This window comes from Cornus florida, unplaced genomic scaffold, assembly GCF_030987335.1.
Source record: "Cornus florida cultivar Cherokee Brave unplaced genomic scaffold, ASM3098733v1 CherokeeBrave_3.0.0_Hap2_Chr11, whole genome shotgun sequence".
Taxonomy (NCBI): domain Eukaryota; kingdom Viridiplantae; phylum Streptophyta; class Magnoliopsida; order Cornales; family Cornaceae; genus Cornus; species Cornus florida.
The window spans coordinates 116,481,555-116,547,436 of record NW_026775581.1 but is presented as its reverse complement, the minus strand read 5'-3'; the positions used below and the strand labels follow the sequence as shown (position 1 = coordinate 116,547,436).

Sequence of the window (65,882 nt, the reverse complement as noted above, 5' to 3'; positions counted from 1 at the left end):
TGATCCAACCCTCAAGGGCTAACTCCATGGCTGCTTCTTATTGGTGAAGATCTCCTCCAATGGTGCTTTAGCTTTCCTCCTTCCTCCTCTCCAAGAATAGCCTCTAAGATCAATTTTCAATGTGTGACAAGAGACTCCCTCAAAAAGTGTATCATATTCCTTATATAGGTAGGTCAAATACACCCCATGATGAGCTGTGGTCGTGCAAGGCATATTCTCCAATCATTGGATGAAGGACGGAATAAATGAGCTGGACTTTAACTTTTTCTTGCTGAAGGAAGTTCGATCGATTGAACCTTAACTTGGATCGATCGAAAATGGGTTCGATCGATCGAACTGTATCTTGGATCGATCGAAGTGGTCTGACTCCTCCGGATAATGACAAGGTTGGGATATTTTCAAGATATTTATGGGGAAAAAGACAAAAGTGGTTGGTAGGCGTACAGCTGTGGATAAGATCAATCATTTGAATAGGACAAAATAGGGTTCGATCGATCGAAGGTGATGTTTGATCGATAGAACTTGGAATTTCAGCAAAGGCCAAGGTTGGATCTATCGAGAAGTACTATGATCGATCACAGATGTTCGATCGATCGAACTCTAAGTTGGATCGATCGAACTTTTCAGCTGCACAACTTGATTCCTTTTTGCTCCTTTCTTTCTCCACTTTGCTCCCTCCTTTGGTTTATCTCAGGATTGTTTCAATTAAGCTCTTAATTGGCTGAGTTAGCTAAATTTTGGGATTAGTGCCTGAAAATATAAATAACACGTAATAAGTCTAAAACGGCAAAGTAAGATAGATAAAGGTACTAGAATGCTTAAGCTTAACGGGTTTAAATGCGCACTTTTCAGTGCTCATCACACCCCCAAACTTAAATATTGCTAGTCCCTAGCAATGAACTAAGAAGTAAATGAATGAAATAAACAACTATACAAGTATAAATTGGAAAGCAAGTAAAATGATAACACCATTTTCGTAGGGAACACGATTGCATTTAGCATATGCAACAAGCCTTTTAAACCCCTAGGTTACCCCTAGTGGACCAATAAAGTCTCGTGAGGGTTTCCAGATGTGTCTGTCCCTGAATCCGTGGAACCTGTGGAGCTGGTAGAGGTACTGGCGCCCTCTGTCCCTGCTGAACATACTGTCCCTGTCCCAGTCCTGCTTTAGGACACTGCCTGGTGGTATGACCATACTCTCCACAAGTGTAACAACTACCCTGGAAAGTACCAAATGGCCTCCTCTGTCGGTTAGCCTGTGGCTGATCCTGTCCTGCCTGTGGTCCTCCATTCTGTTGCCTCTGAATAGGTGCCCCATTCCGATGAGCATCTGAACTACCCTTGTGCTTCTTCCAAGGCTGTTGCCCTTGGAACTTGCCTTTGTCATTCTGCTGGTGACCATTGCCATTCCCCTTTTCAGCTGACTGATTAGTAGAGTCTTTATCACCCCGCTTCTCACCACGAGCCTGTCGGATGTCCACAGTCAACTGATACTGTTGTAGAGCAGCGTCTACCACCTGAGCATAGGTAGTATAGGCTGGACTACCTGTAATAGCTCTCTTGATAGACCACATCAGTCCCTTGACGAAACTGTTACGCTTCTTCTCCTCTGTATCCACCTCCTCCGGTGCAAAGAGAGACAAGCGTGTGAACTGCTGCTCATACTCCGCCACTGTCATGTTTCCCTGCTGCAGACTTAGAAACTCGGTCTTCATAGCTGCCTTGACTGCATAGGGAAAATATTTCTCATCAAAGCGAACACTGAACTCATCATAAGACAATGTCATCTTCTCCTCTGGGGTGGTAACTGACTCCCACCACTGTAGTGCATCCCCAACTAGCTTGAAAGTAGCAAGCATCTACTTTTGAACCTCCGTGCACTAAACCAAACGAAGATGACGCTCAATGTCTTGTTTCCATTGGTGAGCTGCTCTCGCATCGGTGGAGCCTGAGAACACAGGTGGACTCCCCTTTGTGAAAGAGCTCCTTGCCTTTCCCCAAGAATCCGTCTGAACCACTGGTGCTGGTACAGGTGCCTGCTGAACCTGTGGCTAGTTCCGGAGTGCAGCTGTTACCCCAGCCTCTATAGCCCGAGCAATAAGGTCATTGAGGTGTGGAGGAATCTCTGAATCTCTGTCCCTACCCTGAGTCTGTTGAACTTCCTCCTGTTCCTCCTGAAACCCTGGCATTTGCTGCTCTTCTTCCATTTGTCGACGTTGTAGACGTTCCTGCTGTCTACGTGCCGCTCTCCTCTGTCGACTGTTCATGTTCTGTCCTCTTCCAGTGTTAACCATGCTGTTAACATAGAATGACAGACATCAGTACGAGTTTAAACGAACCGTAAAAGAATTCAACTAATCCTAAACATAAGCTCTATATAAACAAAACGCTACGCGGAAGTCTTAATACGAAACGTCCTAGAGACACTTGAACCTGGAGTGCTCTGATACCAACTGTGATACCCCTCGGGTCCGAGACACGGGTTGATCAGGCCCAGGCCCAAACCCGAGGGAATATCAAACAATTAAAGTATTTTAAAGTGAACACAGATGACAAAAAGAACAATAAAGATAGAATAAAACTGAAAGTAACATTAATTATAAAATCCTCCATGTATAACTGAAAATTTAAAATCCAATCCTCCAAAACTTCAAGGTTACAACTTGGGAATCCACTGATGGACCCCTAACCAAAAGTTCAACTGAAACTGAAAACTAAAAATAGATAATGCTAGAAATATCGAGAGAAGTCCTACGTAATCAGATGATGGTGAGACTGTCCTCGACAAGCACGATCAAGCTCTAAGGCTGGAACCGTCCTGTACCTGAAAAGAATAATAAAGGAGTGGGTCAGACCCACGAGCAAGTTCTAATCTAACTGCAATCCATACAGTGACCCGATACGCAGATACACCGTAGACACCTCACAATATCTATCTAGTCCATACATATAAATATATCCACACTAAGGGACATTCACTAGTCTATAATAGGGGTCTCAACCTGAATAGAAGGCAACATGCGAATACGCACCCAAAGGTGGGCATGAGTACCTAGACCTAACAAGGTACACCTCAACCTATTATAACCAGCTACGCATCCACTGCATATACGCACCCTAACCAACGAGTTTGAGACTCAAGCTCAACTCGTGGTACCATAACCATATATATAAAGTCCGTCCAAATCCAGGGTAAGCAGTTCAACTATTTATTAAACTGACCTACAATAAACCAACTAGTTAGTCACTCCACTTATTCAGTTGATATGACTTAACTACCATCCGTTAATCCAGGAAGTCATCCAACTTGGTTACAGTTGATCTGACTTAGCCACAATTAGGATTCCATATTGTTGCCCAAGAATTGACTCTAGAGGGGGGGTGAATAGAGTCAATGCCAAACAATGGATAATTTTCGCAATATATAGAAATACAATTTCTATTCAACAATTTAAGTAATTATGCAATAATCAAGATATGAGATCAAGATATGGAATAAGCAATTAAAGCATAATTATAAGAGAGATAAGGGAAGAGAAATTGCAAACTACAACACGGCGATTTTTGCGAGGTTCGGAAACTCCTACTCCTCGGCTCAAGATCCCTCTTGAGACTTCCCAATCCAATATAGCTTCTCCTTGCGGGTGGAGAGCAAACCTTTACATGAAGCAAGACCTTGCTTCTTTTCCTTGCTAGGAGAACACCCTTCTCCTAGGCTTCTTTTGGGTCACACCAACCCTTACAAGTTTGTAGAAAAGATTGTAATTGAAATACAAGATTGAATCTCTCTCAAGATAGATATACAAGTGCAAGCTCACAAGAAATATCTCTCAAAGATTGATGTACAAACTTTAGCTCTCAACTAGAATATATATGAATATAAGTGAAGCTCAAACTCTATAAATGATATGAATGAGAGAAGATGATATAAGTGAACAATGTAAGCTTTTATAATCTCTCAAGTGAATAATAGAGCAAAAACTCTATGAAGATTAAAGTAAGAGCAAAAGCCCTTTTAATCTTTGCTAGAATCTCTCAAGATAGAATAAGAGTGAATGAGAGAGATGAGAAGATGAGAGAACAAAAGCTCTCTTGAAATGTAATATTATGTCTCTTAAAATGGTGGTCTATATGCTTCAGCAAAATGAGCCTTCCTTATATAGACAGCCGTAGCTTAATATGTCTGTTAGAAGTAGTTGGAAGACTTAAATGCAGAAAAGTGCCGTTGTAGATTCAAATATCTTAGAAGAGCCGGCTCTACAAAAAATTGGAGGAGGTTCCAATAAATGGGAGGCGGCTCCAATAACTGGGAGGCGGCTCCAATCCATGAAATGCATTCTACGACATAAGTTTTGGCTACTGGAGTGCAAAGAGGCGGCTCCTATAAAAATGAGAGGCGGCTCCAATAAATAGGAGGCGGCTCCAATAATTGGGAGGCGGCTCCAATAAAAATGGGAGGCGGCTCCAATTGATAAAATGTGCTTGCTTTAGTTTTCATGGAGGCAACACCTTGTTTTGGATTTTGACAGAAAATGACATGACTTCAAATGGACATAACTCAGTCCATGAAACTCCAAATGAGGTGAAATTTAAGTCTAAATTTATTGCCTTGAAGTCAGCTTTCTAAATCCACTGGCCTTGCTCAAAAATTCCAAACACAGAAGAAGTTATGGCTATTTAAGTGCAACCTGGTCAGAATTTTCGCAGAGCAGAATCATGTATTTTGTGAAGCTCATATCTCAGTCATTTTTAATCCAATTTAGGTGAAATTTGAGTCTAAACTCAAGGGCTCGAAGTCAGCTTTCCAATGCCACTGGCCTTGTGTAAAAATTCCAACTACACAAATAGTTATAGCAGTTTTAATGCAAGCTGGTCTGAAATTTTCTAGGCTGAAAATAGCTTCTTTTGAGATATCCATCTTTCTAGCACCTAGGACTTTGATGAATGATTCAATTTTGTTCAAGACCTATTTCTAAGAGTCTAGGGACATATGGAGATGATAAATTTCAAGTGCATTGTGTCCTAGAGTCATTTACCAAATTATGACAACAAAGGCTTTAAAGATGAAATATTAAGTTCAATGCCTTTTCCTTTTCTTTCTAGACACCAAAGTAAATCTTATGATTAATGTGCATGGTCCTAGCATTTCTAGCTTAAGTTGTGAGTTCTTTCAAAGCTTATACAAGCTTGAACTAACCCTTTCTTAGCAAAGACTTCATATGACAATATCTATCAATGAAGTGCAAAGTCTAGTACTAAGGATATAGGAATATGTGAATGATGATAATATGCATGATCCTATAGAGATGAGCTTCAAATGGATTCATAAATACTTTGACATTGAATCCAAAACACTCACCATCCTATCTACCCCTTTTCTTCATGCATTGTCCATGATCGTTTAGGCTTGAGGTAGTATTGCTTTCTTTCTTCCTTTGAGTTGCTTTCTTGCTCATTGAAGTCCAAGCTACCTTTGGACATTGCATTTTGTTCCTTGTAACTTCATGTCTTCATTGTATCCATTTCTTTCCTTTATGTGATCTTGAGTAATGGAATACTTTGAATGATCTTTGGTGCTTCATTGAGGTCATTCTTTGAATGTGAATAATCTATATAACACTCAATGTAAACATTAGTCCTTAAACACCATTAATGGTTTGTTATCATCAAAACACCTAGATTGTCATTGGATGAAATCCTTAAGGTCAACAGATATCTTTCAATCCATTCCATTAATCCATTAGGTTAGGTTTATGCGTTTTGAGCTAAACCGTCCCTAGTATGTCACCGTCCCATACCGGTACATACCATCCTCCATATCTATGTAAATTACAACATATATAACAGTTCAATAATTTACAGACCAAAAACTACCATCCAAACAATTGCAGAAAACTATTTAAAGCTTCAGTAATTTAAATCCAAGCATTTAACCATATAGTTGCAGGAGACGATTTTAACAAATCAACAACTAACATCCAGAGCATGCATAGACCAAATTTGATATGTCAGGGACTCCATCATGCATGTGAATAGGTTAAATAATCCTATTATTAACCAATAAATTGCTAAAACAATTCAGAAGATTGTTTAAATATTTCAGCAGTTTAAATCCAAGCATTAACCATACAGTTGCAGTAAACAATTTAATACTTCAGCAACTAGCCTCCTAAGCATGCATAGATCAAAATTAATAATTAAATGACCTTATCATGCACTTGACTGCATTCTAAAACAAGTTTTATAAACACATTATGTTCCATCAAATTGCTGAATTTTAATTCAACCATTAATTCAACTTCCATTTGATAAGTGTCTTAATTTTTTCACTGTTTGTCCCGACAACTTAGAATTAAACTTTACTCAATTTAGGGTCTTAATAACACTCAAAATTCATTCCTTGATCCCTCTGTAAAGTTTCAAATTCATTCAAACAGTCTCCATGCTCCAACAGGGAACACAGTATGTAGAAAATTAAAAAAAAATCGTAAAATAAATCAAAAATACCAAGGGAGCCTGCTCCAGAATTTGGAGCAGGCTCTTTTCCAGCCTAGAGCCGGCTCTAGGACTCCCTAGAGCCGGCTCCACTTTGTTGTGGGAGCTGGCTCCCACTTCCATGGAGCCGGCTCTCACCTCCTGTGTGAGCCTTCGTCCCCGGTGCGTGTTTCAGCTCTTGTGCTCCTTCTCCGGCTTATTCCTAACCCTCTGTTAGTTTTTAAAACCAAACTTAGGACTCATAATTTAGTCTAGAAGCATTCCCCAAGATTGTTTACAATAGTTTTGGAAGCAATTACAGAGTTTAATCAGGCCATTTAAACTAGCGTTGTTGAAGAACGGCACTGAAACTAAATTACAAGATCAGTTTTATCCCAACCCCTCTGTTCTTTCTCCAATTTAAATTTGAATTCTTAACTTACGTCTAGTATCCAGTCAGACCTTGGTTGATTTTAGTAAGATTCAAAATAAAAGTTAGAACAGTGGGACGTTATGCCAAAACAGAGTCAAGCAAATTATATATCAAACATGCATGGTTCAGTTTAAGGCCAATTAATCTCCTAGAGACTGTCTAGGTGCACAGAACACAAGCCAAAGGGAAGGAGAAAGAGAAGAACTTGCCTGTACAGTTTTATAAACAGAACCTTGACGCCGTTGTTCTAAGCTTTCCGGCAACCACTGACTACCTTCTAGCCTCCTCTGGTTCTGATCTAATCCACCAAACACCTCCTTTGGTCCTCTCTGTTAGTCTCCTTGACAGACCGTTCCGATGCTCTGTTCTCTCAACTTATCTCTTTACTGTATACGGGAATATGGTGAATAGGGTTTTAGAAACCCTCGGCAGACGTATACCCATATATTTATAGAGTTATACCAAAACCCTACATTAATTAGAGCCCTAACTAAATCCTAACCGGCCCATAGAACTTAATTAAATCCTGTGTCGGCTAAAGAAACTAAACCCTCAATTTTGAAAAAACGTTAATTAAAATACTTCCTAAATTAAAACCTTTAATAATCAATTAAATAAATAGAATGCAATTTAAACAAATAAATAGATACCAATTAAATACACGTCACATCAATTAAATAAATAGAATGCAATTGAAACAAAGAAATAGATACCAATTAAATACACGTCACACAGGTAAACAATTAAATAAAAGAATTAAACCAGATAATCATGCAAAAATACAATAAAAATAATAAATAAATGCCGAGACTATCCTTTTAAAATTAGGGGTATTACAGTATGTACCCTACAATTGAATGCTAGCGTGCGCCGGTGCTAGTGTAGAATCCTAGAATGAATCTCAAAACAATCACAAAATCAGGATTATGTGGACCACAAGTGCAAGCATGATATTAATAATTTTTTTTTTTTTTTGAAAAATTTACTCCTAAATGGCATTCAAAAGGCATACAAGGAGTATTGAACTCTCAAGTCAAGCAATTTTTAAATTTTAAGCAATATAGTCCTTAAAAGATCAAAATCATAGCTAGAAATGGACCAAGTATAGAAATATCCCTCAAATACACAAAACATGCTCAAAATTTGAATTTTAAAGCAACACTGAAACATACACCCCAAACTTAAACTGCACATTGTCCTCAATGTGTGAAGAGAACAAAGGAAAGAGTATACCAGTGCTTTAGACATAAATGACCGGGATAGAGGTATCCAAAGTGGGTGGCATGACCCCCTTAAACTTGGGATAAACTATGGTCCTGAAAAGTTTGCATTCGGATAAACTCATTAGATAACAAGATAGGATAATCAGTGCACAGTGGACATGCAAGTGTAAAATGGGATAAATAGAGAATAGAGAGAGAGGTGTAAGAGTGGTTCTGAAAAATTGGGCAGCACTCTCTCACTGAAGTCACTGTGGTGTACCTGATGGAGTCAAGCATACAAATATGAGATACTAAGAGACATCCATAATCAAAAAGCAATATATAGAGAATATAAAGTGCAGGTACATCAATAAAATAATAAAGCCGACAGACCGGCCGCAAAGTATAATACAGTAACAGTGACAGTATAATACAGATCTAGAATAAAAGAAATGAAAGCTAAGAACAACTGGAAGTGGAGTCTCAGGAGGCCTGATCGTGAAGATCTGCAGTGGCTGGTGGTGCAGGTGCGGGTGCAGGTGCCGGGAGTCGGCTGGAGAGATCGGCAAAGCAAGCCATGACATCCGCCCTGAAAGAGGTGAACTCATCTCGGTGGGTAGTGATGTCGGTTTGCATGGCTGCTACGTCCTCCTCCTGTATCTGCAAGCGTGCTCCGAATCCGGGAGTGGGAACTGGAGACTCAGGCAGAGATGTCTCTGAAGAAGACTCCCGAACTCGCTCCTGAGCAGCGGCTCGATCACTGGTATCATCGGCATCAGCATCATCTGCAGCATCGGCATACTCCTCCGCAGGTCGCTCCAGGTCAATGTCCATGCGATCGGCAGCCGGACCGACTGGTGCGTCGTCCGCTGCGATATCTGCTGCTGCTGGAGGTGCCGGTTGTGCCTGGGCTGCCTCCTCCTCCTCTAGTTCAGCTGCTGCCTCTACAGCTGGCTCCTGAAGACTCCGAATAAGAGCATTGTAGCTCTTCTTCCAGTCGCTCCTCCTATAGAAGCTGGACTGTGCAAGGGGCTCCTCATCTGGGGGCACTCTGTAGCGCTGCTCAAGAAGGATCTGCGTGATGAGGTGTTCGAAAGGCAGGACCTTGGACCGCTTAGGGTCCTCCCTCGAAATGAAAGAATCATACAGCAACCTCATCACGCTCTAGATGAGGACTGGGATAGATACCCAGTAGCTCGTGTAAAAAGCGTAAAGAGCTGTCAAGTAGTCATGACTCCTTTGGATCTGGTGGCCCGCCATGTAAATGTTCTGGAAGAGAACTGTGTCGTGAACGAGAGGTCGTCAGGCAAGAAGGTCCTGGTGGCGAATGTCTGACCACCGGCATGATGGCCTGTCAAAGAGATAGCCATGTCAGAAAATGATGGCCTATGCAGCCTCGGGTATGTCTCTGCAAGCTCAGGTGGACACCGGTGTGGGCATCGGCAAGCACGGGCCAGAGTCTCAACTGTGATGACAATCTCGTGGCCGTCCACTGTAGTGATCATCTCCGCGGTAGATCGTGGCGAGGGTCGGAGATGCTGAAAAAATAGCCGCACCAGTCGCGGGTATACAAGGCCGGTGACTGGGTCAAGGATGGCTGAGAGGCCCCGCTGCATGATATCCTTATAGCCAGACCGGGTCAGGATAGACTCGGAGAAGTACTCAGTATCGAAGTACGACTCCTGAGCCACGGTCATGGCTGCATATCTCGGCAGCAACTGGTCACGGCGCTGAGCCGGTAGAGGTGGCTGCGGTGATGGCATGGCGGCTGCATCTGCCTGATGGCGCGCAGGAGAAGGTGATGGTGTGAAGGTTGGAGGAGCTTGGGATGTAGATGGCACGTGGTCAGCTCCCTCCTCAGCCTCGTGGGATGGGGACTGAGGGGGAGTAGCCTGTGCGGGCTCCTCCTGAGCATGAGATGGCTCTGCAACCATCTCTATCCTGGGCCGTATATGTCTGCGGGGTCGCTGTGGCCCTGAAGATCGCTTGGCTACTGTTTTGAACCGTAGAGGCATGATCTGTAAAAAGACAAAAAAAATTTAATATATAAGTCAGTGCCAGATATATAAGAATTTAAATGCATAATAGAAACATGTATGTTAAATAAGATAGACAAAATATGGATGACATGAATCTATGATAATGATGGAATGTGAGTCATGCTAAGCAATGTAGGTATGAAATGCATCCAATGTGGAATATCACAGGCATTGTGCATATAAAGATAACATGAAGACGACACAAGATGAATGGAGTGTGTATGTGTGATCTTTGAAAGTTCGATCGATCACCAAAAATTTTCGATCGATCGAAGTGAAAAATGTTCAAAAGTTGGATCGATCGAAGTGAATTGGATCAATCCAACACTTGGATCGATCGAAGCATGAAAGTGCACAAGATTGGATCGATCGAAGGTAGTGAAATGAAGTTCACTACTTCGATCGATCGAAGCACAAGTTCGATCGATCGAACTGTGCGAATGCCGAATTTGAAAAGTCGCAGCTCTGTGAGATCTAGATACGGGGCCTACACAAACGTGTTTGTGGGCCCATCTACACACCATTCATACAATCAACAACACCCAAACACTCCCCAACTTCAAATCAAATCAAAAACCCCCAATTTGGTTCGGCCGAATGCATGTGTGTATATATAGCATGTAATCATGAAATTGAAGCTTCAACAATGAATGATTCATACATATTGAACATGATTTAACATAAACAATCAATAACATGCATCAATTTAAGCTTGGAATCAAGAAAATTGCATTCGGTTTACCTCTAAACCGAGAGAGATGAGATAAGAGAGAAGGGGCAAAGCCGTGATGAAAATGAAGCTTATCCTTGGCGGAATTGGCTCACCGGAGATGGGGAAGATGATTGGGATGGAGGTTGGCCGGATTGAGCTTGAGATTGAGAGAAAGGGAGACTTAGGGTTAGGTTTTATTTCGAGGTTGGATCGATCCAACTCGATTTTATTTTAAAAACACGATATGCAGAGTTCGATCGATCGAACCTAGGTCTCCACTCTAATTTTTTTTTTTTTTTTTTTTGAATTTGAATTTTGAATTTTGAAAAATCAAAGGAAATTAAATTAATGAGATGCAAATTTCGATCGATCGAAGAAAGATTTCGATCGATCGAAGAGGATAAAGAATGTACAAGTTTAAGGGCTCAAGAGTTGACACGTGTTGGAACCTTGGATCGATCGAACTTGGAATTCGATCGATCGAACATGAAAAATTTTGAAAAGTCCCGAGAGCATACATTTTTGAAAAATGGATGAGGCCTGAAAATTTTTCTAAGTGTTGGGACTCATGATCGATCAAACCACATGTTGGATCGATCGAAATGGTTTACGATCGATCGAACTTTTGAAAATTTGGAGATCCCGAGAGCATGCATTTTGGAATTTGGATGCAGGTCTAAAATTTTTCTAAGTGCTGGGTGCAAAATGAGAGCTGGATCGATCGAGTCCATAGTTGGAACGATCAAACCAATGTTCGATCGATCGAACCAAAACTTGGATCGATCGAAATTATGCCTAAATGCTCAAAATGACTTGAATGCTCATGCAATCCCTTACTCAGTTCCTTCCAATGTATAGAACCACAAAAACAGTATCTAGACTTCGCAAGAATTAAAATGCAAGATAGAAATGAGGGAGGAATAGGGTTGTGACATCCTACGAGTTTCGGTGCTAGTCTTTAACGTCTCTAGCAAGACCTTGGGCTCTTTCAGCCCAGATCAAAGATCTTGCAATGCATCCCCTCCTTTTTGGGATGAGAGATGTTTCGAGTCACTTCCAACAAATGGTTCTTGGAAGAACTTGTTGGGGTAAACTCAAAAGACGTCTTGAGTTCCTTGTCAAAACTTTCCTTGGGCTTCCACGCCCTTTCACAACAAGAGTTCGAAATCACTTTTCTTGCATGCAATGCTGAAGATAAAGATGAAGGCTTTGAAACATTGTTCATACACAAAAGCTCATTCATTTCACAAACAAGATCATGATATTCCTCTACCATATTAACCTCTTCCTCATATTTGTCAAATGGATTGGGTGTGGGGTTAAAGATGTTCAACTTCACTCTCATGTGCCCAAAAGAAATCTTCATTATCCCCGTCCTACAATTTATGTTGATATTTGAGGTTGTCAAGAAAGGACGGCCAAGGATAACCGGAATTTGGTTCTTTGGATTGGGCACCGGTTCCGTGTCAATGACAACAAAGTCAACCGGGAAGAAGAACTTATCAATCTTAATTAACACATCCTCAATTATCCCCCTGGGCTTCTTAATGGATCGGTCGGCAAGTTGTAAAACCATCGACGTCGGTTTCAATTCACTTGGGCCCAATTTGACATAAACCGAATAGGGAAGAAGGTTAACACTAGCCCCTAAGTCAAGAAGTGCCCGGTTGATGACATGTTCACCAATGATACAAGATGTTGTAGGTGCACCGGGGTCCTTAAACTTTGGCAAAGTGTTGTGTTGTAGAATGGAACTCACTTGTTCGGTTAAGACCACTTTCTTTGATGTTTGGCTCTTGTTCTTCCGCTTTTGGGTGCATAAGTCCTTCAAGAATTTGGCATAAGCCGGAATTTGCTTAATTGCATTCAAAAGTGGAAGATTGAATTTGACTTGCCTAAACATATCCATTATCTCATTGTTCTTAGTCTTTTGCCTTTCTTTTGAAATGGACCCTTTCAAGGCGTCCGGAAATGGAGCTTTTTCAAAAACTCTTTCAGCATTTTCTTTCAAAGAATTCTCAGCATTGGACTTGTTCAATTCATTGGATTTCAAATCACTTTTCAAAGAAGAATCATGAATAACATTTTTCAAAGAACTTTTCTCAAACACATTTTTCAACACCGTTTTCAATAAATCTCTTTGGAAATCATCTTTCAACTCACAATTTGAGGGCTTCTCATTCTCAAGATCATGCACATGCAATGAAGGAGGAATAGTGTGTGGAACGGGACGGGTGACAACTTGAGGTTGTACCGGTTCACTCTCTTCATTAGGCATTCTAACTTGATTGTCTACTACCCTACCACTTCTCAAGGTTGTTACCGCATTGACATGCTCAAAATTATGCCCTTCCAATGAGGATTTGGTTTCTACAACACATTGTTGTTTGATTGGGGCGTGCATCTTTCCCTTCTCTCTAGCATTAAGTGTTTCAGCTATTTGCCCTACTTGGGTTTCTAGCTTGGCAATTGATTGAGAATGAGAATGCAACAATTGAGTATTTGCTTCTAAGGTGCCTAAAGCATTTAAAACATTTTCCTCAAAAACGGAACCTCTAGAATTTCCTTGAGAATATGATTGGTTAGGAAAATGAGAACTAGCAAATTGATTTCCTTGTGAGTTATATGGTCTTGAACCTTGGGATCCTTGGTTTTGAAGTGGATGTGGAATGTATTTCCTTTGAAAACCGCCTTGGGAAGAGTTTGAGCCCTCCCCTTGGTTTTTCTAAGAAAAATTAGGATGATTCCTCCAACCGGGATTGTAATGGTTACCATAAGGATTGTTCCCTTGGTTCACAAATGTTGCATTAACTTGCTCAATGGGTTCATTTTGAATTTGTTCATGAGGACAATTAGAAGTAGAATGAAGAATACTAGAACAAGTCATACATGATTCATTTTGAGCTCTAGGATAATGGTTAAGAAAGGAAGACACTTGATTCGCCAAGTTTTGATTGATCAATTGATCAAACTTTTGAGATAAAGACTTCATATCGGCGGTTATATCATTTGAGTGGTCAACTTGATGCAAGCCAACACTCTTCCTACCTTGAGAATTTCTACCATTCCTAGATGACAATGTTTTATGCAAAGAGTTTTCACTCATGCTCTCATAAAGACGCCACACGTCTTCCTCTTGCCGGTCTATATAAGAACGTCCCATTGAAGCATCAACCATGCCTTTATAATTGTCCGATAAGCTTTCAAAGAAAAATTGGACCAATTGCCATTTAGGCATGTCATGGTGAGGACACTTCCTAAGCAATTCATTGAAGCGTTCCCATGCCTCGTGGAAAGTTTCTCCTTCCCCATGTGTGACATGTGTGAATTCTCTAATGGCGGTTCTCATAACATTGGTCTTCGAAACCGGATAGTACTTTTTCAAAAATTCTTGTTGCATTTCTGCCCAAGAAGTTATAGACAAAGGCCTAAGGTTGTTAAACCAATACTTCACCTTATCTTTAAGGGTGAATGGAAAAAGTTTCAGCCTTAAAACTTCTTCCGGCATGTCCGTGTATCGAACGGCAGAACAAACTTTAAGAAACTCATCCAAATGCTTGTAAGGTTCTTCACTAGGAAGTCCATGAAAGTTATGTAGCATTTGGATAATTTGTGCTTTAATCTCATAATGGTGTGCTCTAAATGGTGGCAATTGAATGCATGTGGGTGCATTATACTCATTAGGCACATAGTGATCTCTCAATGCGAGTGGTGGATTAGCAACTTGAGGTGCAATATGGACACCTTGGTTATATTGAGCTTGATTAATGATGGGGGGTTGTGGTGCATACATTGGCCTTGGAATTCCCATTGGAATTTGGCCTTGTTGTTGAGGAGGTTGATGAATGTATGGCCTAGGCATGCCTAATGGAACTTGTATATTATCATTTTGCACATTAGGATGAAGGATGCCTTGTTGGTCTATGTGACCAAGGTCTTCAACGTGATCATCATTGAGAGCGTTCATTGGTAGATTGGTTCTATGTGAACTTCCTCTTCCCCTTGGATTCCTAATAGTGGATTCTAAATGCAAATCAAGAGGGACAAGAGTAGGTCTCAATGAATGACGACCATGCATGCACAATGCAACACGAATAAGCAACTTTCTCAACAATGCAATTAAACTTCACAACCACAATTTTCAAATGCAATGCATGTCAAATAAATGCCTCCACGTGGGCCCCCGATTTATCTAATGATGCTATGCAATGCCTCCACGTGGGCCCCCGATTTAACTAAGGAGATTGAGTAAGAAGGTCTCACAATAGTCCTTTAGCACTTCAACTCCAAAATTAAAAGCTTAGCTTAGCAATTTTACTTAACAATTTTTCATTTTAAGCATTTTTCCTTTGCTTTGCTTTGCTCCTTAGCTTGGAATTACTTTGCTAGCTCCTTGCTCAATGCACCTAGTCAATGGAGAACAAATTCAATAAGCAATCAAAAACAGAAAATAAAAAAGAAAGTAAAGACACGATCAAAAGAGTACTAATCCTAATTGAATTTCACAATTCGACGTTGCCAATTTAAAATCCCCGGCAACGGCGCCAAAAACTGACCGGTCCTTTACAAGGGTCGCGATACCAAGTCAAGCTTGAAGAGTTGTGAATTTAGGAGGTGGCCAAGTTTTACATTTATAGAAAGCCACTACTACCTTTCTCTATATAAAACATAGATAGGGCGAGTAGGGATCGTACCAAGGGATTTGATGGTGTATCGAATTGTGAAACTATGGTAATTAGGGTTAGTAGGTCGAGTGATCACACAATTGATTGGTTGGTTGATTAAGCTAAATTGAATTCAACTAAATAAAATAATATGAAGTAAACAAGAGAGAGAGAGAGGTCTTGGGGTGTAGAGATCACCACCAAGCAATACTTTTCTATACTACTAACAAGTGATCAATTGAGGGTAATGGATGTGTTGCAATATGATAAGGGTGTGTGTGTATTAGGTTGATTCCATTGGCAAGGATGACAAATCAAGCAAGTATTGTCTAAACATCATGTGAAGAGCACAATATATCTAAACAATAGAGCATATATTGTCTAGACAACATGGGGATAGCACAATAGATAAAAACAAGTCATTAATCCTTCATTAAGCTCACAATCCACATACAACACAATATTAGAGGAATATGTCATTTGAACTCACAAGCATGGAACATCAAACATCAAGAGTAGATTGTCCTCCCATCTAACATTACACTACCACTACACTAAATCTACACTACTAGCATGAAAATAAAGCTATCTAGACTAGGGGAGAGGCACAAACCATCAAGAATAGGCATAAACCATCAAATGAACCAAAATAGCATTCATTAAGCATATCATCTTGATAATCTCTAGATCTTTAGCATCAATACACATAGACATGCATCAAAAACACTAAATCTCGGGATAAGCACATGAATATCCTACTCTAGCATACATAGACATATGGATAGAATAGAATAGTCAATTGGAAGCATTAAACCATACAAACCATGAAATAATCAAGATTTATATATACATGAATATCAAGATGTATCATACAACACCTATCCCTCAATAATACATAAGATTAGAGTATAGAAAGCATGCTTGAGGCTAACTCTATCCCCAAGAGGATGTCTAGCCACTCATGGTAGTGATGATCCAACCCTCAAGGGCTAACTCCATGGCTGCTTCTTGTTGGTGAAGATCTCCTCCAATGGTGCTCTAGCTTTCCTCCTTCCTCCTCTCCAAGAATAGCCTCTAAGATCAATTTTCAATGTGTGACAAGAGACTCCCTCAAAAAGTGTATCATATTCCTTATATAGGTAGGTCAAATACACCTCATGATGAGCTGTAGTCGTGCAAGGCATATTCTCCAATCATTGGATGAAGGACGGAATAAATGAGCTGGACTTTAACTTTTTCTCACTGGAGGAAGTTCGATCGATCGAACCTTAACTTGGATCGATCGAAAATGGGTTCGATCGATCGAACTGCATCTTGGATCGATCGAAGTGGTCTGACTCCTCTGGATAATGACAAGGTTGGGATATTTTCAAGATATTTATGAGGAAAAAGACAAAAGTGGTTGGTAGGCGTACAGCTGTGGATAAGATCAATCATTTGAATAGGACAAAATAGGGTTCGATCGATCGAAGGTGATGTTCGATCGATCGAACTTGGAATTTCAGCAAAGGCCAAGGTTGGATCTATCGAGAAGTACTGTGATCGATCATAGATGTTCGATCGATCGAACTCTAAGTTGGATCAATCGAACTTTTCAGCTGCACAACTTGATTCCTTTTTGCTCCTTTCTTTCTCCACTTTGCTCCCTCCTTTGGTTTATCTCAGGATTGCTTCAATTAAGCTCTTATTTGGCTGAGTTAGCTAAATTTTGGGATTAGTGCCTGAAAATATAAATAACACGTAATAAGTCTAAAATGACAAAGTAAGATAGATAAATGTACTAGAATGCTTAAGCTTAACGGGTTTAAATGCGTACTTTTCAGTGCTCATCAGGATACATGGATTACAGAGACTCAAAATGATGCTTGATTTTGGTTGATTCTCTCTTTTGTATATGGATATATGTTTATTGATTTTGGTCGAATTTCCATGTTTGTGTGTTTCCCTTGACCTAACAGTGTACTTAATTGGGGTAGCTATAATTTTTATTGCTGTCTTGTTTATTGGAATTCTCACTGAAGGACTTAAAATATATATTAGACTAATTGTTGTACCAAATAAATTAACCCATCTCACTTGTTGTGTACATCATAAAATCCTCACGGAATATATATATGACAGTTCATGCCTTTTTGTTTTCTTTCCTCCACCATTTCCCCCTAGTTGTACACAGAAACTTTGTCTGCAAGATGCCATTGTTGATTTGCTGGTTTTCGTGTTGAAATTAAGCCGCATGAGCATAAGGGTTTTCAAGTGACTCTTGATTTGGAACACTAGTGAAATTGGTTTTAGTGAACATAGTGGAGATTACAGCTGTAAGAAACTCAACATGGAAGCAGTTATTGAACATAGTGGAATTTTTTATATGGTATATTGGAGTTTGTTTCTTGCATACACACATAAGGACAATTTTTGTTTCCCTCTTTTTGTATTGGCACAAAGCAGCTTAGAGGTGTGTTAACTTCTTGGTCACACAATTCACATTTCTATTACATATTTGTATAAATGATCCAGAAGCATTTACTTACTATACGCAAACAGTTGGACAAAATAAAACTGAAAATAAAAGATAAAATTTATGATGATGATCCTATTATTCTCATTTTTTTTTCTCTCTCTCTATATATATATATATATATATATATATATATATATATATATATATACTACAAAATTAAAATAGACGGGGTATTCATTGCCCTCAATTGAAAATTTATAAGTGTTAATGCTAAAAACATCCTCATGGTATTATAATATAGAGTACATCAACAAGATCATTGAATAATGCCATCATCAATACTTATTCAATTATGATTAAATTAAACTTCTACTGATACTGAAGTTGTAGAACTCATGATGAGTCATATTATTATGACAACTTAGTAAATGTATTCATACTTTCTTAATAGGAGATTACAGTTGTTAATGACCTTTTTAACACATTTTGATTAAAACTATGTAATTAGATGGATATCAATGCTGATAATGTGGTGGGAGAAAAAATAGAGGACCTTACAGACAATACCGATGATGGAAAACTAGTATGGGATGATTCCCATATTGAAGCTGTCATTATCTGTATGGAGGAAGAAGTGAAGGCTGGTAATCGGAATAACACAACTTTTAGTCCAAATGGTTGGAAAAATATATGAAAAGACATGATAGTCCGTACAGGCAAAACACTTGTACCAGAACAACTTAAGAGCAAATTCAAAATTCAACCACATGAAAGTAGACTACAACTATATTTTTGTTGTTTTTGCTCATGTTGTTGTTGTTGATTATTGTGACTGTTGAGAAATGATGTAATATATTAGTTTAATTTTATTTCATGAACTTTTATTGTGACTGTTGACGAATGCGGAGATATTTTTGAAACTCATGTATGTAATATATTAAAATTCATGAAATGTATAATATATTGAAACTTTATTTCAGTTTTATACCAAAATAATGTATGGGACAACTGTTAAAATAATATGCAGCATTAATAGGTTTTGCAATTTATAATTTATTTTAATGGTTTTTATAATAAATTAAGATAAATGGAGGAACAATATATATATATATATATATATATATATATATATATATATATATATATATATTAAAAGTTATACCAATTGTATATTAAAATTATACCATAATTAAATTTAACTTTATAATTTACCAAGTTAGAAAAAATGTATTCAAGAAAACATTATTTAAAAACATTCTTAATCCAACATATTTAATTATTTTATTTTTCTACTGATTTTGGTTACACTTTCAGTCTTCAAAACATGTTTTATTCTCATATTTCTTAGAACAATATACATTACCAAACATGTTTTACCATGTTTTTGTTCCAAAATTCTCAGAGCAAATTTGGAACACCAAACATGTTTTGTTCTCATTCCAAAACATCGCACTACAAAACACTTGTTCTGTTTTAGGCTAGAACAGTACACTACATCACACTACACTTCCCAAACGGGCCCTTAGTATTAGATAGTTCTGAACAAGGATTGCTACCTGCTTCAGTCACACTAATCTTATAAAATACTCTGCTGGATTTGTTTTGTGAACTGAGTGAGTGAAAGGACCTCCTGACTTTTTATTTTTATATCATAAAACATTTGTGTGACTTAATGCATAACCACATATGTGTCTAATGCCATCATAGCAAGATATATCAATACTATAATGTTCACACCAGCACCAGAAAACATCCTGTTTGGCAAGAAAATATACTTTTAAGAACAAGAGTATGCCTAAAATAGGGAATTTTGAATACATTATTCAACCAGTAATCCTTAACTTATCTGGGTACACCTCCTGGAAAGAAAGCACAAGCAAGTTATAGAGAGTTGATACTTTTTCAATGCAGAATGCACCAAGGACAAGCCATTTAAAACCTATTAGTGTTTTAAATACATGTCTGGCAAACAATTCTCCCACAACAGAGAAAACTTGTCAAATTCACCAATGACATCATTAGAGATTTCATTACCCTTTCAATGCCTTATACTCTTGTCATTGGGTGTTCAGTAATATCTTAATAGCTTAATGCTGGTGTTTTGGTATTTGAGGTGAGTTGTCGAAGGTTGGAGGCTCTACGGCTTAAGGTGGATGATCAAAATAGTAAACTTTAATGGCATGGTTAATGCTCATAGTCAATCAAATCACACTGAAAGACTCAGAGCTCAATATTCAGAAATCGCGCCTAATATTCAATATTGTGAGTTCAGTATTTCATATTTTCATTAATACCATTATCAAATTACCGTTTTACTACATGATTATCATTTTAATTGCAACTCTACCAAATCAACAAACAACAGTCACACATACAAACCTTAGCAGAACTAGATGGTAATAATAGAAACAACAAATCCATTTTCCCAACAGATGCAAAAGCTAATATTAGTCTAAATAATTTAAACCTAAAAATAATTTACAGAGAGTATCATTTTCGCTAAATTTGTATAATAATCATCTTTCAACAGCAAATGATTTCAACTTATGTTGTATGAAAACAAATATTAAGATATACGAAAAGGTAAAATGCAAAAATACCTCTGACCTATATATTTTTCTTACAAATAAATCTTTTGATTTGACTAATAATCTCCTGAACTTATATTGAAGTAAGTCCTAATGTTAGCTTTATTGTTAAAATAAGAACTTAATAGAGATAGGAACTCAATCCACTAACTAAAATCTAAAAATTGATTCAAAGACAACAAAACTCTGACCTAAATGTCGGAGCTGGAGAAGAGCCGAAGCTGGAGACGCGATAGAAGAGGAGATAGAGAAGCGGTGATTCTGATTTGCAGATGCGAGAGAAAAGGAGATGGAGAAGCTGCGCCCTAATATTATTGACCTACGACTTGAATGTAATATAAATTTTGTGTATAAAATTTGGAAAGCTAATTTTGTCTTTAATGAAAATTACACTTAAATTGTTTCCTTTCCCCTAAAATCTTCTCAAAATTGGAAGGATTTAGTTTTAGTGTAGTGGAGGGATTTAGAAGGATAGGCTATCCCTCCAAATCCTTCCCAATCATTTATTTTCTCTTCTATTTCCTCCATCCAAACACATTTAACACTATCATTTCCTTTCTTTTATCTCCGAATCCCTCTAAATCCCTCAATCCAAACGAGGCCTTAAGGAAATTGTTTAGTTTAAATTTCTTGTGATGGGTTTGATCTAGAATAAAATGAGATTAATTTTAAATGAAATAAGAAAAATTAAAGAAATGAGAAGACATTCCAAGTCCAGGAGGTGGTGTGGCGGTGATACAATCATCAATACCATCGTCAAGACTTGCAAGACCTAATTCGAAAACCAGAAGCTATACTTTTTATCAAGAAATTAATCCTTCTAATTTTTTCTCAAAAAAGCTTAATTTTAGGGCCCGTTTGGCATGCGTTTTACTTTAGGCGTTTTGTTTTTGGCTAAAACAGAAACAACGTTTTTAGTATTGGAGTGTTTTGACAAAAATCGGAAGTATGTTTGGGAACGATGTTTTGTTTTGAAAATGTCAGAAACAGAAACATGAAAAACATGTTTGGTAAGCCATGCGTTTCAAAAATTTTAAAAACAAAACATGTTTGGTAATTTCAACTGTTGTAAAAAAAAAAAAAAAAAAAAAACAGAAACAAAAAACATGTTTGGTTATCATTCTTTTTAATTTATTTTTATAATTTTTAAATATGTTTATAAATTTATTTCTATATAAATAGTATATTTATATTTTATTAAATATATTGAAAATTGAACACACAAACATATATATATATATATATATATATATATATATATATATATATATATATATATATATATATAATTTGACATGTAGAGTTCCATCTTTTTACAGTGTTCTTATGATCTAGATATTAAGATCACCTTTTCCATTTCTAATCCATCTATTTGGAGTCAAACTTCACAAAACATCTATGAATGAGTCATAACATAAAATAAAATAAAATAAAATAAAAAAAACACCCTGCTAGAATGGAAGCTTGCAAGGAAGCTTTTCAAATCATACTCATTCTTCTGTATTAGGAAAATTGACAAAGAAATTGAGAACAAATTAAACAGTAGATTAAATTAAATAGAAGATATAATTCAAAGTTCAAACACAATTCATTTACAAATTTCAAAAATAGGATTCAAAAACAAAGAAAAAGATGCTTAACAAATAAAAAGATGTTTCCTTGTGTTTTCCTTCACTGTTAAGAAGGTATCAGAAAAACTCAAAAGATCTTACAGGAGACATACTTAAAAAAACACAAATTTCACTTCCATGGAACAAGTTTCAATAGTAGGACACGTCATCTTCATAACAGCACACATCACCTTCAAGAGAGTATCAACACACTTTATATCTGTAATGGTAGAATTTAATTTGAAAAATATTAACAATAATATCAGCCAGTAATAATAAAAGCAAAATAATAATAACAAAAATGATATATAATACATATATACATATTACAAGCCCACAATAGCAACAAATATATTACATATAAAAGAAAAAACATACCATCAGTTTCAGGAAGATCAAGAGTACCCAAGAGAATTCCAGATTTGATCAGTAATAGTATTACGCAACTGATCCATTTCTCGAAGCTGAGCCGGAAGCACATGCTCAACAATCTCATCGTCTTCACCATCACTTTGAGGAGGATCGTCACCATCAAATAAATCATCGGGCTGATATTAATTTCTAATGAAGTTGTGTAATGTGTAACAAGCCATTATAATCAATACTTGTGTTGAAAACTTATAAGGAGGCATTGCCTTTAAAATAGCGAATCTTATCTTCAACAACCCAAAGCATCGCTCAATTATATTTCTCAAAGATGAATGCCTATGATTGAACACTTCCTCCCGACCACGGGGTGGTCTACTCCTACGGTATTCCTGAAAGTGGTAAGTCTGACCTCGAAATGGGGCCAAATAACCAAGCTTATTGGCATACCCTAAGTCCACCAAATAATACTTACTTGCAATGTTTAGAATACGTAAAGATATATACACTATGATAAACTAACCATACATTAAGTGAAATTGTAAGATTATAATACCTGGTGGTGGAGCTGGAAAATTCATTGCCTCGTTCTCAATACACTCTTTTAGAATTCTCGAATCATTAGTAGAGCCTTCCCACCCAACTAGCACATATGTGAATCTCATGTCAAAGTCACATACAGCCATTACATTTTGTGTGGTATAGCCCTTTCTACCACGAAATGAAAGTTGTGTAGCTACTGGCAGAGTTGCAGGAATGTGGGTTCCATCTATAACTCCCACGCAATGCTTGAAGTAAGGATAAAACCTAGGAGACTCTCTGATCTTATTCGGAATCACAGAAAAATCAGGAGGGGCAATGATATGGGTGCCCAACTGACATATTGCATGCAACACAGCATGGAAGTGTCTGGAAATGGTTTCAGTGGAGTGTTGAAATCTCTCTGCTACAACACGATTCCTTTGATTATGAGATAAAATGAGCAAAAAGATTGCCACTTGTTCATATACAGCTAAAAATTTAGAATCCTTCAGCCCTATACCTTTCAGGGTACTAGTCAATGTTCTAAAAACTTTAGGGTACATCCTAAAATTTTCATAACATTTTTCTCTATGGCCGTTTAGAATCTCCATGACATATGCTTCCCCTTGTAAAATTGAATTCCTACAACGGCTCTTTTGATAGAAGTTATGCTCTTCTAAAATAGCAGCAAATATTAAGACACTCTCATTGTCATCCTCATTATCATATAATTGAATTCTTCTTCTTATATTGTTCCACATATCCATTGCCCTATTTAAAGAGTTAATACAAGCAAAACATTTAAATAAATAAGTAAATCAATTCAATAATAAACAAAACATTTAAATAATAAAAACAAACATTTAAATAATGATATTAAAGTATTTGAGTAGTAACAGGCATCCAAGAAATAAAAGTATTTAAGTTATTACAGTAATCCAAATGTGAGATAATAAAAGTACTTAAGTTATTACAGTCATCCAAATGTGAGATAGTAATAATTTAAACGATGACACAAAACGCAATAATCCATAAAGAAAAACTCAAAAATTCAGTGCCCAACCAATTCTTACATCCTCAAGTGCCGAAAAAAAAAATTTCTGCCACTTCTCAGAATCATGTAATAACTTTGATACCTTAGCGAATTGGGCCATCTCAATTCCAGGTATTTTTTGTAAAAGGAGCATGGAGGCGTCAAACATTTCATAATCTCTATCATTTTTAGAGGGAGAGAGAACTTCATCATTTCCTTTCTTACATGAAGATACACGAGTAGAAGTAGAAAATGCTTTAACTGCTTTCTCTATTGCAGCTTCCATTCTCTCGGCTCTCCTCTCAGAATTCTCATTCATATTTCACAAGAGTGCAGCTATACTAGGAGATAAAACATCTTTTTTGGCTTTCTTACCTTTACGTAAAGGTGGGGGACTGACCTCACAACCCTCTTCCTCATCATCGTCATCATTGGGAGTGGGCAAAATGATTGTGGGGGGTGCTGTAGTGGATGGGTGGGCATGCATCCCTGTTGCATATGTGTCCCCAAATATAGTCGACATCTTGTCAAAATGCTCACATCCATGCCTTTTAAACTTATTTGCATTCGCAACAACCTACAAATTTTGTTACAATATTAACCACATAACCAATAATATACAAGATTTTATTATTTATTTAGGACTAATAATTAAATTACTAACCTTACACAATCTGTTCCATCTCTCTTCCTCAACTATAACCATGCCCATCTCATGGTTATATCCCACGCCAGTCTCCGATAATAATTTCTTAAACTCGATATAATTTTCCTCAAACCATTAAACTTATTCCGAAGTTGGGTTAAAGAAAATTTTCTCCCTGTTTGAACATTCATTTCTTTGACCAAATTATTCCAACCACTTTTACTAAATGTTGTGCCACTACGATTATTAGCCTTAACTTATTCCACCATAATATTAACGAATTTTTCGCTGAGTGACTCATCCCATAACAATTTTCCATCATTCGTAACTTCAACCGCTTCTTCAATTGTGAGATTATCACCGCATTGTTCCACATTCATATCCATCTAACATATTAATAACAACACTATAATTAATAACAAAAAAAATAATATTAAACTGGAAATGCAATAGCAAAACGAATCAAACTCTAAGAAAAGACACACAAGAGTAGGCAGCGGGCTCCACATACATTGTTTTAATATATGTGAGTAAATATAACAAAGTGAGTAAAAACCAAGCACTCATGATTTAATATTGAACTGCTGTATTTGAAGCCCCAGTTTGTGCACGGACATTTCAAGACCAGGGCAAACATTATTGTAATCCAATTAAATTGACCAGCCATAAATTGTCTAGAGAGGGGGGTGGGGGGATCGGCAAATTAACTTAACTGGGAGTACAACTAAGAAAGAAGAATTGGAAGGAACTATTAGAGTCTGACTCTACAATATATAACTAGATTCTTCTTAGATGTATTTTAAGGATGCGGAATTAGACTAATAAAAAAAAAAATTGGGATGCGGAATTAGACTAAAAGCGAAATTATAACGATTCATAACAGGAAGTCGACTGAGGCATCGAGCCATCAACAAATATCTAATCTGCAACCTGGTAGTCCAGCCATCTACCAAAGTATACAAAAAAAAGTTCCAAAACAAATTTATAACAAGATTAGCGTAGCATTTCAAACTTGTGCTATATGTATGTAAATGTTGTAATGCCCTAACCAAAATGGGGCATCTTCCTAAATGAAAGTTCTGATTTTTCCACTCCATTTACATATTAAATTGGTATCTTAAGACCGTTGTTTTTGTACATAAATAATCCAAAAAAAAAGAAAAAAAGAAGAACCCAGGGGGCACAATATACATGTAATGCATACACATAAAGAAGAAATTTAAAAGGATAAGCCAGACTATGAAATTAAACAACCAAGCCAAATTGGAGAGAGGAAAAAGAAAAGTTTGAAAAAAAAAAAACAAAGTTCACAACAGTCATTTATACAAATATGTATTTACTCTCTCCTTTTACGACCAATTATGCAAAAATCTCAATAACCATGAGATTTACAGTGGGCATGGCATGATAAATACTACACAGAAGGTCCATTCATCAGAGTCCTCTCATACTACAAATTGGTTCTTCCTCTATTCTCTAACACACCCAGACTAGATATGGACTAAACTGTCTCGTGATGTTTTAAAAGCAGCTCAAGTATTGTTTCTAAAAAAATGAACAGCCTCTGCCATTTTATTATGAAGTTAAAAGCAGGTAAAGCATTAATCAGACTTGCTTCAATTTTTCCCTGCTTTCCAGATTAAATCAGTTTTAGGAATTTTTCTTCACTAAGAAACCCTGCCTTTATTTCTTCTAAGGAAATGAAGGTTGCATAAATGGTCAATCAAGGTATGATGAATATCTCTCAACTTTCTATTTCATGCATTTTGTTTGAAACAAATAGATTTTTTTCTTTTTTCAGTAAATAAGTAACAAATATAATTTTCATATATAAATATACATACATACATACATATTCTTAATTTTTAATTTTTAATTTTTCTTTTTCCAAAGCAAAACAACATTCATTGTTATGTTCAAACAAAGATACAATCAGAAGCTGCAATTTTTAACACATCAGTTGGAAACATATGGCCCAAAAAATTAGCAACTTTATTGGTCTCACGCCTCACCAATTTTACACTAGATGAGTTGAGGATGTTAATCTATGATGAATCTAATATCCCCTTCAATCACAGCAATAGACTCAAGGCAAGAAGAAAAATCAGAAAAAGAAACACAATCCCCTTCAATTACTCGTGTGGAGCTGCAATTGAACAGCCCACTGTATTGCCTTTCTTGCCATCAAAGCTCATAATAGCAGAATCCATTGTATTACTTTAATAAAAATAAATAAAAACCAATAATTTAATTAAAAACTAGAAAAGTTGTTTGAAGATACAAATTGTGTGACCTAAGTGTGTAATCATGTAACTTACAAAAAAATAAATAAATAAAAAGAAGCAGAAGAAGAAGATAAATTAAGAAATTAGTAGTAAGAACGCTAACCAGTGACGTTTCAAAGCATCGACCAATTCGTGGTAGGCTTAGGCAGCTCCTTCGCTGATCACAATAGAATGAGGAGGAATTTGTATATTTCAAAACCCTATGCTTATCGAAGAGTAGGAACGTGAAAAGATTTAGAGAGAGAAAAGGAAAGGGAAGATGAACCAACCGGAATCAGAGAAAGAAGAAAGAGGTTTTTCGGAAGTAAAGCAACACCAAAGGAGAGAAATAGAAGACAGAGAGTACTCACCGTATATCACAGTCGCCTCCCAAATCACCTTATCTAGGGTTTCAGAGGAGAGAGAAAACATCGGGCCAAATGTTGCAAACTATAGTGTAAGTTACTTCCTCTGCTACAGTGTTAGACTCAACTTACTTCTCCTGCTACAATGTTTTTTATTGGATTAAAGTATTGAAACAACAAAAAAAAAACACCATTTTAATGTTTTACTTTTGGGCCCAAATTTATTACTGTTTAAAACAATATTTTAGTACTATTTAAAACAAAACAAATGCTACAAAACATGTTTTTGGACTTGTCTGAATTTAGTGTTGTTCAACAGAAGACAAATGGAGCTATATTTCAGCCTTGCAACAAAAACAACAAAGTAAAACATATAACAAACAAGCCCTTGATCGCGGACTTGCAACCCATTTTCCCTGGCATATTTTTCGGCGATGAAACAACACCATTCTTCAGCTCCTCCATTTAAAGGCCACCATCATCAATACCTTCACCAAAAAAACATAAAAAAATAAATAAAAGCTGTGCCATTTACAATCAATACCATCATCAGGATCCTCAAAAAACAGTTAATGCCACAATCATCAATACCATCGTCAAGACTTGTAAGACACAATTGAAAAACCGGAAGGTATATCCTTTATCAAGAAATTAATCATTATAATTTAGGTATATAATATATATTATAGATGGGTACTTTTGTAATTTACTGTAACAATATAAAAGTATTTAAGTAAATTAAATAAATTCGTTTGTGCGGTTCGACACAAAAAAGGGAAGTCCACGTATATTAGTTTTATTTTTAAGAAACATCAATGTACTTATGACGAAATAAGGAAGGTCCGTATATATTACCTAATTTATTTAGAATTAAACACAAAATAAATTTATCAAACACCAAGAAGATCTTTTTGATGTTTTTAATAAAACTTGATTAATTTTTTTTTTTTTTTTACTCCACTTTTTCATTTACACTTTTCTCTACTCTCTCAGTCCTAGATGTCCAGAAAAATTAGAAGGAAAAAGAAATCCATTATAAGAAAGGGGAGTGTAGAAAACATCTCCCGCAAACAACACGTTTCATCTAGTATTATATAGTAATAATCAGCAAAATGTTACTTTAAAATAAAAACTCAGGTGAAGTTGTAAAAAAAGTAGCCCAAAATTATTCTACGCGGTTTTCGACATTTTCTTGGATATTTCCGCGACAAGCGACAGGTCAGAGGCAAGAGTGCATTGAAGATTTGAAGGGGAGGTTGGCGTGGACTCGCTTTCCTCTTCGATCCATTTTTCTCAGCTGTTTATATTTTATTTTATATAATTTTTAAAAAGAAAAATTTACTAATCTATCTGTTAATCGAAACAATCCGACGAATGAAGGTGAGATAGATACTGATTATCGATCGAACAAGCAAACTTGGAACAGTTTCGATCAATCTCTCTCTGGTATCGTCAATGGCTTCGACGGAAGGTTTGGTGCCCATAACAAGGGCATTTCTTTGTTCTTATTATGACAAATACCCATTTGTTCCTCTCTCCGACGACTTCTGTCGTCTTTCGTCCGAGATTCGCTCCATGGCCGCCGATTTGTACAAGGATTTTTCTGTTACTGAAGGTGAAATTTTCTTTTCTCGATCCGTATATATATATATATATATAATTTGTATGTAATAAGTATGTGTAGAGATGGCTAGAGGTCTTTACTGCTGCTTCTCGCAAAGAAGATACAAATCTTGGTTGAGAAAGCTTAAATCTTCAGATCAATTTATTTGTGTGGAAAGAAATGGAATAATTCCGTTTAACAAAGAATTTAAAGTGTGTATATGTATACACATATATATTGGGGAAGAAACTGCTATTAACCAAAGTCTAGTGAATATCATTGAGGTTTATGAAGAAGTTGAAATAGCATTTCTTCGATTTTAATCTAATTCCTGAAAAGTTAATGTAAATTCTAAGAAGGGGTATACAGCAGGACTTATACATAGATAATGAATTACAAGTTCAATGGTGTGAACCCATGAGTATGAGAAACTTTGTAATGATGGGGAGAAGGGTTTGTAAAAGTGTTTCCTACTGAACATAAATCCTCCTGGAAACTGATTCTAGACCCTTCTGACGTATTTAGTACGTGAACAAGAAGTGTGGGTTTTGCTGAGAAACGGCCTTTCAAGGACAGCGATGATTTTGGCTGGAAGCAAGATTATTGCCAGATTTGATCATCAATTTTTGTAGACAGTTTTCCTCTTTGTAGACAGTTTGTTTCTACTTTCTAGGGACCGCATTACCCAATCCTAATCCACCTTCTATTTTGGGGCAGCTTTCTAACTCCTAATTAAATACATGATCCTTAGAACCATCCCCTAGAATTTGACTATAGAAACTCTCCGACTCATCTCCATCTTATTAGTTATTGCAACAGAAAAATAAATAGAAATTGTTGTATCTTTAGCTTATAAATCAACCTTACCCTACTGTTCTTCAGCAGAATCAACCCCATGGTGCTCAAATTTTGTTTTTATTTCCTTCCACTGTTTAGTTAGGAATGGGGCTAGGAGGGAGTCTGGGGGGTGTTTTTAACGAGGATGGTTTGTTTATTGGTCACGGTCATGATGGAGTGCTGCTCAAAGGTTGACCCATCACGGTTTCCTTATTGTCCCAACCTTTTCTTGTGGGTGGGAAGAAGGGTAGTATACTGAGAACATAATATGGTAAGAACTTATACTGGAATACTCCTGTTTACAGCTAGATTTCAAATGTTGATCTTATACACATTTTTAGTCAAATGACATGGGTCCAAATGATATTTCCAAATTTGTTGGAATTGTTGTGAAGGACTGCATGAGGTTATTGTATTGGCAATATATCTCAAAAAAATTCCAACTTTATAGTGATTATTGTGTCACCTTTGGTTGTCATCTATCATCAAGTTGTGGCAAGTCTGGGCTAGAGGAACCAACGGCTTGACCCAAGTGGTATCTTCTCCTCCTAAATGAAAGGTTGAGGGTTTGACTCTCCAATAGGGCAAATGGGCGTGTGTCAACATATCAGAAAAAAGAAAATTTAAAAGTTTGGGCTGGAAATGCAGGGCCAAACAACGAGCTGCAAATATCTCCTTAATAAAGCTAAATTAAGTCCTAAATAAATGCATGAGAACAACTTAGTGGTGGGAATGTGAAAAACTTGGATCTTAAATCACAAGTAGCAGTGATGGTGCATTATGGTTAGTAGAACATGTAAAATACAGTTCTTTTTAACAAGGAGCTCTTTTGACACTGTTCATTTTTGTTGCAAATTTTGTTTAATGGTTTTGGGAGGCTGTAAAATGATGTGAGTTGTAGTGCAAGGCACCATGTCAATGTGAAATGATCAAATGAGAAACATCACATCATGACTCATGATCTTAATCTATTTCTCTTCATAAAAACTTTTTAAAGCATTGCTCTACATTTTAGCAATATAAAAATTGAGCACATATACGATGGCCCTCTTTGTATGACTTAACATGTTTGAGTAACTTATGTCCAAAGTGCTAATGAAGTATGGATAACAGTTGAAAAATGTGTATTTCTATTCTTTATTCAGTTTAAGTAAATGATGAAGCAGAATTTTTACACTATCTACTCTATTTTAAAGCATTGTTTTTCATTTTAGCAGTAAAAAATTGATCATGTATATGACAACCACAATATGACTGTTTGAATAACTTGGTTCAATAGTACTGATTAAGTATGGGTAATAGTTGAAACATTCATTTTTTAATTCTTTATATAATAATAATAATTATTATTATTATTTTTTGATAAGTAAAATTAATAAAAAGCGCTCAAAAGGGGAGCGAATCCCAAAGATACAAAAAGGCCAAAAAACGCCTCAAGCCTTCAAAGAGGCTAAAAAGAAAACAATCTCCTCAATAGATCTATAATCTCTCCCTGAAACCCAACAAAAAAGAGTGGAAATAATGGAGAACTTAAGCATAGAAATAGGCTTCTCCTTTCCATCAAAATATCTCCTATTTCTCTCGAGCCAAATGCACCACTAAATACAGAAAGGCGTAGCCCTCCAAGCATCCTGAATGAGAGCCCCAACTGAGAAACTTCTCCAAGCTTCAATCAATCCTCTAGAGGAACAAGGCATAACCCAAGGAACCCCAAACAAACCAAGCATCAAATCCCAACAAGCTCTAGCCATTGATGAGGCAGAAATTGTTAATCTACTTATTTACTACTGCTTTAAGAAGCTATGGCATGAGGAGATTTAGAAATCATTATTTTAGTTGGCTTTATGCTATGTTATTTGGACTCATCATTTAAATAATTATATTTGTAATTTTACCCTTACATTCTTGTTATTTCAAATTGGCTCACTAATTATATTTCTTCTTTCAATTTCCCACATTTCAGATATATATATATATATATATATATATATATATATATATATATATATGATTTTTATCCTTCCATTTTTTTTCATTATCTTTCATATTGTACTCACACTTAGTTTGTCTGTGTCGTATCCTAAATCTTAGGGATTATAAGAATCCAATACTTAGACACACACCCATTCCTAGGAATCGTACATTAGTCCATATGGTAATTTTTATGATTTAGAGAAAGGTCTAGTTGGTTGAGATAGTGAGTAGGTTACAAAATCACACACTTGCCAAACTTTTGACTACATAAAGTTATAAACATCATCTTGATTGGGGTTTTGTTAGGATGCATTTTGTAGAGCAACACTTTATGATGCAAACTGAAATGCACGGCCAATATTTTATTTGGTTATCATTCCTTTTATGTGATAATACTTCGGACTGATAAGTGCAATGTCACTGGTTCGAGTATGAGAATAGCCACTTTGGTAATGATATTGCAAAGGTTAAGTCTGTCTTTAGTTTTCTCCTTCCAGCACTTAGATGAGACATACACTGGGGGATGCTCATATTTTTATGCACTTCTACTTTTTCATCATTGGGAAGGCCAGAACCCATTAATGGTTTCGTCAAGCTTAGAATTGTATTGGGTATGACATTTCCTCTAGTGTTTTTTGCATATGCTGGCTGCCCTCAAATTCAAACTCATGTTCTCACACATTATAGCACAAGTTTTTACTGTTGCACCAAGTAATGTCCCCCCAACATTATCACTATAAACTGCACCAAAATAGCCACTATCATAATTTGACTGGAAAGCATCATCACAACGCTTTTAGCTACCATTAATTTTGGTAAGCAATTTTTCCAATGAATTCTTATACTTGACAACTTTAAATTTGGAATCAATTTTATTCTAGGAGAAAGACAACTTGTACAGGAAGCGGAATGCCAGCCTCCTCATAAAATTGATGAGAACATGTGGAAGAACAGAGAACAAATTGAAGAAATTCTGTTGTTACTGGAAAGCTCTCATTGGCCAAAAGAGGTAAGAAATATAGAGGCCTATGTTTTTCATTAATACCCCCCAAAAAATTATAATATTTTGTTACAATTTTTTTTATTTTTTATTTTTAAATTTTTTATTGTAGAAGTTGTGGCACGACATATTCACATTTTTTAATTGTTCCATCAGTTACCTTTGGTAATGATTTTGATGATGTTAGTTGCAAATTAAATTGAAGCGCTTTCGAATCATGCCATTTTGAGAACATTAAGTTTTGCATTTGTCTTGTGAATGCAGCTGCAACAACAGTCGTCCAATGATGCTGAACTTGCTTCTACGCTCGGGCGGCTAAAAGAAAAACTTCAGAAAACTCTAAAGGTTTTGGAGTCTTTCCAATCTAGGAATTCAGAGTATATATTTAACACAGGTTGGTTCTTACCTATGCTTAGAAACTTCTTGGAGATCTCATCCTTCTGTTTATGATGCATAAGAGTTCAATTTGCAACTATTAGCCCATTGAACAATTATGCAATACTTCTCCTTGTTTTGTTATCCAAGTCCATTAGTGTCAACCTAGTTAATTTATGCATTTTAATCCCAAGGTTTGTCAGTCAAACTTATTTTCTTAACATGTGTGATCCAAGTTGAACAAAAACTCTTGATTTCATATCACATTACCATCTCTATGCACTCTTATGATAATCAAAGAATTGACGGTAATAACTGTAAGTATACAAAAGAATAGGAATATTATTTATTTATATATATGTAAATTTTATGATGCTGGTAGAAACGAAAATTGCCAACACAATGACTCTAAGTCCTAACAGAGTATATTTACAAGGATAGGGCAGATTGGTTTCGTTTGGGATAATTCTATACTTGAATGGATACCAATATTTGAGGGGGTAGTTTGGCAAATTTTATCAGTATTTTCTGGTATCCTTGTTAGTAACTTAGTAGTTGATTGATTCTAACATTTGTTATTTCTTATTCTTGTTAAGAAAATGTTAATCCTATTACAATTTAGAAAGTCGCCTCTGTTGGATATTTTATTGAGAAATTATATTTTTTTGTTTTGCTATTCTCTAAAAGTTTTTATATTTCTCGAGTTCTTAGTCCAATTATGAGAGTTCTCTTGGGTTGCTAAGAATCCCATCTATATATTTTTATTTTTAGAAATTTGACCCTATATGGTTACCACGCCGTCTTGTGTTTGCGGACTTATTTTTTCTTATCTTCTACTTCTCCCTGTTGCTGTTTAGTCTTTAGAAATTACCCAAGTTATTTTCTAAAAGAACTGTATTTTGTGACATCGAACCTCATATTTTCTGATTCACAAGATGCAGAACTTACAAACTATCATACGTCCCTTTTGTCTTCACAGACCGTAAATCTACGACCAATTTTAAGCCTTTGCCAGCGTATTAGGTAATTGTGAACAAAATTACTCTAAACTTGTAATTGCAATTATTCATCAATTTGTGTGTGTGTGTGTAGTGTTTTTTGTTGGGTGATACACTCCTGTGTGGTGATCTACAGTGTAGATCCTTTCAATCTAATACAATTTAGAGCACTTAAGAACATAATTAGAAGTGCACACGTGCGTGAAACATAGTTAGGACTGGGAAAGAATTACATGGTCCACATTAATGGTTGAGAAGGAAGACTAATAATTTGGGTTGAGACAGGTAGGAAAAACATGCAACATGGAATTGCAGAAATAATACCAATTGGAGTTAAAATGGGATTAAACCATAGCTGGTTTGACCACGTACAGTGGCAACTTGTAACTTTACCAGTTTTAGTGAGGAAGTGATATGATCTAGACTAATGGTAATGATAGGGCAAGGGAAAGACCAAAAAATAGCGTGAGAGAGATATTTTAGGAAAAAACATGATAGAGTTGTTTGACTGGAACTAAGGTATTAGCCAAAGTATGATTCATGTAGCTGGCCTTGAATAGTTTGTTGTATTTACATATAGAATGGAGGTTTAGGAATTTTATAATGTTTTTATTCTATAGTGATTCAGAAGCGATGCATCAAGTTTGCATGAAATCTTTTCTAGTCTATAGATAACTTGTGCTTCAGAAACATTTGTCAAGTTTGCAGAAAATCCTGTTGGTCTGTTTATCATGTGTATTTTGGATTAGAGTATCACAAATAGAGGAAAAAGAGTTTAGGATGTTTGTTACCTTTACTGGAAAAATGTTTTTATGCTGTTCTCATACACACATTGGATGCGTGGACTTTGTACAAGACAATAAAATGATATTCTGGATGCAAGTCAATTTTCTTTGTATCTATTGTCATATGAAGAGATCATATTCAAATTAAAAGTTACACTTAATCAACCTTAGATGATTAAGCTTACACTTTTGTGTTGCTATAATATACAGTGTATTAACTAATACTGACTGGAAATATAGATTTTATCATTTTACCATTAATTTGTTTTGAGATGATGGCCTCAGTCTGCTGCTCTGTTATGTTCTTGACAACTTTTAGGGTATCTATGAATATTTATGCAGTTATGACCTACATGCCACAAGATTTTCGTGGTACCCTTATCAGACAACAAAAAGAGCGGTCAGAGCGGAATAAGCAAGCTGAGATTGATGCTTTGGTCAACTCTGGTGGAAGTATACAGGATCGATATGCTTTGCTATGGAAACAACAAATGGAAAGGTAAAGTTAATTGGTGCATTTTGACAGCCTTTGAATGATCTTATTATATGCTTGCTGATGACATATTACTCATCCAGGAGGAGAATGTTAGCCCAGCTTGGTTCTGCAACAGGTGTCTACAAAACCCTTGTGAAGTACTTGGTTGGAGTGCCACAGGTATGCCTTCTTTATCTTGATTGAGTGTACTGGTACATGTGTTGCTTGGGCTTGTGCTTCCAGTCCTTGATACTTAAATTTACTGCTTTAGACTTCTATTTTGTATGTCTCTCTATTTGCGATACTGCAGTCCCTTCCATCCTGGATGACTGGTTGGCATTCATTATCTTCTTTTGCTTTTCTTCATTTTTTTTTTTTTTTTTTAATTCAAGTCAAGAGCATTGTGGTTACATGTCTATATCATCCAATGTTTTTGGATCTTTCGAGGGGAGAAGAATTATCCTTATGCAAATAATATTATCAAGCCTTCTAATAAATTTCATGACATTGTTCACCATTGCAGTGTCTTTAGAGATGAAGTTGGATAAGCTTTGTATATTTTAGAGATGCATTGGGGAAGAATCTATAATTCAGTAGTGCGGTGAGTGGTTTCCTTCACATCAAGGGAGGAAAGAAGGAGCTAAGGATGTTTAATTAAGCTCTTTTTGGCAATTGTTGGTGGAAACATGCCAGGGAGCCTAATAGATTTTCTTTAGAGCGGTGCTTGGGTGGAATCTATTCAGTAGTGCGTTTGGTGGTTTCCTTCATGTTAAGGGAGGAAAGAAGGAGCTTAGGGTGTTTGATTAGGCTCTTCTTGGCAATTGTTGGTGGAAATATGCTAGGGGAAAGGGATCTAAGTGGCAAAGAATGGTAGATCATAAGTACTATAGGTTTTTTTTTTTATAAGTAACAAGTACTATAGTTCTAGCGTGGTTGGGTATTAAGAGAGGTGGACTCATCTTATCAGGTAGCTCAATGGAAAAATATTATGAAAGGTAGGGGGACTTCTTACCTTATATCTATTTCGTGGCATTGGAGTGATGGGGCCTTCTCTTCTCCTTGATTGGATGTGTAGATTGGAAAGATACTTGAGAAAACGCTATAGTTTTGTTTGTAGTCTTATGATTTCTATATTGATTCTTTTGTAGAGGATTGAGAGATGATATTTTGCTGTTGTTTTTTTGTCGTCTGGTTGTATACCCTTCATGCACTCAGGTTGCGTGATTGTTTTTAGTGATATTGTACTTGAGAAAAAAGTGTGGGCATGGTTTATTGTTACTTGGTAGTGTGGTCAGTGTTTCAAGAGAGAGCAAAAATGCCATATGCTTGTAGTTCTGCAGCTATCTTTGATGTTACTTCATGTTATACAGTCTTTTAGTACAGTTTTGGGACATGAGATTTTGTTGTTGATTTTGTGTCTAGTATACCCCCACCACATGGAACTTGGTTGAGTCCCCATTTCTGGATATTGTACTGACAAAAAAAAAAAAAAAAGAAGGAAAAAAAAAGACAAAAAAAAAAAAAAAAGAAAAAAAAAAAAAAAAAAGGAAAAAGGTTTCAGCTTGGCCAACTGTTCTTTGGTAGTTTGATCAGTGTTTCATGGGCGAGAATAACCATATGTTTTTAATTCTGCAGCTATCTTTGATATACTCTTATGTTACCTTATGTCATGTAGTTCTTTTTATATGAGGTTACTAAGGGTCAGTAATGATATGTTCTAGATGAATTTGTTAAGTTGTTATGCATTTTAGATAGACTCTATTGCAAGAAGTGTTGATGTTTAGGTTTATTTTGTCATACTTCTATTTGCTGCAGGTTCTACTAGATTTTATTCGGCAAATAAATGATGATCAAGGGTATCTTCTTTCTTCTTTAGAAATAGTATTTATTGTTTATTATATTTAAATAGATTCTTTGTTACTTCTCCCCTTCAGTGAAGGACAAAATTGAACTTTGAGGAGGTTTCATTTCAAATGGTTTATCTATGGCAATTTTTTACTAATAATTCTTTTGTACCTAGCCCAATGGAAGAGCAAAGACATCGTTATGGCCCACCTTTATATAGGCTTACAACAATGGTGCTCAACATTCGACTTTTTCTCTCTGTGTCATGGGGGCAGTTTGAGGCTAGAAAATTGTAAGATACATTGCAAGCTTCTTAGTCGATTCATTGAGTTCTAATAGAATTTATTATTATTTTTAGCTTTGTCCCATTGATATGGTTGCTCTTTTTGCCTTAAATCTCTGGCCACTTATTATGGAGCAGACAGAAGGGTCAAATAGCTATCTTGGAAGAAGCGGTTAATATCTACACCTCCGAGTTTGAAAGATTTGTGAAATTTATTGGGTAGTTTTTCTGCTTCCTGCTCCTGTAGCTTGTGTTTTACTCATTTGTACCATTTTTAGTGATGAGGATGCGTTGCTTATTATTTAATCATTAAACTCGTAGTGATTTCTGTTTTTATATGCACGTTCCAAAACAAGTTCTAAATTTAGAGATCCATAAGCTTATTCTTATTTCATCCCTTGTTTCTTTTTTCCCCCTTAATTCATTCCGAAGTTCTAAATTTAGAGATCCATTAAGTTTCTTCTTATTCATCCCTTGAATCTTTTTTGTCTAAGAAAATATCAGAAATAGTGATTTTTTTTTTTTTTTTTTTTTGACTAGTGAGAGTGTATTAGAAAGCCTTCAAAAGGGGAACTCATAAATCTATCCAGAAATAGTGAATAAAATCCAACAGATACAACCTTGCAGAAAATAAATCAATAAAATTGTAGACAATTAGAGAAACGAATAAAGTAAAATGGCCAGTATATGAGAAACTTATGCTTCTTTTGGTAGGAGTGATGGAAAAATGGAGAGAAGGGATAGAAGGAAGGATGAAAGATGCATCTCTCAGGAGGGGAGGGGTTGGGGGGTTGTGCCATCCCTCCTTTTGTTTGGTTGAGTGGAAGGGAAGGGAAGATGTGATATTATTTTTTACTAGTATACCCTTAATTATTTAAATTAATTTACTTAAATGGGAGTCAAAGTCTTTTAGATTTTATCCAACAAATTTTCATTCTCTCTCTCTCCTCTTCCTCCCACTTGTGGGATGCAAACAAAATGGTGTAGCATCCCTCCTCCCATCCTTCCCCTCTTCCTCTCCCCTCTACTAAACAGTGAAAGCTTGTTCCATCCCTATTTCTTCCTTCCCTCTCACCAAATGTAGGCTTGACGTACATATGACACTTTGCACTGTACTTTTACACCAGCATTCCAATGTAAAAATTTCCAAGTGATGACTACAAGGATTTATGATATTTCTCACATAGGCTCTGACATGTTTTCTCTCAAATCCACAAAACAACTAAGTTATTTCCTTAAGCCCATAAGATCTACAAATTAGGGTCTTTCTGTATCTAAACTCCCAGTAAATCCTACTAATTAAGCCCCGACTGTTGCCTTATATGGATCTAATCGTAGTAGCAGTTACATGAACACAGATATGATGACATTTCAAACCCTAAAAAAGTAGAATATGCACAGTCGGACATGACTATAGAAATATAAAATTTTCACCTATATACATCTATTGAAATGTAATTAATTTTGTTACGAAAAATGCAGCAAATCCAAGATAGAATCAAGAATTACGACAGAAAAGTAAACACACCACACAAAGAACACAAAGATTTATACGTGGTTTGGCAACAACCTACGTATACGGTGGAGATTCGGCAAAAGTCTTCACTGTGTGTAAAATCGGAGATTATAAGTTTTCAGCCCCAACTTTGTCACTCCAGACCCTAAGCGCCCCTAAACATCGGGCTACAAGAGACTAATTAAGGTCCACGACCCATTAGCAAAAAGGGTCAAAAAATTTTCCTCGGGGCTAAGACCCCGATCCCCCATAGCATCCACCGGGCGCGTCACCAAATTCGGGCCACAACATCACAAAAATTTAATTTGTAGACTAAGTTACAGAATCTAGAAGATGAAGCAATCAAATATTACTTACATAAAAAATAAAACAAAAAAGAGAAAAAGAAAAAAAAAAAAGCAAGGGAAATATTGTAAAGATCTATGTTACATGGACTCGGGTACGGGTGTCGGACACGGGTATGTATTCATGCGTCGGACGTGTTAAATCTCCAAATAGAACGGACACGACTAAATATTCATTTTATTAATTATTTTATTTTATTTTATTTTCTAGAGTAAAGTAATGTTTTTATCTAATATAATGTTCAATATAAGCATTTAACTCATTTTAAAGTAATAACGTAATGTAATTGAATGATTGGATATGCTTTTTAAGTTCATGTCCAACCAAAAGTGTCGAACACATATCCCATACCCATGTCTGAGGGATATGTGTCCGACATGGGTACTTAAGTCCTTTTGAAGAGTCCATGTAACAGAGGTAAAGATTATTATATTATATATGCTACCGCTTTCTTTACTTCAATTATAATTTTGTCCTATATGAAAAAGTTTGATTGCACGCTTGATTTGTGGTGACCATGTGTATAATGCCAATTTCTTTTAAAGAAGAAAGGTTGTACACATTGAGGTGAATTAATAATGTTTCCGAACTTGTTGGACATGGCTACTCTTTGTTCCTGTTAGAGTTGGGATTAATTTAAGGATGTCACCAGGAGGGACATCCAATCCTGACCTTGGTTCAGTTTCCATGCGGCTTACATCACCTTCAATAAGTATCTCAAATTAGTTTGTATTGTATAAGACTGGTATTGGGGTGTGTCAGGGATGTGTTGGCCAAGTGTCCAAATAATGAAATTTACTTCTAAATTATGGACACATCCATAAGTGTCGGAATTGTGTCTAGGAGAGTCCATAAATTGTAGGCGTTCTACACGTGTAGTCGTGTACTATATGGACATGACACCTTCACAGAAGTATTGGTACTCTAATCCCCTTGCTCACATGCCACTTTGTCACGCCATCAACCTTAGCATCCGAAAATTCAAGGCTCGCTTGAGCTTTCAGAGTGTGAATTTTTTTTTAACTTGACAACTTCAAAACATCCATTCACACTTATGAATAATGTTTCAAGAAGAAACCTCAATTATTGTTAAATGAGACTCCATCTGATTTATATTCATAATTAAAATATCCATTATGTTGAAATGCTCACTGTTTAGTCCTGAGAAGGTCACCATCAGACAATTTACATTCTTTACAAAGTTTAACCATGCAACTAATATTAATACAAGCCTATTATGAAAGTCATCTATGTTAAATGGCTTGAACATCCAACTTTCTATTTGCACTTTGGTTTGTATTTGCTGCTCACATATTGATTTGATTGTCTGTTTTTACAGTGAAGTCTTTGCAAATTCCCCTTTCCTTATCACAGCAGAAGCTGCCGGTGCAATAGAAGCAAGGTGATTGTCTGAGTTTCTAATGTAGTGGCCATTCCTCTGTTTTTCTACTGAACTGAAGAGGCTTTGGAGTATCTTATGGTATTTATAAGTAAAGCTGGTGTTATTGTTATCCTATTCAAAGTTTGTTAGCTTGCTTTTCACAGGAAAAATGATGACTTCAAGGAAGTAACTGTTCTTGCTGGGAAAACTTGTGAGGTTTGTTTTGTACATTATGCAAGTGGTTCTTTCACAATTGGAGGTGGTGGGTCACATATATTTCTTTCTTCCGTAGTTAGATTTTACAGGCTACCTGAGGTGTTTCTGTTGGTATTAACCTCCTCTTAATTAATTACTTATAAAAAAAAATAAACCTTCTATTAATTAATTGTCTTTGAGTTTCATTGAAACGGTACATGAAGAGTATACTCAACTAGTCACCCACTTCACAGATAATCAGAAAATGTAATCTCCCAGGAAACTTTGAGCTTGAGAAAGTTGATGGCCTTTCTTTTCCTTTCCTTTTTTATTTTATTTTATTTTATTATTTTTATTTTTTGGCATTATTCAAATGAATTCATGGATGTTATTTCCAGAAATATCTAAACTAATTGGTCTGTTTGTTTTGGAAATTAGGAGCTAAACTACTGAATTCATTTAATACATCTTATAAACCCACCCTAAAAAGTCACACCTTTACTTGCTTGACTTTGGAACACTAGCACTAGAGTTAATTTATTTGAACTCTTGATAAAAGACACCACCAGTGTCGTCATTACTATACTCCATGACAATTCTCCTGCAACAATAACCACTCTATTTACATTGGTATCACCTTTGATGATGTGGAGAGTGACTGTCACTACTGCATCAGCCGTAATTCCCTCCACTGTGACTGTCACTACTGCATTAGCCGTAATTCCCTCCACTGTGACTTTCACTACCACATTTTCTATTGGCTCAGTTGATTATTACTACCACAACCACCACTACTCTTGTCACTACTACAGAAGTTATTTTAGCAACCACCATGACCATCATAGCTTGTGATTTCCACATCGTATGGGGGGGAGAAGGTTGTTGAGACTTATACAAGTGGACACCACCTAACTTGTGCGTTTTGAGGAAAACTTTGAGCACTGATAGGAGAGTATGCAAAGAAGACATTATCTACACAGTGCGGGGCGGGTTGTGACAAATGGTATCAGAGTCAGATTTAGTCCTTGATTCGGTGTCAAGCTAAGCGCCCACCTGGGCGTTCCCACCCGGGAGGTGCCCGGGTCCAAGCAAGGTGGCCTGATTGGAATGAGGGTGTTGCGAGTTCGGGTGGGGAAAAATATTAGAGGTGTCCCACATTAGATTTGAATGTGAAGTGAAATGGGTATATATTGGTGGGTATGCAACACTATCTAAGCTTTTGGGTTAGAAGGCAAGCGTCCGATCCGTTATAGTGGTATCAGAATCAGGCCCAGTCCTTGATCTAGAGTCATGCCAAGCGCTCTCCTGGGTGTGCCCTGGTCTAGGTAGGGTGACCCGATCGCAACAAAGGCGTTGCGAGTTCAAGTGGGGGAGAATGCTAGGGATGTCTCACATTGGATCCGGATGGGAAGTGAAATGGGCATATTTCGGTGGTATGCAACACTACTGTGCACTTATGCACTCTCACCGATCTAATCATTGAATTGATCTGTTCAAAGTGCTTAATAAATGGGTCTATGCAATTAAGATCTCGATCAGTACACTCACTATTTTAATTAAAAGTTACCAAACCAAATCCAAACCTGTACATCCATTAACCAAGGTGTAATATGTATGTGTTAGGTCAACTGATCTAGCCATTAACTGACCCAAACTATAGGTATCTAAGTCACTCAACATTATCTACTGTGTCATTAAGTTGGCTTGAAGAATCTTGTTGATGATGCAAAGCAGTTCTGTCTTCTGTCTTCAATCACAATTTTGATGTGGAATAACTTGATGTGGTGATTCAGTCTTTATAACCTAATTGACGCTTTATTCATGTAATGCTGCCACTTCTTACAGATTCAACTCTCTTCCTTCAACAATTCCTTGAATTTTTTTTACATTAAGCAATAATCTAATCCCATCACAAAAATTAAGTTATCTTTGCATGTAATTTGTCAAAAATACATCAATTCCCAACTAATTCCTATTTTGAACCTGGCAATAAGGGTTTTGAAATTTAGTCACTTTTCATTATTTGAATTATATAGAATTGACCCAACAAATCGAATCCTCTGTATAATTGTTTGTTTGGGTTTTAAGAACATACTTAGATCACTTCTGTTTCCCCCTTTGAGTTTTATTTTTTATCTAGTTAGTATTCACAAATTTTCTCAATGGTATTACTGTTGATTTCAAATTCTTGACATTAAATAAATGCATGTCTTTGTAGGTTTCTTTGAATGTGGATTCTATAAACTCATATATCGCTTGGGATTTCTCCTTGGCACAAGGAAAAATGAATGTGGTATTGTTCTCAGATCTTTAAAGCGGTGTTTGTTGGATGAAATTTATTTCTTGTATTTGTAAAATTTGACATCTTCATTTTATAAATGCCATTACCTATTGGGGTCCCTGTTAGTTCAGGGTTCTAGGATGGACAAAGTAGGTAGAAACACGACCTTTTATTTGTTATCAATTGTTTCATGCTTCATTAAAAGAATAACGAAATACTTCTAAATTATTTGTAATCTAATCAAATTTAAAGGTAGATTCTAAGACACTTCAAGACTAGCAGTTCTTTGCAGAAAGCCTTTTAATTAAGAAACATGCCATAATGTTGTGACGGAATATGAATTCATGAGATCAAAGGGCCATCCAAATACTTTTGCATCCCATATATTTAGTTACCCCTTTCTTCTTCTTCCTCGTGATGATATAATAATTCTGGTATTGTATGTACATGTATGTTATATGTAATATGATATAAACAGTTATATTGAATATTATAGTATTGTACATTATTTGGATTGAGTGAGAGTGTCAAACACGATTGTTAGTCTACCTGGTGAGATTTAAAGGCTAATGAAGTGTTGAAAGCAAAGAAGATGCTAGGAATCACCCATAGTCTCTTATGTATCACATCTAAGGTGCATTAGATGATCCTCAATGTGCATAATTGATGGGAAAATCGTTAAATCTTGTTGCCTTGATGAACTTCTAAGGGGACATGACAGAGATACATGTATATATATAATCTGCTAGGTAATCCTATTCTAATAGGAATTGGATTGTTTTTGGAAACTTATGGACATTTATAAACCTATTAAAAGCCATATACAAAGAACCTATAATCTGTCTGTTTTAAAAAAATTAATCCATAGGTCTGTCCATGTGTCTTTAAGTGTGTCGTGCATATTGAACTTATTTATGCAATATATGTAACTGATCTGGCAACAAACTAGCCTAAGGAAGATATAAATTAATACCTACTAGAATTGAACTTATTTATGCAAGCTCACAAGTGCGTCGTGCCTTGAGATAAAACCTATTGCCCATAATTTTATCTTTCTTTATCCTCTTGTGGACTGCATCATTTTGTATTGGGGTTTACATGTTCTTTTGAGAGAACTTTTATGGATGTAAATTGTGCAGTTAACATCTTGTCCAATATGAATTCATTCAATGTCTTTGTTTAACATTTATATAGTGCAATGCAAGTAAAGGAATACAGGCTAGGAATCTTAGTATTAAAGTTGATAATTCTTATTATTTAGCTCAAATTAGTGCATAGTGGCCCACAGAGTAAACTTGACTTTAAATGGAGTCTAAAGTGGATGTTTGTGAGCTTTTGGCGTTGCTGTATCGGCACGAGGTTGGGGGGTGGGGGGATGATTGGTGTTGCATGGACTTTAGTCATGGGACGTTTGTGGGTGATCCTTTTATCAGGGATTGGTGGATGCTCATGGGCATTTTTTCTGTGGAAGGTAGTTTGGAGTACTAAAGAGGATCTTGACGATTGATAAACTGAGGAGGAGATTATTGTCATTGATATTGCATATGCAAGATAGGAGAGGAGTTGGTTAGCCAGCTTCTCTTGCACTGTCCAGTGGCTAGGGATAGCTGGGCAATGGTTTTTGCTTTGTTTGGTGTTCAGTGGTATATGTTGGAGTCTACGAAGAGCATGCTTAAGGCTTGGAGAGGTTGAATAGTTCGTAGGTAAAAGTCCTTGTTGCTTGGATGTTGACGCCCTTTGGCTTTGGAGGAGTCCGTGGAGAAAGCGTGATAGGTGGACATTTGATGAGGAAGAGATTCCAATTTGAGTGCTGAAGCTCTCTGTCCTTGGTTCTCTATACTTCTGGGTACAAGGATCAAATTGTAAATCTGTGGGGATATTTGGAAGTATAGTGGGCTCTCTTAGCCATATTTTGTTCTTTGGGATGCACTCCCCTTTTAAGTGCCTTTCAATGAACTTTTACTTATCCAAAAAAAAAAGTTGGAGTCCAGAGTGACACTGCCAATTGGTGCAGCCTAAGTATTTTGGGAACGTTAGAAAGATTTCCTGTTGGGGAGAAAATAGAAAATGTAGATTTATGGTGGGAAGGTGGCAAAAGGGTAACAAAAGGGAGGAATAATAGTTGAAGAAAGGTTTGGGAGATAGAAGGAACGAAGCAAGAAGGATGCAATGCGGATTTCTTAGCCGCACGGGCACAATGAAAGTGCAACAGTTGCATGGAAACAAGCTACCAAAGATGACGAGTAAGTAAGAGAGGGAAAAGGAAGAGAGAAGGGGAGGGGAGGAATAAAGAGGACAAATAAAAGAAACTATCCCTAGTTGTTAAAGTGCTCCAAGAAGTTCTACTCATTTAGTGTTTGACGCGAGCTTTATTTAGCAGAAACTAGAACCTTACTAGAACAATATGATAAGAAGTGCATTTAACTTGTGGGTTGCTTATCTTGTGGTGTCCCAGCAGAGAATATATTTTGAGTTGTCATATGCAATTTGTTATAAATATACTTTATTCTTAATTTGCTCTTGTTTCAGAGATAGAATAGATGGTAACAAATGGAGAGGAACTTCCTTAGAATTCTCGTAAAACCCTCAGAACACGCAATGATCATGTGAAAAACTTCTTAATAATATAATCTCGATTATCATGTTCCCTTTTTCGCTTCATCGATTAATTTGCGTGACTTATTATTATTGGATAATTACACTGACCTCCCTTGAGGTTTCGTCAACCTACACTGACCTCCCCTTTAGTTTGCCATATTACACTCACATCCTTCGAGGTTTGTATATAGATAACATAGACCTCCCCTCCGTTAACAAAAAACACTGTTTTTGACGGAAAATGATGATGTCAGCATTTTTTTATTTATCAAATTCCCATTCTACCCTTGTGTGCTTCAGTTTGGGTCTCATCATTACGGTGAGCCCATAGTTGTTAAAGGCTCAAGGTGCACAAAAGCGCAAATGCAACCTGGAGCCTGAGGCGCAAGGCGAGATGCGCCCCCGACTGAAGCAAGGCGCAAGTTGAAAAAAAAAAAAAAAAAACCCCACCCAATAAAGTATTAAAGATGCAATAGTATATATAAAGATGCAAAAGTCAACTAAATGAATTACTTAAATTCAATATTCAACATAAAGATGCCAAAGCCAACTAAATCAAGTACTTGAGTTCAACAGTGAATAATCAAACATATTAACATAAAGATGCACGTTGAATAAAACATTTTTGCAAGCTGCAAGCACCATGTTTGGATGCATTAAATAGAAATTATGAATTTATCTTGCAAAAACCACAAGGATGTGCTATAGTTTCAAATCAAATCAATCAATCTAATTTTCTGTAAGCACCATGATTGATTCTATTTTTCATTTTTGGGTAAGTGATTGATTGATCTCTATTAAACAGATTAATAAGGAGTAAACAAAATCAATAGAAACAGAGAGGGGATGATCATCAAACACATGCAAGGCACTAATCTAGACAAGCATAAAAATAAAAATAAAAAAAACAGAGGACCAACATAAATAAAAATAGAGGACCAAGTTGGCCTAGCCTAAAAATAAATAAAAAAATTTGTCAGACTCGAGAGAGCCGAAAGAAGAAGAAGAAGAAAAGAAGAAGAATAGAGAAAAAAAAATAATAATAATAAATCAAATAAAAAAAAATAAAGAAAAAAAACTGCCAGACTTGAGAGAGCCGAGAGAAGAAGAAGAAAAGAGGAAAAAAAAAAAAAAAATCAAATAAAAAAAAATAAATAAATAAAAAAATCTGCCAAACTTGAGAGATCCAAGAGAAGAAGAAGAAAAGAGAAAAAAAAAAATTTGACGAGACTCGAGAGAAGAGAAGAGAGAAGAAGAAGAGGAGGAGAGAAGAAGAAGAGAGAGAAGGAGAACTTACGGGCAGATCCGAGACTGAGAGATGATAGATCCGGTAGATCTAAGAGTCTGAGACTGAGAGGCTTCGCAGATGATATCCTTCGCTACCTCTATCTCTTTTTTGTTGTTGTTGTTGTTGTTGTTGTTGTGTAACTTGTAAGTTTTGTAGTCATAAGAAGTAATAAACAAATAAAAAGTAACAATAAATAATAAAAAACCAAAATAATAACAAAACAATAAAATAAAAAAACCATTTTTCAAGCAGGCGCGCCTGTAGCCTTGCGCCTGTTATACAAAGGCGCTCACCTTGTTCAACTGTAACGCCTTAAGCCATTCAAGGCGACAAGCTGCAACTCCGGTGACAACAAAATCGTCCAAGTAGCAGCGTAGCTTAAATGAACCAATCAACAGCGAGAACACTCCTCCGTGTGAAACCCAGTTCCGACGAACAAACTGCAACTCCGGTGACAACAAAATCGTCGTCTCTTGAGACCTTCCTTGGTTCCGGTGACTGCAAAACCCAGTTTAGACTGAACCACATTAGAACCAAAAATTTGTAGACAGAGAAATATAGATACACACCCAGAGAGAGCGTGCTTAGCTTTTGATAAGGGCAATAAAACTTGCAATGGGCAGTCTGCGATGGTGCCGGGAAGCTTCGTCGAGATGGGTTTTGAAGGTTAGCCGAAGCTTATGATGATGCTGGAGTCTCGTTGGACTTAGGTTTCGCCGAGCAAGCGACGACTAATAGTGTAAGGATTCGGCCGTGATGCAAGCACTAAATTTAGCAACGATTGGTTGGCGAGCAAAGAAGAACGGGGTCAAGCAATAATGAACAGCGGTAAAGGAACCACGGCATGGAGAACTCACCGGCAAGGAATGAAGAATCCATCGGCGAAGCTCACGACGGCGAACAACAAAGCTCCATTGTGATGGCGAGCTCATAGTTTTGGCGTAAACCACCCATTTCAGTTTGGCAAGTTGTCTTTCGGGTGCACTCCTCTCTGGCAACGCTTCATGCAACGAGCAAACCCATTTCTGTGACGGCCGAGAAAGCTATTTTCCCTCTTTACAAACAGACACAACTTCTGGGATTTTATTTTTTATTTTTTATTTTTTTGAGAAATTAATGATCAAGAAGCAGGTTAGATTCATTCACGTGGTTTGGATCATGTTTGGCTGCCGACGCGGTTTGTGTTGAAGATGACGGTGGGTGGATGGTTATGGGGGTGTGTGTATAGATATATGTATATACAGGGTGGACATGGTGTTTACCGGCACCAGCTTCCATTGATTCTGGTAAACACCTCATAGAATTGGAACTCCATTGATTTCGGTGAGCCTTGATTGAACCATACTTCAACGGTACAAATACAGAGCTATACACATTTGTATACGATGGGTTAGCGATTTATATACAAGAGAGATTTTTCATTAAGAGACCCAACCGAGAGAGAGCTTGAAGAAAACAGAGCCCGTGGGATACATATATCTCAATATATATGTGGATTTATATATATATATATATGAAATCGCAGAGTGGTCATCACTGTGGCTTTCACCAGACTGAACTGGGTTCGCCGGAGATGATGTTCGGAGCACCGTGATGTTATTGTAAAGAGAGAGCGTGGACAAAGGGTAAATTAGTAATTTTACTATTTCCATTAACGCTGTCCATCTTATATGCTTGTTAGGGGAGGTGAGTGTAATTTGACAAACAAGAGGGGAGGTCAGTGTAGGTTGACAAAACCTCAAGGGAGGTTAGTGTAATTATCCCTATTATTATTCCACATAACAGATTTTAGTCATGAACTCTAAAGCTTATGTCAAACTTGTGTCATATTAGAAATCCACGCGTGATATGAATGCTCTGTGGAGCATGTGACCTTGGAATAAGTTAGCACACTGGCAGAAAAACTAAAGAAGTGGTTTTACAATGAGGGAGGGTAGTTGTTCTTTAGTCACAATCGTACTGGAAATGGTATATCTGATAGATGTAGGGCTTAGAATGATGGTTGAGGATTTGTGTTGACAAATGGTTAGTCTGGGGACTACCTTGGAAAGCTTGCTTTGGTGACAATATGAACTCTATTTATGTGGTGCAATCATTAGCTGCTAACTAAGATGTGCTATTTCCTAATCTATTTGTCATGTTGAGTAAACAATTTTTTGTTTTCTTTTTTTACTTCATGAGGAGATGAAGACCGACGATCTGGTTCTCAAATCTTATGGGCATCACAAGTATAAAAGTTGTTTGTAGCATTCAAGAACGGTAAAAAAATGTTGATGGTAATAAATTATTAGTTCTGATTTTGTTGTGGAAGAAATCTACAAATCTGGGCCTCCTTATTTTCCTTGCCCACTATAAGCTCGGTTTTGCATCATTCGGTGCTCAATATGTTGAGTGGTTGGTGGTTTAGTGATCAGAATGGCAAAATGGTCTGGATTTTTATTTTTATTTTTATGTTTTTGGTTATGGAAGGCAAGTGCTCATACTTTCTAAACATAACAAAATCTTAACGATATCTTTTAGGACCTTTCGGGGACATCCGATAAAATCTCGCAGGACTCTTTCTCGAGTAATACTTTGTGCTATGAGAGCCCTATTCTTGGAATTTCTAGATGACTGTTGCTTGGGCTTTTGAAGTTTTTATTTATTATATATGTAGGGTCTGGGCTTCTTTCCCTCTGATGAAGTTATCCATTCATTAAAGAAAAACAATGAAAGAACAGTGCATAAAAGTTCTCCAGTCCTTCCTTTCATGTTCTGATTAGTTATTGTGTTTTCTTTGGGTCAGGTAGAAGTGTCATTGAGAACCTGCAAGCATGCCTATATGCATGCCTTGTGTTTATTCCTTTAATTTGTAACTAAAATGTACATGTACAGCCCATTTAGCTGCTTGTCGCCTTACGGTTATGGATCTGTTGCCTCAAGTATGATTGTTAGGGGCTTACTGATGTAAGTGTTACATTGAAGACTATTACAGAACTTCTCAACTTCAATTTAAGTTATATATTCTTGCTATATATGTTTATATATTATTTATCTCGCCATGTGTCATTGAGTTCAGTCTTTATTTTTGTGGTGATGAAATTTGATGTAGAAAATTTTAGCTTGGGTATTTGTTAGTTGAGATTGCTGCACTTCTGCAAAATCCATGACTCTAGTTAGTAGAGTAGATTGCTCTTTATATATTTGAGTTTTATATTGTTGTGCTACAGGATATCGGGTTTAGCATAGAGTGCATAGATCCTTCGGGTCAAAAGAATGTAAGTTTACCCCTATAACAGTGAGTGTTCTTTCTTATCTGGTTCTGAACATTTTCTTTTAGTTAAGATGCCATCTTGTGATGGCTCCTACATTGCTCTTCTTCTTTTTTTTTGTTTCGACTTTTTGACTTCAGTTTTTCTACTCTTATATTTATGTTGGGGGCATGGGTTCTTATTCTACAGATGATCCTGCCATACCGGCGTTATGAGTCTGACCAAGTGAGTTGGAGCTTTATTGCTGGTAATTGATATTACTGTGTGCATTACTGTACGGATCTTTTACACACAGTTATTGCAGGGTAACTTCTGCACATGCATACCTGGAACTTACAAATTCATATGGGACAATTCATATTCAAGTTTCTTTAAGAAGGTAGGCAAACATTGACTTTTTTGTGCTTCCTTTGCCCATGATGATAACTTGATGCAGAATTTTGACTGTCTGGAACTTACAAATTCCTATTGGTTTTCATATTGCAAATTTTTATAACTGTGGGCATGGGTAAATTTTTTGTGCTTCCTTTGCCTGATTTAGAATGTTAAAATTCTTGGTAGGCCTTGCGTTACAAGGTTGACTGTATACCACCAGTAGTGGAGCCGGTGCAATCAGGAACTAAAGTAGAAGGATGAGAGGACGGGTCTAGTTTATGTTGCCAGATTGAGGCTTCCCGGGATTCATGTGACAGTGACATTCGTTTGTATCATCTCCATTCTTTTTCTTTTTCTTATTTATCCAATCTCCTGGGGTTGATGGTCTCACTCCAGTTGCTTCATTAATGGAACTTGCTGCTTGCTCATGAAAAAAATATTGTATAATGTTTGTATATAACCTGTTGTCCAATCAAATCATGTCTTGTCTTGTACAATGTAAGCGAAGAACTAAAGAGTGAGCACCTAATGAATTATGAGGTAATATATGTTAGCCTCTTGTTCTCTTTTTGAGGAGTAGAATGTTGTCTTCACCTTTTAAGAAACATTTTTCACTTTTTATCATTTCGTCTTTTGGCATTGGGTTACTGCAGCTAGAGGGGAAGCACATGTAATTAAGCATGGTAAGCGAGATTTTGGCAAAATGCCAATTACCATTATGGTCATGGTTTTGGACCGTCGTTTAGTGCTTGATCTGGTTATAAATTTGTGCACATGATTACTGGTTTGTTCTACCACCATGTCTGATGGATGAAGCGGTTGTAAGAAATTGGAAAGAGTAAGCTTGTCATTTAGAATTTAGGTAAAAGTTAAATTTTGATAAGAAGAGAGAACAAAATCTTCCCGAATTGAACCATTGTTTGACAGGGTAGTAAAATTTTATTTTATTTTCTTTTCTTCTTCTTCCATCATTTTTTTTTTTTTAAAAAAAGATAAAAAAATGGAACTTGTAAACCCAGTTTTTTAGAAAAATAAATCACGCCTAGGGGTAATAATTCGTTTCGTGCAGTAAAAATTTATAATCAATTTTTTCCCTAAATAATTTATAATATATATATATATATATATATGTATATAATTCGTTTCGTGCAGTAAAAATTTATAATCAATTTTTTCCCTAAATAATTTATAATATATATATATATATATATATATATATATATATGTATGTATTTCTTTCAGGCAAATCAATTTGATATTAAATAAGAGACCAGTGACAGAATTTCAATCATAGTGTGAATATATTTGAAAAAGTTGCTAGAGAAAGCAATCAGCAATGATAGAGGTGGAAAAAAACAAGAAGGAAAAAAAATATTTATTTATTTTTCTCTATCACAGAGGAGGTATCCCGACACGCAACAGTGCAAAATAAATAAATAAATAAATAAACAATAAAATTTGGTAAAATCCAAGACAGTTGAACTAACAAAAATTAATTTTAAAATTTTTGCCTGAAAGATTTGGTCATAAATTCAACAAATCTAAAGATCTAACAAAGCAATGAAAACAATGAAAAAAAACACTTTTTTTTTTTAAAATTAATAAAAAGCACTTTTCCTAAAATCTTTTGTAAACAAATAATTGATAATAGCAACTAAAATACAAAGCATATAGAAACTGTAGTCTAAACAAGACGAAACAGGAAGTTTCACTTGAATTCCGACTCATTTAGATAAATTTTGAACCCAAAAAATCATATATTAAATCTGAAAATAAATATAAACAATCTGATTGGAGATCACTAGTGATTTTAAGCTTGACAACTTGACAAAAAGGCTAGAGAATCCATATGCATAATTTGTAAAATCCAAAAATTTTAATTCAGCTTTTCAAGGGAAACGTTAGATTTTTCTGAGCTCTCCTTTTGTTCTTTCTATGGGAATGGCGTGTGTTTCTATGAAGAGTACGGAGTATTATGCAAAACTTCAAGGAATTCATGTGCAACAAGTGCAATCATACCCCCATTATTGCAGAAAATGTTGCAATAAATATGGAATTTCCCAATTTCATGAGATTAAGGATGGACTTATATTACCCTAAAAAGATACAATGGAGAGAGTGAGAGTGAGATTTACAGTCAAGCAAAGTTGTAAGCACGCTTGGCAGAGTCAAGAGTGTTGGAGAGGAGCATGGCAACTGTCATAGGTCCCACTCCTCCAGGCACCGGGGTGATTGCAGATGCTACCCTTGCTGCTTCTTCATAGCAAACATCTCCTGTCAGACGGTAACCATGCTCGCAGCTGGGATCCTGCTCATCAGTGATGTTAAACAAAAAGAAAATTAGTTCAACTTGGACCAAATCTAAAAAAAATTTACAAAGGCTATATTTACATCCTATTGCATGCTGATTAAACATATGTGATCTCTCTCTCTCCCTGTTTGTTTCTATTGATTTATTTTTTCAGTATTTTTCCCCCTTTTTGAATAAGCCATGGAGTCGCACACATTTTGAATTGAGACTTTTTACATGTGGATACATGCAATCACTCTCAACCATGTTGTCTTAGGTAAAAATTGAGTTTCTCTTAGTAGTTAAAGAGTCCTTAAATTCAGCTCAACCGAACTTCATAAAGTCTTGGTCTCCTACATGAATCTTGTTTTGTCATTCCACTTAATCCACAATCCACATGTAATGGTATCTTTTCTTACTAACTCAATTCATGTTAGTTTTGTTCTTCCTCTTCACCTAATGTTACCCTCAATGTGTACTATATCATTCTTTCTTCCTAGTATAATTATTAGCCTTCACTGCACATGGCCAAATAATTTTCATCTCATTTTCATTCTCTCTAATTGGTGTTTTAGTAACCAACTCACAAATTCGTTACTAATTTGATCCTTTCAAATCATATACCCATCTCGACATTCGCATTTCAGGTATACTCATTTTATGAATATGTTGTTTTCTTAACCGTCTACGCAACATTCTATTAAAGAATTCATGACCTAATACTTGTTTTTATAGAATTTACCATTCAAATTTAGAGGCATATGCTGCAAGCATGACTTGATTTAACCCATTTTAATTTGGTTCTATGATCAACATCATCTTCAATTTCTCTAGTTTTTTGAATAGTTAATTTTAATATACAAAAAATGTTATATATTTTTTGTCTCTTGACCCTCGATTTTCATTATAGCCCTACTTGTATTTGTAGTTTGGCTATGGTCACATTCTATATATTCAGGTTTAGTGCTATTTATCTTAAATCATTTCCATTTTAGGGCTACTTATCTTAAATCCTTTTGATTCTAGAGATTCTCTCCGTACATCTAATACGCTTATCCTGACTCGGGTTCATCAGTTAAAACAATATAATTAGTAAATAGCATAATATACTTCATTCGTTACTTAATGCAAATTTTCTTTTGCATCAGTCTGCATTAACCTATTTTAGATATTTGGGGTCCTCAGGCAATTTCTGCAGTAATAATAGAACCTAATGTTACCTCGATTGGATTTGTTCCAACATCAATAACAATTGCACCAGGCTTTAGCCAATTGCCGCGGACTAGATTCGGCACTCCTGCAGCTGTGACCACAATGTCAGCTTTGCTGGTGATCTGTTCTGGGTTCTTTGTGAATGCATGCACAATGCTGACTGTAGCATGGTGCCTCTGCCCAACAATTTGAAAAAAATCCCTACTCAATCTACTAATAGAAGCATTATATACAACCAATATTTTGAAGAAAACAGAAACACGGTATCACCTGCAACAGCAATGATGCTGGTAATCCAACAATGTTACTCCTCCCTATTACCACAGCGTTCTTCCCCATGATTTCCACACCAGACCTGAGCAGCAACTCAATGCAACCCTTTGGAGTGCAGGGGATGAACAACGGCTCCCTTCCCCTCATGGCTAGATTCCCCATGTTGAGCGGATGGAAGCCGTCCACATCTTTTTCTAAGCTCAGCACATCCAATATCCTCATCTCATCCAAATGCTGTTCCAGACATTTTAGTTAGCCATCCATTTAATGCCAAAAAAACTTTTATTGCAATCAATTTAAAGCTCACAAACCCAGTGCTACACGTGCAACTAGAAATGTCACAGCTCACCACAAAAGCAGGTATGGTTAAATGTAAATTATCCAACATAATTGTTTCAGCAGGCTATTTCAATTGTCTCAATCATTTACTCAAATCCATATACATGAATCACATGATAATGGAACTTTTAACAAATAATCCAAGGAAAACTGAATCATTTTGGCCATCTACCCCACCACATCTTAATGGGGATCCACTTCCTCTACAACTATCTGCTGTTTCAAGAAAAATTTCCACAAGAAAATATTTACCAAACGGGTGGGTAACTGACATCCTTGCATACAGGTAGTGGGGAAGAGGAAGCGGTATTAAGTCAAAGCCTCCAAGAAAGTAAGTCATAACATTTTGGGTACAATTCTTGTTTCATTTCTTTTTCTTTTTTAAATAATTCTCATAAATTATGGTAGTTGGGCTTAAATGTGATAAAAATAAAGGAACATCCGTGCATCCAAAAACTCAAATCCATAGTTTCAAACTCAAAGTAAGAGATGAAAAAGGTATAACACAGACAAATCACCTGTGGTAGAGGTAGCTGTACAATAATTCCGTGAACTGAAGGTTTCTTGTTAAAACTTGACAATATATTACGAACTTCATCTTCTGTGCAATTATCAGGCAGTTCGGTCATCTCAAACTTAATTCCAGTCTCTTCACAAGCTCTCATTTTGTTACGGACATAAGCTTGAGAGTCCCTTCTTTGACCCACTAAAATTACTGCCAAACCAGGAACCTTCCCAATGGACTCCTTCATCCTTCTTACTTCAACAGAAATTCCTGATAAAATTTCCTCAGCAATTAACTTCCCATCAATGACTCTTGCAGTCTGTCCATTGGCTGTGGTGAACAACAGATATTAACCACACTGGGTTTAATGGGGGGCTGGCATGGAAAGAATGGAAACAGTAGAAGCCTGATATAAATGTGAGCAGAGTAACACAAAATAATAAAATTGTGACATACGAGAACCCTCTGAGCCAGAAACCAAGGTAAGCTGTGCCATAAGGCTTAGCTAATTATGAAATTACAAATCTGCAAGGTTTTAAAGTTGAAAGAAAAATTTAATGACCGATGAGGTAAAACAAAGTAGGATCGAAGAAGTAGTTCAAGTTAGAAAGGAAAACTTCTCAAGCTTTGGGCATGGACACGACATGAGAGATGGCAATACAGAAAAATATTCAAAATAGGATAAGGATACCAGAAGGACACATCAATGCAGAAGTATATATATTATATTTATATAGATATGTATAAACTATAAAAATTTTAATATATATATATATATATATAAATATATATCTGCATGCAAATTTAAAGCAACAATGGTTTGTTATGTTATATATATTATTACTAATGTTCCCTTGGAATAGTTATGACAAACTATCTGGGAGTTACATTGCATGGACATAAACTTTGAATTACATTAGAAATGATAGACTCTCATTCTCTCTCATTTCTTCCTTTTCATAGAAAGTATAAGTATTTAGAACTCTTATCATGTTTTTCTTAATAATCATGATACAATATTGTACTTAGAAAAATTGCATTAAAATGTTCAACGCATTTCAAACATGTGCCTTGAAGTATAGGAGAAATGTTGAATATATGGTCAGAGTATCTGAGAATTGAGAAATACAGGATACATGCTAGATATATATCTATGTGTGTGCGCGCGTATATATATATATATTAAATTATAGAAATGTTTAGGGAGTCAGATCACATATTTGCGAGTATCCAAGGAGTACCGGTACCTGATACGTATATGATACAGATACGGCCCCCTTATAGAAGTATTCATGCTTTGTAGTCCTCATACTGGCTTGTTCATTGAATCCATCTTGAATATGTTTCTTTGTATTTTGCCTATTAAGATAAAGATCTCTCTTCTACACCACCCAATCACGCCAAAAAAAAAAAAATGGTGGACCACTTTCCCACATCATTTGACCGGACAGGTACCATACTGACATATTAGCTATTGGCTTAGATAAATATCTAAATGCTTTCCTACCGGAGAATTCAGTTTTGGAGGAGAGACCATGTTTTTGGGTACGCATGCTCCCTGATTAAAAACTCTTAATGGGTAGGTCCGTCTATTGATTTGGCATTGATTTCCATGCAGTTTCAATCACAATGACAATTAAAAATAACTAGATAGAGCAAAAATCACTAAAAATACCCGGTCTAGCACATTGACCATGGACTTTGAAATGACACTGATGAAAACAGAAAAAATATTTTCTATTTGATACGGAAATGACATAACGTTAGTTATATATGAGTCGAGAAGAACTTAAAAGGGAAACCTCAATACTGTACTAATATGAACAACACAATGGCACTTTGATTTAGCCCTTTGAGGAATAAATGATAAATGTACCTTAAGCCATATAAAAGAGGGTACAAAATATGCAAGGTGTACATCCCCGACATAAGGAAAAAAACCCCAGGCCCCAGTGGAAGGTAAACGAAACAGGAAGGGAAAAAAAAGCCACACGCATGGTGTATAGGACAAAAAATCAAAATTTGAGCTGAAGTTAAAAGGAAAGTGAAAAGTGGTTAATGGAAATTTTCAGCTTTGAACAGTTATGCCCATAATGGTCACTGAATTTGTGGATCTTGACATTCATGTAAATGGTGTCTTTAGATTAATCTTCTTAGGATCTGAAGGCACAAATTCTCAAAAACTCAATACAATAAAACATAATGAATTCATCACAAAAAGCTATTTAGAACACAACAGTATAAATTCATTGTAATAACACTTAAAACACCCTTCTAATCCATTATTACAAAAGAACAAATCATTCTTGAAAATAAGCACAGTAGTTGTATGACTGTATCTCATCTCCACCTTTTGATTCCAACCAAAGTTGCTAACTTGTGTTCCAGTATTGTGTGTCACACGAGTACCTTCACCTACTTTTGCAGAGTCCGTGTAACATAGTAGTATGTATCTCGCATTCCGATATTGTTCTTTTATGTTTGATGAAAGGTGCAAGAGGAAAGGTCTTTATATTCAAAACACACATATAATTAAGACTACAAGTCAGCAATATCATTCTGGTAATAAGCTAAGTGTTGTTTCATCTGAATAAAACTACAATGAGTGTTACTACACTAGCAAACTGCACACCTCAAAGTGCAATGATCCCATACAATTCATAGCTCTCTCCTTTATTTCCCTTTCTCCCAATTTTTAATTAAAAAAGAAGAAAAATAACTACTTTAATGTAGATAATTAAAAAAACTCAAATTTTAATGAGAGGAGGAGTTTTGGGGAGATAAATCCAAATCCTGTGTAAAGAAGAGGAAGGCCCTAAAAATTCTTTTCATTTTAAATGACAAAGGAAATTGATAGCCCCAAATACCCTTCTTCAAGCATAAAAGGTCTTAAAGACCGAATTCCTTCTTAATCCATATAAAATAAAATAAAAACATTCAATTAATTGGCCAACGAGATGGTAAACCTAGTTAATAGTCTGTATCATTTATTACAAATGCAAGACATGGCAATGTATAGCGTGAAACATTGGCAACTTAAATACATCATCAAGATACCAATCATTTAGCAAATAAATCGAGACCAACTGTATGCTACATATTGCAAATGGTACAATTTTGACAATATTGTTAACAATGAAGCAAAAACAACAGCACAATAATGAAAAATCATAACAGAGTGAAGCTAACTATTTTCTTACTCAAAAGAACCCAGCCAATAGGAGAATTAACAGCTTAGAATAAAACTAAACTCCATGTAATTGGAAACTAAAAAAAAATCCCATGTTGAAGCATTTAAAGATGGATTCCTAATTGAAGCCAATTGTTCAAGTGGATTAATCAATTATGTGGAAGTAATAGAGGCAAGACACAGAAAACTAAAATATGACTAGAGAGAAACATATATATATACATATACGTAGAGAGAGAGAGAGAGAGTAAAATCATCAACTTACCGCATTTTGAAATAGAGGGGGGATCGAAATGGGTGTAATCTGAAGTCCATATATCGGGGAGGTCAAGGGAAAGCAGAGGAGGAGATTTTATGATTCGGTAACTGAAGGCCCTTGAGGTTGATGGTGATGGTGAGGCTGTGTTGTAGTTTTGCCACACAACTGACATGCTCTTCAATGTTCGCTTCCCCACTGCTCTCTTCATCTCTCTCCTCTCTCCTCTCTCCTCTCTCCTCTCCAACTGTAGTGGCTGATTTTGGAGAGGGTTTAGCAGTAGGCCCGACCCGGCTAAGGTTGCTCCATTTTTTTAAAAACAATTTGGAACACGGAAACGAATTTTCTAATTCTATAACGCAAGGCTCACGCATTACTGATAACTTTTTTGTATTTAGTAGTAATATCGTAAGTGTCAACTGACTTTCCTAAATTCCATGGCAAAAAATGTAATAATAATAATAATAAATTACATCGTTGCAATAATATGAATAAGAAAATTTTAAATATTCATAATATTATTTACTTAACCACTTCTAACTAGTACGTACTTAGTAGTAGTTATATTAATATACTTGCAGATGGTTGGACATTTAATTAGGGTAAATTTAAGAAAAATTAATGTATTTGAAGGAACTGGACAAGTCTGGTTAAATTTTTTAGCATCGATATCTCATTTCGGAATAACCATTTGATAGCAAAAACCATATCTTTCTTTTTAATAATTAGATTATTTTTTTTTATAGATTTTAAAGTAACTAATTGATAACATATTTTGTTTTTTCTAATATCTGTTAGTCTATTCATAAATCAAGAAAAACTTTTCAAATAACTATATCCACATCCGTTAAAATTGGAAAAAAAAAAAAAAAAATAGTTTATTACTAATTTACTATTACTATTATAAAATAAATTGATAAAGTAATACTATAATAAACTTTTTAATTTTATTACAATTCGACGAAATTCTTTTCATGTTACCGACCTTGTTCTTATCCATAGCCAAAACTAATGGATAAAAGAGTTTTAAGTTTACTATACTGACATCTAGTTTATTTCCGAAATTGATGTGGATTTAGGCCATGGTCCAACTTAATAGACTGTTTGTAGGCCCAGTGGTCCTGACACTTTGGCCTGCAATGCTTTAAAAATATTTAGCGTCGGCCCAATGGGAAATATTTGGACTCTGCTTGTTATGGCCCAACTCAGTCAATTACCGAACAAATCTGAACATTATAAGCCCGTTTGGTATGGCGCGTTATGTTTTTGATCAATACAAAACAAATGTTTTGTTGTAGGAGTGTTTTAGATAAAAATCAGACTTATGTTTGGTAACGAAAATTTGTTTTAAAAATTTTAAAAATTTGCGTTAGTTCCTCCTTTACAGTACCAAAAAATACAATATCATCAATTTAGTGATATAAGTTTGGGCCAAAAAATTTAATATGTTATTAATTATTTCAAATCAATATCAATTATTCCAAACATAATATGTATCCAAATTTAAAGACCGATATAAAAAAATAATATTAACACATTTCAAACAAGTCCCATAGATACTCTATGGATACGTCGATATTCTTTGGAGATGCTGCTATACATTCTAAAAATATTCTAATTATTTAAAAAAAAAAAAGTTATTTATGTTTAATACATTGCCCAAATATGTCACACTTATCAGATACAGTTACTTGTATATGAATTTTTGTGCATATCTATATTAGGAATGTGTATGTTGTCATGTCAAAGTCGCATCACATATCTTACTTTTGTAAAGAATTTATCTTATATCTCGAATCGTTTTCCATGCTTCATAGCGGTGTGAACGTGGATATCAAAAGGTTTTAAACTTTAATTAATTGCCAAACAAATCTATGCTTACGCCTAGATTGGAATGGTACATAAAAGGTGTCGGACATATAGACCTAATAAAAGTGATTAGACACCTCAAGTTGTATTAAAATTGGAAGTCATAGTTTTTTATTTTCTTTCTTTTCTTTTTCTAATTATTGTTGACAAATGATGATAATTTACAGTTTATTGCCAATTGAACTTCATGCAAGACATCATTTTCTATGTAACACATGATGAAACTAAAATCATGAATTAGAGTAAAAACATAGTCATCGGTCATAGTTATAAGAGAGTATTTGAAAGTTGTCCTCAACAAATATAATTTTTCAATAGGTAATTCGACATTAAAAAAATATACAACTAGGGTAGCCCATCAATAAGATGATGACGGGAGAGAAGTTTCATTGTCATTTGGGAAAATACCACATAGGGATCACTGTATTGTTTATCAAAAAAATAACTTAATGAAAAGCAAGAATGGGCTAATATATACTATATATATTTTCATCCCATAAAAAGATCAAGTAACTTCAAATTAAATATTACACACAGTCTAACAAATATATATATATATATATAAAAGGTGTGGACTATAAATTTTTACTCCACAAGAAAAGATATAAGTATTTAGATGAATGAAAAATATGTTAAAGTTGGTGGGCTAGTGAACACAAATGGGATATACTCACATATATTCAACTGAATTAATAAACACACCATTCAAAAACACTCACTTATATAAAATTGAATTCTTTATCTTATATTGCTCAATTGTTTGTGTTTTTAAATACGCTTACATGACTCACCTATTTATATTACTCAATGGATACTTCTAGTACATGAATTTAATACATGCAATGAACTACACAATAAATCAAAATATTTCATATACACCAAAATGTTACATGTACTAGCAATTATTATGAGATTCTTTGCACCTTCCCAAGTATCACTTGGTTTTCTTAGATGAATCTAGACAAGTCTAGATTAATCTTCCAACATCCCCCCTTAAGCTAGACTTGTGCAACTCCAAGTTTCTCCTTCAATTTGATAAACCTTTTTAACTTCAATGCTTTTGTAAAAATGTCTGCAATCTGATCTTCGGTTTTGCATTGTTTGATGACAATTTCTCCATCTTTAACCAAATCTCTAATGAAGTGATACTTGATTCTAATATGCTTACTTCTGTCCTAAAAAACTGGATTCTTGCTAAGTGCAATTGCTGAATTATTATCACAAAACAAAATAGTATCTTTCACCTGAAAATACTTCAAATCTTCTAATACCCATTTCAACCATAGTGCTTGGCAACCAGCTGTGGACAAAGCAATATATTCAACTTCTGTAGTTGAAAGTGCTACTACAGGTTGTTTCTTCGATGCCCAAGATACTTCACCTGAACCAATGTTAAAGACATATCCAGAAGTACTTTTGTGATCATCTCCACTACCTCCCCAATCACTATCACTATATCCGGTCAAAGTTGAATTTTGACCCCTCTTGTAATGAATTCCATGATCAATTGTACCTCGAACATATCTCAGAATTCTATTTCTAGCATCCCAATGACTTTGCTTTGGTGCTGCCATGAACCTGCTTAAAATGCTAACTGAAAACATTAAATCTGGTCTTGTTGCGGTTAAGTACATAAGACTTCCCACAAGATTTCTATAGACAGTAGCATCAAAATCTTCACTCCCAACATTTTTGCTCAACTTCAAACCTACTTCCATGGGTGCTGTACTTGGTGAGGCTTCCTCCATTTTGAACTTTGCAAGCAAATCTTTTGCATATTTCTTTTGTGAAATTTTGATCTCACCACTTTCTTGCTTAACTTCGATTCCAAGGAAATAATGAAGAAGACCCATATCTGTCATCTCCAATTCATTCATCATCGACATCTTGAACTCATCACACATCCTCTTACAATTGCTGGTGAAAATTAAGTCATCAACATATAAGCAAACTATTAAAATATTTCCACTTTTGTCTTCTTTAGTGTAGATAGCATGTTCATAAAGACATCTCCTGAACCCATTCTTTATGAAGAAACTATCAATGCGACTGTATCAAACCCTTGGAGCTTGTTTTAAACCATATAAGGCCTTCTTCGAATGACATACCTTGCCTTCTTCACCTTTCTTCATATAACCAAGTGGTTGCTCAACATAAACTTTTCTTTGATGTAGCCATTTAAAAATGCTGATTTTACATCCATTTGATGTATTTTCCATCCTCTTTAAGCTGCTATTGCAAGAATTAATCGAACTGTCTCTAATCGAGTCACTGGAGCGAAAATTTCTTCATAATCGATGCCATGCTTTTGTTTGTAGTCTTTCACAACAAGTCTTGCCTTGTACTTGTCCACTTCTCCCTTCTCATTTAGCTTTATTTTGTAAACCCACTTCACACCAAGTGGTTTCTTGTCTTTTGGAAGCTCGGTCAATTCCCATGTCTTATTCCTTTTGATTGCATCAATTTCTTGGTCCATAGCTTTCTTCCATTTCTTATCTTTTGCAGCTTCTTCAAAATTTATTGCATTAGCAAACATCACAAAATTTATCAAGTCATCCCCATCAATTCTTCTTACTGTTCATAAATTTACTGGATGCTTTTTGTTTTTGGAGGAGGAGATTCTTCATCACTTGATGATGATGAACTCGAGCTTGGAGAATCTGGTGTGTTTTCAACATGCTGAACATCTTGATCTTCTTCTTTGCTTTCCATATCCACAACAGTTGAATTCTTTTCTTGAATGGTATTTTCCCGTTTCTATGCTTCTTTTTCATTGAACTTCACATCTCGGTTGATAATTATCTTCTTTGAGGTAGGATTGTACAACCTATATGCCTTCGAACTTTCACTGTAGCCAACAAAAACACACTTTTCAGATTTATCATCCAATTTACCTCTCTTCTCGTTTGAAATATGGGAGTAAGCAATACTGCCAAAAATTCTTAGATGATTAACACTTAGATTTAAACCACTCCAAGCTTCATAAGGAGTCATTCCTTGAACAACTTTTGTTTTAACTCGATTTAGTAAATATACCACACATGATACTGCTTCACCGCAAAAAATCTTTGGCATCCTCTTTGCTGTCAACATACTTCAAGCCAACTCCATGATGGTTCTATTTTTCCTTTCGGCAACTCCATTTTGTTTTGGAGTCCCTCGAACAGTTTTCTGATGTTGAATACCATGCTTGATTAAAAACTTCTTATAACTGATGCACTCCCCACCTCGATTAGATCGTATGGTTTTGATCTTGTAGCCACTGTCATTTTCGAAAGGGCTTTGAATGCTTTAAATCTTTCAAATGCTTCACTCTTTTCTTTCAGCAAATAAATCCATATTTTCCTGCTATAATCATCTATAAATGTCAAAAAGTAACGATTACCTCCCATTGACATGGTTCGCATTGGTCCACACAAATCTGTATGTACCAACTCAAGTGGCTTTGAAGCTCTCCACGGCTTTCCAATGGGAAAAGGCTCTAGATGATACTTTCCCAAAATGCAGGCTTCACAAACTCCATCTTCTTTATTGATTCTTGGCAAACCTTTCACCATGTTCTTTTGACACATGTAGGATAATGAGTTGAAACTCATATGCCCATATCTGTGATGCCATAGCCACGATTCTTCATTCATCACGGCACTAAAACTGACCATCATCTCATACATAAGCTTCAATGGAAACATTCTGTTTTGTGTCATTTGTACCTTTGTAATCAGCCCACCATTTTTATCTTTGACCACACAAACATCATTGTTGAAGCGTACGTCATTTCCCTTTTGTATAATCTGTCTAACACTCAAAAGATTGTATTTAAGACCTGGAGCATAATATACATCAATAATCTTCTGCACTCCCTTCTTGCTTTTAACAAGAATGTCGCATTTTCCTCTGACAAAATGCCTTTTATTTTCATCAGTTTTGACTTCACTTTGGATAGATCATCCAAATTTACAAAGGCATTTTTATCTCCAATAACGTGATTGCTGCAACCACTGTCGATATACCATATATTTTCTGAAACTTTTTCTTATGTATTGCAAGCCAACATGAAAACTCCTTCTTCCTTTTCTTCCTCCTTGTGCATGAATGTCGAACTGTTGCTTGCTTCATTATCATTCTTTTTGAACCAGCAATCTGCTTGAAAATGCCCCAGTTTTCCACAATTGAAACACTGGAGATGATATGAGTCACCGCGACCTCTACCTTATCCTTAGCTTCGACCTCGGCCTCGACCTCTATTCATTCCTCTTCCTCTTTCTTTATTAGGAGGAAAATTAGCATTTTCCTTAAACTCAAAAGTTCTTCCTTCACTATTTCTTCCTCTTCCTCGGCCACCTTGATCACTTCTTGTTCTTCTCCAACCTTCTCTAAAAGAAGTTTGAGCATGAAATGCCTGTTCTAGAGGTGTTGAATCAAAATTCTTTAATCGAAGCTCATGAGATTGGAGTGATCCCATCAAGCTATTTACTGACAAAGTCGACAAATCTTTCGGCTCTTCAATTGCTACAACGATGTGTTCGAATTTTTTGGGCATACTTCGGGGGATTTTTTCAACAATTCTTTGATCTTGAATATTTTCTCCATTTACCTTCAATTGGTTAGTGATCGAAAGAATACGATTAAAGTATTCTTCTACACTTTCAGAATCTTTCATCTTAATCGTATCGAATTCAGCTTGAAAAGCTTGCAATCTCACCACTTTAACTTTATCTTTACCGTTATAAGTGGCCTGTAACTTATCCCACGCTTGTTTTGCTGAAATGGTTATCGAGATTCTTTCAAAAATTACTTCATCAACTGCTTGATAATTGAAGAACAACGCCTTCCTGTCCTTCTTTCGATTCTCCTTCAACTCATTGAGTTGTGCTTGACTCAGCCCCGCTTGATTCTCTGGTTCTTTAAAACCGTTTTCAACAATTTCCCATAAATCTTGTGATCCATACAACACCTTCATTTATATACGCCACTGATTGTAATTCTTCCCACGAAACTTGGGAAGTTGGGGCTGCAACATGTTGTTAAATGTCATTTTTCTTTGTCGATCTTGTAACAAGGCTTTGATACCACTTTGTTGGAGTTGGTGGGCTAGTGAACACAAATGTGATACACTCACATATATTCAACTGAATTAGTAAACACACAATTCAGAAAAACTCACTTA

The 65,882-nt window shown here is 35.9% G+C and overlaps 3 protein-coding genes and 1 non-coding gene across 6 annotated transcripts; 2 read left to right on the top strand and 2 right to left on the bottom strand.

Annotated features, from left to right (window-relative positions):
- Positions 1–14,096: 14,096 nt before the first annotated feature.
- LOC132287313 (small nucleolar RNA R71) lies at positions 14,097–14,203 on the top strand. Its single transcript, XR_009472992.1, has one exon. It is a non-coding gene; the product is annotated as a small nucleolar RNA R71 (small nucleolar RNA).
- An 8,531-nt stretch (positions 14,204–22,734) lies between these two features.
- Positions 22,735–23,835, bottom strand: LOC132281933 (protein ALP1-like). The gene is made up of 2 exons (XM_059783582.1): positions 23,147–23,835; positions 22,735–23,020 (listed from the first exon to the last, which is right to left on the bottom strand). The coding sequence occupies exons 1-2, from the start codon at positions 23,833–23,835 to the stop codon at positions 22,735–22,737; spliced, it is 975 nt and encodes a 324-aa protein (XP_059639565.1).
- Positions 23,836–28,542: 4,707 nt separating this feature from the next.
- LOC132282281 (uncharacterized) lies at positions 28,543–51,347 on the top strand. 2 transcript variants are annotated; one of them, XM_059783891.1, is made up of 15 exons: positions 28,547–28,991; positions 32,672–32,799; positions 33,055–33,184; positions 35,291–35,447; positions 35,525–35,603; positions 37,239–37,279; positions 37,444–37,560; positions 37,690–37,770; positions 40,752–40,814; positions 40,958–41,009; positions 43,207–43,281; positions 50,365–50,412; positions 50,596–50,631; positions 50,711–50,785; positions 50,968–51,347. In XM_059783891.1, exons 1-15 carry the CDS (start codon positions 28,832–28,834, stop codon positions 51,040–51,042), a joined length of 1,317 nt encoding a protein of 438 aa, XP_059639874.1. In that variant the 5' UTR covers positions 28,547–28,831; the 3' UTR covers positions 51,043–51,347. The 2 variants fall into 2 exon arrangements, with proteins under 2 accessions (XP_059639875.1, XP_059639874.1); XM_059783892.1 differs by lacking the exon at positions 50,968–51,347 and having other exon boundaries at positions 28,543–28,991; positions 50,365–50,432.
- A 1,233-nt stretch (positions 51,348–52,580) lies between these two features.
- Positions 52,581–59,147, bottom strand: LOC132282282 (bifunctional protein FolD 1, mitochondrial-like). Of its 2 annotated transcripts, none has more exons than XM_059783895.1 (5): positions 58,856–59,147; positions 55,414–55,670; positions 54,554–54,790; positions 54,292–54,459; positions 52,581–53,089 (listed from the first exon to the last, which is right to left on the bottom strand). In XM_059783895.1, the coding sequence occupies exons 1-5, from the start codon at positions 59,055–59,057 to the stop codon at positions 52,919–52,921; spliced, it is 1,035 nt and encodes a 344-aa protein (XP_059639878.1). In that variant the 5' UTR covers positions 59,058–59,147; the 3' UTR covers positions 52,581–52,918. The 2 variants fall into 2 exon arrangements, with proteins under 2 accessions (XP_059639878.1, XP_059639876.1); XM_059783893.1 differs by having other exon boundaries at positions 52,589–53,089; positions 55,414–55,730; positions 58,856–59,144.
- Between the last annotated feature and the right edge of the window lie 6,735 nt (positions 59,148–65,882).

What these genes read in the sequence shown, in the direction of transcription:
- LOC132281933 (XM_059783582.1), bottom strand. Translation starts at nt 23,835, where the DNA reads ATGGATATGTGGAACAATATAAGAAGAAGAATTCAATTATATGATAAT. An exon ending in GATTCGAGAATTCTAAAAGA is followed by an intron (nt 23,021 to 23,146) that starts GTGTATTGAGAA and finishes AAACATTGCAAG; the next exon opens with TAAGTATTATTTGGTGGACT.
- LOC132282281 (XM_059783891.1), top strand. Translation starts at nt 28,832, where the DNA reads ATGGCTTCGACGGAAGGTTTGGTGCCCATAACAAGGGCATTTCTTTGT. An exon ending in AGAGTATATATTTAACACAG is followed by an intron (nt 33,185 to 35,290) that starts GTTGGTTCTTAC and finishes ATATTTATGCAG; the next exon opens with TTATGACCTACATGCCACAA. An exon ending in ATTCAAGTTTCTTTAAGAAG is followed by an intron (nt 50,786 to 50,967) that starts GTAGGCAAACAT and finishes AATTCTTGGTAG; the next exon opens with GCCTTGCGTTACAAGGTTGA.
- LOC132282282 (XM_059783893.1), bottom strand. Translation starts at nt 59,057, where the DNA reads ATGAAGAGAGCAGTGGGGAAGCGAACATTGAAGAGCATGTCAGTTGTG. An exon ending in CCCCTCTATTTCAAAATGCG is followed by an intron (nt 55,731 to 58,855) that starts GTAAGTTGATGA and finishes TGTTCACCACAG; the next exon opens with CCAATGGACAGACTGCAAGA. An exon ending in TACAGCTACCTCTACCACAG is followed by an intron (nt 54,791 to 55,413) that starts GTGATTTGTCTG and finishes TGTCTGGAACAG; the next exon opens with CATTTGGATGAGATGAGGAT.